Source organism: Bos javanicus, chromosome 26 (genome assembly GCF_032452875.1).
Source record: "Bos javanicus breed banteng chromosome 26, ARS-OSU_banteng_1.0, whole genome shotgun sequence".
NCBI classification, from domain to species: Eukaryota; Metazoa; Chordata; class Mammalia; order Artiodactyla; family Bovidae; genus Bos; species Bos javanicus.
The window spans coordinates 131,659-203,747 of NC_083893.1; the positions used below are offsets into that span (position 1 = coordinate 131,659).

General features: G+C 40.1%; 1 protein-coding gene and 1 pseudogene across 1 annotated transcript; both read right to left on the bottom strand.

The window, feature by feature from the left end:
* Positions 1 to 12,084: 12,084 nt before the first annotated feature.
* LOC133239098 (ankyrin repeat domain-containing protein 26-like) lies at positions 12,085 to 27,583 on the bottom strand. Its single transcript, XM_061402646.1, has 3 exons — positions 27,406 to 27,583; positions 25,936 to 26,164; positions 12,085 to 13,247 (listed from the first exon to the last, which is right to left on the bottom strand). Exons 1-3 carry the CDS (start codon positions 27,510 to 27,512, stop codon positions 13,122 to 13,124), a joined length of 462 nt encoding a protein of 153 aa, XP_061258630.1. The 5' UTR covers positions 27,513 to 27,583; the 3' UTR covers positions 12,085 to 13,121.
* Positions 27,584 to 30,467: 2,884 nt separating this feature from the next.
* On the bottom strand, positions 30,468 to 39,821 carry LOC133239097 (ankyrin repeat domain-containing protein 26-like; annotated as a pseudogene).
* Positions 39,822 to 72,089: the final 32,268 nt, after the last annotated feature.

The window sequence follows — 72,089 nt, forward strand, 5'->3', positions numbered from 1 at the left end:
CTGATCAAGTACAGATCACGTGAATGCACATGCACTGATGACGTGGCTGATCGGGCACTGATCACGTGACTCATCATGCACTGATCACGTGTTTATCAGGAAGTGATCAGTGACTAACAGGCGCTGATCATGGGACTGTGCACGCACTGATCACCTGGCTGATCAGGAACTGACCACCTGACTGCACATGCAGGAATTACGTGGCTGGTCGTTCACTAATCACGTGTTTATCATACGGTGATCACGTGACTGAGAGCCGCTGATCACGTGACAGTGCATTCAGTGATCACGTGGCTGATCATGCACTGATATCGTGACTGAGCATGCACTGATCATGTGCCGGGAGCCGGTGAGGCATTCCACTCTGGACAAAGGTCTTGAGGAAGGAGGCTCGGCATATGCAAATGAGGGATCGAGCCTCAGGACTCCCCCCATTTATTCTCGAGCATCTCCCCCCCAAAAAACCCAGAGTCTGCCTACTTTATTGCTTTGTGCTCTCACCTCTGATTTCACTGGTGGCTGTCCCCCACCACCATCTTGCTCTCTCTGTCAAAGAGATAACTTACAGCTCCAATTCATAACTTTCCTTGTCATTCTTCCCTGTACCATCCAGCCGAGTCTCCATCTGGAGCTCGGAACCCACCACGCTTCCTAATTATGCCTGGGCTGCTAAGACCCACTCGAGAAGGTGTCTAGGGTGAGGCAACTTCCGCTATTCGAGAGGGCGCCTGCCACCTACCTAAGTGGTGCAAACTTCTTGTCTTGAAGTTTTATTGGTCTCCCTCGTAAACCAAGCTACACAGTCTCTTTTCTCCACCGAATTTTCGTACTGAGCTCTCCTCATACTATTATTCTTGATATCTCTGATTAGCATATAAATAGTCGCCTAGGCCATCTCTCCTTCGAATACCCAGGATCAGCTGGGGCTGGTCCCTGGCATGTGGCGCCCGAACAGGGACCTCAGGAGGCAATACTCAAAGAGCTGAGCAGATACGAACCACGCAATCAGCAGGCAATAAGCATGGAGCTCAGCAGTGACGAATCATGCTGCTCAACTGGCAACAATCCAGCAGGTGACCAGGTAGGAATCACGCAGCTCAGCTGGCAATTGTCAAGCAGATGAGCCCGCAGGAATCACGCAGCTCAGCGGGGCCTGATCACGTGACTCTGCAGGCACTGATCACGAGGCTGATCAAGTACAGATCAGGTGACTGAGCATGCACTGATCACGTGGCTGTCATGCACTGATCACGTGACTGTGCATGCACTGATGACGTGGCTGATCGGGCACTGATCACGTGGCTCATCATGCACTGATCACGTGTTTATCAGGCAGTGATCAGTGACTGACAGGCGCTGATCATGGGACTGTGCACGCACTGATCACGTGGCTGATCAGGAACTCACCACCTGAATGCTCATGCAGTGATCACGTGGCTGATCGTTCACTGATCACGTGTTTATCATACAGTGATCACCCGACTGAGAGGCACTGATCACGTGACTGTGCAGTCAGCGATCACGTGGCTGATCATGCACTGATATCGTGACTGAGCATGCACTGATCATGTGCCGGGAGCCGGTGAGGCATTCCACTCTGGACAAAGGTCATGAGGAAGGAGTCTCGGCATACGCAAATGCGGGATCGAGCCTCAGGACTCCACCCGGATATTCTCGAGCATCTCCCCCGGAAAAAAACCAGAGTCTGCCTACTTTATTGCTTTGTGCTCTCACCTCTGATTTCACTGGGGGCTGTCCCCCACCACCATCTCACTCTCTCTGTCAAAGAGTTAACTTACAGCTCCAATTCATAAAGTTCTTTGTCATTCTTCCCTTGAAATTCCAGCTGAGTCTCCATCTGGAGCACGGAACCCACCACGCTTCCTAATTATGCCTGGGCTGCTAAGACCCACTCGAGAAGGTGTCTAGGGTTAGGCACCTTCCGCTATTCGAGAGGGCGCCTGCGGCCTACAGAAGTGGTGCAAACTTCTTGTCTTGAAGTTTGATTGGTCTCCCGCGTAAACCAAGCTACACAGTCTCTTTTCTCCACCGAATTTTCCTACTGAGCTCTCCTCATACTATTATTCTCGACATCTCTGATTAGCATATAAACAGTCGCCTAGGCCATCTCTCCTTCGAACACCCTGGATCAGCTGGGGCTGGTCCCCGGCAGGTGGCTCCCGAACAGGGACCTCAGGAGGCAATACTCAAGGAGCTGAGCAGACACGAACCACGCAATTAGCAGGCAATAAGCATGGAGCTCAGCAGTGATGAATCACGCTGCTCAACTGGCAATAATCAAGCAGGTGACCAGGCAGGAATCACGCAGCTCAGCTGGCAATTTTCAAGCAGATGAGCCGACAGGAATCACACAGCTCAGCTGGCAATTGTCATGCAGATGAGCCGGCAGGAATCACGCAGCTCAGCAGGCCTGATCACGTGACTCTGCAGGCACTGATCACGTGGCTGATCGAGCACAGATCACGTGACTGAGCATGCACTGATCTCGTGGCTATCATGCACTGATCCCTTGACTGCGCATGCACTGATGACGGGGCTGATCAGGCACTGATCACATGGCTCATCATGCACTGATCCCGTGTTTATCAGGCAATGATAAGTGACTGACAGGCGCTGATCATGGGACTGTGCACGCACTGATGACGTGGCTATCATGCAATGATATCCTGACTGCGCATGCACTGATGACGTGGCTGATCGGGCACTGATCACGTGTTTATCAGGCAGTGACCAGTGACTGACAGGCGCTGATCATGGGACTGTGCAAGCACTGATCACCTGGCTGATCAGGAGCTGACCACCTGACTGCGCATGCAGTGATCACGTGGCTGGTCGTTCACTGATCACATGTTTATCATCCGGTGATCAGGTGACTGATAGGCACTGATCACGTGACTGTGCCGTCAGTGATCACGTGGCTGATCATGCACTGATATCGTGACTGAGCATGCACTGATCATGTGCTGAGAGCCGGGGAGGCATTCCACTCTGGACAAAGGTCATGAGGAAGGAGGCTCAACATACGGAAATGCGGGATCGAGCCTCAGTAGTCCACCCGGATATTCTCGAGAATCTCCCCACCAAAAAAGCCAGAGTCTGCATACTGTATTGCTTTGTGCTCTCACCTCTGATTTCACTGGGGGCTGTCCCCCACCACCATCTCACTCTCTCTGTCCAAGAGTTAACTTACAGCTCCAATTCATAAAGTTCCTTGTCATTCTTCCCTTTAACTTCCAGCTGAGTCTCCATCTGGAGCTCGGAACCCACCACGCTTCCTAATTATGCCTGAGCTGCTAAGACCCACTCGAGAAGGTGTCTAGGGTGAGGCACCTTCCGCTATTCGAGAGGGCACCTGCAGCCTACATAAGTGGTGCAAACTTCTTGTCTTGAAGTTTGATTGGTCTCCTGTGTAATCCAAGCTATTCAGTCTCTTTTCTCCACCGAATTTTCCTACTGAGCTCTCCTCATACTATTATTCTTGACATCTCTGATTAGCATATAAATAGTCGCCTAGGCCATCTCTCCTCGAATACCCTGGATCAGCTGGGGTTGGTCCCCGGCAGGTGGCGCCCGAACAGGGACCTCAGGAGGCAATACTCAAAGAGCTGAGCAGACACGAACCACGCAATCAGCAGGCAGGAGCTCAGCAGTGACGAATCATGCTGCTCAACTGGCAATAGTCAAGCAGGTGACCAGGCAGGAATCACGCAGCTCAGCTGGCAATTGTCAAGCAGATGAGCCGACAGGATTCACGCAGCTCAGCTGGCAATTGTCATGCAGATGAGCCGGCAGGAATCACGCAGCTCAGCAGGCCCTGATCACCTGACTCTGCAGGCACTGATCACGTGGCTGAACAAGTCCAGATCACGTGACTGGGCATGCACTGATGACGTGGCTGATCAGGCACTGATCACATGGCTCATCATACACTGATCACGTGTTTATCAGGCAGTGATCAGTGACTGACATGCGCTGATCATGGGAGTGTGCACGCACTGATCACGTGGCTGATCAGGAACTGACCACCTGACTGCGCATGCAGTGATAAACATGTTATCAGTGCATGCGTAGTCATGTGATCAGTGCATGATCAACCACATGATCTGCGTCTCTCAATAACGTGATCAGTGCATGATGGCCACGTGATCAGGACATGATCAGTCACATGATCTGTGCCTCTCAGTCACGTGATCACTGCATGATAGCCAGGTGATCAGTGCATGCTCAGTCACGTGATCAGGGCCTGCTCAGTTATGAGATTAGTGCCTGCTCATCTCCTTGATAATTGCCAGCTGAGCTGCATGATTCCTGCCTGCTCATCTGCTTGATTACTGCCAGCTGTGCTGTCTGATTCCTGACAGCTCAGCTGCTTGATAATTGCCAGCTGAGCTGCGTGATTCGTCTCAGCTGAGCTCCATGATTGTTGCCTGCTGATTTCGTGAACCATGCCTGCTCAGCTGTATGATTAATGCCTGCTGAGGCACATGATCAGTGCATGATGGCCACGTGATCAGCCCATGATCAGTAACATGATCAGCGCCTCTCAGTCACGTGCTCACTGCATGATAGCCACGTGATCAGTGCATGCTCAGTAAAGTGATGAGTGCATGATCAGCCACGTGACCAGTGCATGCTCAGTCACGTGATCAGTCCAGGATCAGCCACGTGATCAGTGCGTGCTCAGTCACCTGATAAGTGCCTGATCAGTCACGTGATCAGTGCCTCTCAGTCAGGTGATCACTGCATGATAAACACGTGATGAGTGCGTGCTCAGTCACGTGATCAGTGCATGATCAGCCACGTGATCGGTGCATGCTCAGTCACGTGATCTGTGCATGATCAGCCACGTGATCAGTGCGTACTCAGCCACCTGATCAGTGCGTGCTGAGTCACGTGATCAGGGTCTGCTGAGTTACGGGATTAGCGCCAGCTCAACTGCTTGATAACTGCCAGCTGAACTGCGTGATTCCTGCCTGCTCCGCTGCTTAATAATTGCCAGCTGAGCTGCGTGATTCCAGCCTGCTCAGCTGCTTGATAATTGCCAGCTGAGCTGTGTGATTCGTCCCAGCTGAGCTCCATGATTATTGCCTGCTGATTTAGTGATTCGTGCCTGCTAAGCTCTTTGATTATTGCCTGCTGAGGCACATGATCAGTGCATGATAGCCACGTGATCAGCGAATGATCAGTCACATGATCAGCGCCTCTCAGTCACATGATCACTGCATGATAGCTACGTGATAAGTGCATGCTCAGTCACGTCATCAGTGCATGATCAGCCACGTGATCAGTGTGTGCTCAGTCATGTGATCAGGGCCTGCTGAGTTACGGGATTAGTGCCTGCTCATCTGCTTGATAATTGCCAACTGAGCTGCTTGATTCCTGCCTGCTCAGCTGCTTGATCATTGCCAGCTGAGCTGCGTGATTCCTGCCTGCTCATCTACTTGATAATAGCCAGCTGAACTTCGTGATTCCTGCCAGTTCAACTGCTTCATAATTGCTAGCTGAGCTGCGTGATTCGTCCCAGCTGAGCTCCATGATTATTGCCTGCTGATTGCGTGATTCGTGCCTGCTGAGCTCTTTAATTATTGCCTGCTGAGTCACATGATCAGTGCATGATGGCCACATGATCAGTGCATGCTCAGCCACGTGATCAGCGCCTCTCAGTCACATAATCAGTGCATGATCAGCCACATGATCAGTGCGTGCTCAGTCCCGTGATCAGGGCCTGCTGTGTTACGGGATTAGCGCCTGCTCAGCTGCTTGATCATTGCCAGCTGAGCTGCGTGATTCCTGCTGGCTCAGCTGTTTGTTACTTCACTCTTCAGTGAAGTAAGCCAGAAAGAAAAACACCAATACAGTATACTAACGCATATATATGGAATTTAGAAAGATGGTAACAATAACCCTGTATACGAGACTGCAAAAGAGACACCGATGTATAGATCAGTCTTATGGTCTCTGTGGGAGAGGGAGAGGGTGGGGAGATTTGGGAGAATAGCATGGAAACATGTATAATAACATGTATGAAAAGAGTCGCCAGTCCAGGCTCGATGCACGGTACTGGATGCTTGCGGCTGGTGCACTGGGACGACCCAGAGGGAGGGTAGGGGAGGGAGGCGGGAGGAGGGTTCAGGATGGGAAACGCGGGTATACCTGTGGTGGATTCATTTAGATATTTGGCAAAACTAATACAATATTGTAAATTTTAAAAATAAAATAAAAAAAAATATAAATCTTTAGCTAGACTCATCAAGAAAAAGAAAGGAAGAAAATAAAATTCTAAATGGAGAGAACATTACAAATGATAAGATAGAATAACAAAGGATTGTTAGAGACTTCGATGAAAAATTGTATACCAAAAAATCTGATAACCTAGCAGATACAGACAAATTCCTCTTTGTTCTTATATATCCAAAAGTTCCTCAAATACCTAAAACACTCTTTCTTACTGTAGGCTTCTTTGAGACACTATGTAAGGTTATTATTATGTGACTTAGGTCTCTTTTACATTTCTTTCACATGAGAACATTCCCCTTCCTTTCCCATGTCATTGAGTAGCTTGAAAATGGGGAGGGAGGAGGGAGGAGGGTTCAGGATGGGGAACACATGTATACCTGTGGCAGATTCATTTTGATATTTGGCAAAACTAATACAATTATGTAAAGTTTAAAAATAAAATAAAATAAAAAAAAAGAATCTTGAAGGACTTGCCACACTCTAGATAAGTTACAAAGCCATTTCTTAAGCTGTGAACCACCCCTGGCCAGCTAGGATTTCCAGAGGTGTATCATTTGATATTGTGGACAATCGGCATTGTGTCACTTAATGAAACTGGCGCATGTATCATCTCTGCCCACACCACCCTACTCCTCTCCTGAATCCACTTAGAACCCCAAGCAATAGCTTTCCTCTCTAGGGGGTCCCTAACAGTTTTCCAAGGAGAGCTGAAAAGGAGAGTAGTGTTTCCACAATCCAGAGAAACAGAAGCCTAGGGCTGTGTAGGCACTCTGCTGGGAAAAAACACAAGTTGATTGTCTCAGGAAAACAAACAGCGTACAGTATCTGTGTTCTGGAAGAGGAAGCTTCTATCACAAAGACATGTAGAGGACTTGCCGAGGTTCAGCAGCAGAGCTGCCACATCTCTTCTTGGAAGGCAGGCAGCAAGCAGCAGGCTGGGGTGCTCAGGTGGATTTCATGTGAACCCAAGTTGCTCCTTTCCTTGTACTTACATGCAGCCTGCATCAGCAGGTTAGATCCCACAGCTCCACCTCAGATCACATGGGAGCCAGTACCGTGCTCTGGATACTAAGGCTCCTGGGCAGGGAGATTGATGAGCTGGCCAGGGGGCCTCTTCTACACACTAGCCCAACAGCACTGGAAGCTCATCCTGGCCACATCTTGCATGACTGCTTCAAGGTTCTGAACTTAAAGGCAAGAATTCATGCCTTCTGAGTTCCCACTCACCTGGACTACTTTCAGGGTCAAGTTTCCTCCCAATAATCCAGGGGAGCCTGATAGGAACCCCTGGAGGAATCAGAAATGAAAAACTCTAAGATACTCCTTTCGATGAGCTAAGAGAGCAGCTCAAATGCAAACATGCACGTGCTTCAGTCTGGATGAACACACGCTGGCTGGCTGTCAGCTTTGAGTCAGGCTTGTTGCTTGGCACTGGGGCATATGGAGACTATTCCAGACTACTCCACACTGGAATATCCCATTCCTCTCAAAGCTGTCAGTCTGGGCACCGTTGTGTTCTATCCATCCCTGATCTTTTTTTTTTTTTTTCCCAAGTATTTTCAGAATGGATTCCAACTTAAATGTTTCTTCTTTAGCTTATACTCCTCTTGCTACTGCCTTACACTATAAACAGATATCAAATCATACTAATTAAATACCATTAGCATCTTTGAAGCCTTTTCATGTGGCAGAGTGGTAAAGAATCTGCCTTCCAATGCAGGAGATGCAGGAGAGCTTGGGATGATGCCCTAGAGGAGGTAATGGCAAGCCACTATTCCAGTATTGTTGCCTGGAAATTCACATGGGCAGAGGAACCTAGTGGTCTACAGTCCATGGGGTCGCAGAGAGTTGGACAAAGCTTAGCAACAAGCATCTTTTGCACAGGACATCACAACACTTCACAAACACTTGCCATGTGTAGTAAATTCATGTGTAAATTGGTTTCAAATTCACAGATGGATAGTAGTAGGTGGGTGTGTAGAGCTGAGAGATATCAGAAAAAATTCTGACTTACCATTAATAACTTGCATTATGATCTCAGGCATACCCCTCCACCTCCCTGGAGCCCTGTGTCCTCTCTGCATGCAGCACTGGCAGCTGAAAATAAAATGATCCTCGGTATTTGAAACTCTGGGAGAGGTGACTTTTATTCATCATAATAGTAGCAGAAGCATTATTGATATGTAGACACCAGGTGTCTGGATGCTGTTTCTCCTGTACAGCAAGTTTCACAGAAATAGATTTTCCTGCCCCAAATGCCAGGGGAGGTCATTTACACTGGTCTCTTTCATCCTTCCCTGCTGTACAATCTATGCATGTTGGTCATGGACAGTGAGCCTGACTACTCAGCAAGTTGAGCAATGCTCAGAAGGAATCCAGAGAAGGAAATGGTACCCCACTCCAGTACTCTTGCCTGGAAAATCCCATGGATGGAGGAGCCTGGTAGGCTGCAGTACATGTGGTCTCTAGGAGTCAGACACAACTGAACGACTACACTTTCATTTTTCACTTTCATGCATTGGAGAGGGAAATGGCAACCCACTCCAGTATTCTTGCCTGGAGAATTACAGGGATGGGGGAGCCTGGTGGGCTGCCATCTATGGGGTCGCACAGAGTCGGACATGACTGAAGTGACTTAGCAGCAGCAGCAGCAGCAGAAGGAAACAGCTGGAGCCAATCCACGACGACAGGTAGAATAAATCCAGGTTGCTGAACTGGCCATGTGCTCACTTGAAATTCCAGGTAGTCTTGGAGCACAGTCTTTGGTTGTTTATAATGCCACAGTCCTTTCTTTAGTAATTTTTGTCCTGTGTGTGCTAAGTGAACTAAAATTATTCACTGTGTATCTGACTTACAGATGGACTCTTTTAAGTCCTAAGGAATCAATCACTCTGTTGTTCAATTGTTGTTTAGTCCCTAAGTTGTGTCTGAATTTTTGTGACCCTAAATTCTAACTAACTTTACAAGGTTCTTAAGGGCTGTCTTAAATGAAATACCTCACATGGGAGAATTAAACATAAAGCTCCAAAGTAGGAGTAATTGTTTTTTTAAAAAAACTGTATGTCTGAATGCACTTAAAAAAACAACAACAAAAAAAGATATCCTCAAAAGTTTTCCAAAAAATGACACAAAAGCATGGGTGAAGTCAGCTTAGCCAGAAATAATGATAAATTTGGGCACTTTGAGGTAAGTTGAAACAGGTTTAGTATTTCTCTTGGTTTCTAAAAGTCAGTGTCTTTAATTAAAAATAAAACTAAAGTTAGATGACTGGTGTTTTGACATCCAACCAAGTTTTATTTCTGGTACAACTATCCAGACTAAAACACCACTCGCAGCAAAACTTGCACATTTTTATGTGAATGCTTGTTTATACTCAGCTCTCTAAGCTCCACACAATCATGTCCTGTTGTGAGTTAAGTAATCTTGTCCAACAGTATGTGGAAGTACACTTACATGTTCATTTCACCTCACTGTAAGTCCTTTCCAAATGTCTGACAGAGAACCTGGATGAAGTGTGAAGACCACAGACCATAGCCATCAGACAAGGACCATGTGCTAACACCCACCACACTCTCCAGGGTTATATGATCAGTAAGTTTTTGAATGGGCCACCCCAGACTCATAATATTCCAATTGGTTTTCTTTGACCTTGGACTTGCCCATGATGTCGTGCATAAGGCGAAGAGTCTGAAGACAGGTGACCTGCTTCCAAATGCTAACTCCACCATTTCTTGCTGTGTCATCACAGGCAAATCATTTAAATCCTCTGAGCCCCAGTTTCTTCTTTCTACCTACCTACCTATCCATCTATCCACCCATCCATCTATCCATCCATCTTCTACCTTCATCTATTACAGCAGGTTGTGGTAAAGAGGAAAAGAGGAAGTATAAAGAGGGAGGCACTTTGAAAACTGCAAATGCATAAATTTACAGCAATAAGTCAGATGATGATAGATGGACAAGGGCTTAGGGCCTAGGCCTAAACTTGGGCTTTCTATTGTCTGAGGGTTCCTGGGATTTGAAAGAAGAATGAGACAGGGAACGTGGGCTAGGGGGTGATGACTTCCCGGATAGTTCCATGAGGTGGTCCCGCGGCCAAGTCAACATGATTGTCATTGAGTATGAAAGAAATGAGTGCCACACGTCGGAGGAGGAGAGTAGTGGTAACGTGGAATATTAAGTTGGGAGCTGAGGACCTGTTAGACCTGGATCCTTGACTAGAAGGAGGGCAGTGGGAGGAAGTGTGGAAAGAGCCTGAACCAGACCAAATGGAGCCATTTCTGGACCCCTGTTTTGTTATTCTCACTATGTGCTGTTGGATATAGAAACCTTCAATTTCCTGCTTGGTTACCCCTTAAAGTAATTCTTTAAACTGTATGTCTTTTCAAATTATTCATTTGGGCATCTTTCAAAATGCATGGTAACACTATCATTTGACAAAAAACAACCATTATATGTCTCTTCACGTGTTTAAGTTAACATCTCAACCATTTCTTTATCAACTTAAATCGTTGCAAAGGATATAAACTCTGGTGAATCAGAAATAGGAAAATTTAAAAATAAAATCCTAATATGACTTCTTCACTGTTTCCAGTACAATCTAATACCACAGCAACTTGATGTCCACCATAATTCATTTTAATATACAACTACAAGCTCATATTTAGTAGGCAAAAATCATTTCATTTACTCCTTAAAGTTGTATTTCCACTCTACTTTCTTCACATAATTTTATGTTAATGTGATACATTTTATGCCTAAAATCCTTTCATTGATCATCCATAATTATTTGCAGCAAAATATGTATATAACTTGAATTCAATTTTGTACATTTTAATTTGAAGGTAATGTTTAATCCTGTAGCCAAGTAGCTCTAGATATTAAAGAAATACTTCTAAACTGAATAATCACTATAGGTACTATTAATATGTGATTTATCACACAGGATTTTATTAATGTTAAACATAAAAAGTAAAATTTTATTGGGAAAACCAGTTTTCATCAGACTTACTAAATAAAGTGCATCTATTTCCTAAAATAGATGGCAATGTTCACCAACATTAATCTCATTTTACAATTATTGTTGTTACAGTTGTTATACACACTATGAAACATTTTTCATGAAAACGAAAGGAACTTTATCATAGTAATGTCCATTACCGAGCTCCCTCTGATAGGGTGATCTATCATCAAAATGATTTTTAATGATCTAACTTTTAACAGAGCTCAACTCGGTCTTCCTTCAAATTTCATGAAAGCAAAGTATTAGAAATCATCTGAGTTGCAAAATTATTTAATACTAAATCAACAGACTTTCACTTTCTCAAAAAACACTATTTTGTCTGGCACTCAAAAGATTTGTGGGCCCTGGAGAAACTCATCATAGCAAGCATAGGGATAGAGGGCAGGTATCACCATTATGGAGAGGACTTTGTAGAAAGCAAGACCTTCCACCCACCTGGGACTGCTCACTGCTGCTCAGCTCTTGGCAGAGCAACCTTTGGAAAGGGTGCACAGGCAGGCTGTGGATCTTCATTTTTTTTTTTTTTTTTAATCCACGTATTGATGTAACCTTAGCCAGCATTCATATACAACCAAGTATGTGGGGGTCCATTTGTGAAGGCTATCACTTTGGACTGTCTTGGAGCTGACTCCCACTGACCTGGGAGCTCAGTCTCAGCAAAGCTGGCAGCCCTGGACAGCAGGAGATTCCCTGACTACTCCAGCTGGCATTCTCCAAACTGGGTTGGGGCAAGGGCACATGGGGGCATTTGTGCACGTTGAAAATGTGAGTGATTCCCAGTGAAGACAGAATCCCAGTTGGAAAACATTTGGGAAAGGCTCCCTTTTATTTCCCCCTCTTAGAGACTTGCAATGAAACCAGAATATTAAAGGCTAAAGAAAGCTGTATAACTTTCTTTAGTGTAGATTTTTTTGAAATCAATTTGCTCCCCCACCCCAATCTTTTCTTCCAAAGAACACACAGTTATATAGAAAGAGACTTTAAATCATCTGCTCTGATCCCCATAGGGCCAGACTGAGTCTCCTATGAGATCTATGTGGTCTGACCTGTTCGTGACAGCTATAGGCCTCTCTACTTTCCAGGGACTTGAGATTGGTTGGTTTCCAAGGGCTGTTAACCTGCCAGGGCAGTGTTACCCTCTGCCCCAGTCTTCCTACTGATGTTACCCATTTTTACATGGACGTTCTAGTACAGCAGGAAGGTTTCTGTGCTACTGATGTAGGGGCAGCACCCACTGCAGCCATGAACTTGAAGCCTTATGATCAGATTTCAAATAACCACCAGTGGAGGGTCATTTTGGTGCCTCTGTAGCTGTCTTTTTGCACCCCATAGTCCATGATGGTGTGGGCCAAGTCAGGAGAGGAGTATAATTAGATGCAGAATACAATTAAAAGCAAACATATATGAGAGGAATGTGTGTGTGAGAAATAGACTGTGTCTCATCATATGACTGTCTTTATTACATCCAGAGCCACGTGGATTATAATCATCTCGTTTGAACTGTCCATCTTTTCATTGCCAAGCATGAAGAGTTCACTACATTACCATGATGAAGATGAGAATACACAGTTCAAGTACCCGCTGGGGAGAGACGTCCCTGACGCTGTTCACTACATGGGAAAGAGGGCTGGGCCACCTGACTTGGGTCACATTTTGGAACTTCGCAGGCATTTGATCTAAGACACCACCACTGACAATACACAAGAACAAGTCCCTGCTATCCTTTCCTCCAGGAAGACCCCAGGACTTCAAGTTAGAAATCAGTCAATGTGAGGTGCACCAGTGCTGAACATTTTGGTTAGTATGGAGATCCAATCAGACTCTCCACTCTGACAGCAGCTCAGAACTCAAACAAATCCATCATACCTGATGGGAACAAGGTTGAAGAGTGGAGCATCTCTGTTCTAGGAACACAGGAACTGTGAAGCGTTCTGACTGTACTTTCACTCCGCACACTGTCTTCACTCTACACAGAACAAGACAGCTGATGAGAACCAGAGGCCAACCACATGGGTGACTAGTCCAGCCTCAAATGGAACTCGATTGGTCTGCCCTCACCTGTGAAGCTGAAAAATAACAAATGCATTTTTATAAGCCTCTGCAAACCAAGAACAGAACTCAAAACAGCTGGAAGAAAGGAGATAAGGCATCACAACTAGCTTTTGATGTTAAAACCATTAGAAACTTCCTGGGAAATCATCCTCCCAAACTCCCTTTTATGGGAAGACAAGGGGAGCAGAAATCAAACGGTTTGCCTACAGGTGAAGGGGGAGAGCTCTCAGCACTTCAGGTCATGGGTTCTAGATGTTAAGGTTCAGAGAAACCTGCAGGAAAGTGCCAGGGAATAAACACCACACAGCATGTCTGTGAGCAGGATACTCTACATGCTCAGTGAAACCTCCTGGACAAATTTGGCTTAAATATTCTCTTTTTAATGCTTTGTAGGAGGGCTGGTAAGAAGAGCTCAGTGAGGAAAACAAAGTACTGAGATTAAAATTTCTTCCATGTAATGAGATAGACAAAATATGACCGCAAATAATAATATGTCTAAGCATAAGTCTTAAAGAATACAGCTTTCTTTATTCTACAAGAAGTATGGGGTCACACAGAGTCTGACACGACTGAAATGACATAGCAGCAGCAGCAGCAACTTTTATATTCCTCCTTTGGTTTCAAATCGTCCTGATCTTCCTCTTAATATGCTCATTGTCTATGCCCTTCATGTGTCTTATGATCATAATTTTAACTCTTTAAAGCAGCTGGATGACATAAATATGGATCTGTGAAAAGCATACAATAAATATGTCATGTCAAGCTTTCCTAACATTTACCAACTTATTGATTTTTTTTTAAAATATGGTACAATTGATGAGAGAACACTGAAAACCCAAGGAGATGATGTTGCTAAATTAGGAAATTCTGGCTTCTCATCCTTTATAACTGAAGGTTGTTAACAAGATTATTCTTTTAATCCCTTTGCCACTCTGCCATCTGTACTGTAGGTTTATGGATGTTCATAGCATCCTTGCTTAACAACTATTCTAGGAAATGAATTCTGTTCATTCATCTCAAATATCCTATTCATTGCCATCAATCAGGGCCCAGGCCATGTCCCAGCTCTCCCGACCTAGTCTTCTCTCCCGACCACACTTGCTCACTTACATGCAACTTCCTCCTAAATTCCTGCCACACTCTTTTTGATATCACTGAAAATTCAAAACTTACCACCTGACATTGTCATTCATATTATATATATATATGTAAATATATGTAAAATATATTATATTATATATATAATATATATACATATATATGTAAATTATATGTAAAATATAATATGTAAGATATATGTAAAATATAACATAGAGAAATTATAAAGAGTCCTTGAAATAAAAATTTCCACTGAATTGGTTCCAGATGACTTGGTGTGTTTTTTCTTGTCCTCTACTTGTATGACAGTCATTTGAAATTCAACTATTATTAGAACTTCAAGAAAGAGAGGACTAGGATCTTGCCTCCTGGAGCTCCCTTGTCAGTACTTTTATCCACATTCCCCGGTCTCATGCCCCCTTGAGCTTTCCTTTCTCTCTCTTTCGTGACCCACTTTTTAAATTCTTTTTATAGGTTTTTCTACAATGTTTTCTCTTTACTTTTTTTTTTTTTGAATATGTTTCATCACTTCCATTCTTTACTGTTTAATCTTTCTCAGAAGCACAAGTACACACACACACACACACACACACACACACACAAGTTCCCATACAAGCTCTGTGTTTAGGTGCTGTTTGACTGGGCTGTCTCTGTGGTTGACTCACATTTTCATATTCCACAATATCACCACACTCCAGGAGAGACAACTATTTTCCTGTCTGCTTCTCCTTTTGACCCACATTACACTAAAATGAAGAAAAAGGAAGGGTTGCAGACAGACCACTGAACACTTTAAGATGCTGGCCTTTTAAAATTACATTTCATGTTTTCCAAAGCATCAGAGCCCTGGCCAGTCATTTGGTGCCTTCTTCAGGACACAAGGAGCCAAAGGCTTGGAAAATCAGATCTGATTTAATGAATTTGATTGAATCTGATTTAATTCAAGGTGGTCACCACATACCTAGAACCCCTCTGAATAAACCATTTCCTGCTGTTAAAATAACTTTACTAACCAAAGAAATCTACAGATTTGATGTAATTTGTATCAAATTACAAATGGTGTTTCTCATAGAACTAGAACAAAAAATTTTACAGTGTGTATCGAAATACAAAACACCCTGAAGAGCCAAAACAATCTTGAGAAAGAAGAGCAGGAGCTGACAGGATCAGGCTCCCTGACTTCAGACTAAACTACAAGCTACAGTAATCAAAACATTGGTACTGGCACAAAAAAATGAAATATATTGCATAGATCAATGGGACAGGGTAGGAAGTCCAGAGAGAAACCCACGCACCTGTGGTCAATTAATCTAGGACAAAGGAGGCAAGACTGTACAATGGAGAAAAGGCAGCCTCCTCAATAAGCAGTGCTGAGAAAACTGGACAGCTACATGTATAAGAATGAAATCAGAACACTCCCTAACACCATCCACAAAAATAAACTCAAAATGGATTCAAGACCTAAACATAAGGACAGACATTATAAAACTCTTAGAGGAGAACACAGGCACAACACTCTGCCACAAATCATAGCAATGTATCTTTTTTAACCCACCCCTTAGAGTAATGAAACTAAAATCAAAAGTAAGCAAATGGGACCTAATTACACTTAAAAGCCTTTGCACAGCACAAGATATCATAAACAAGACAGTAGAAAACCCACAGAATGGGGGACAATATTTGCAAATGAGGCAACTGACAGATTAATCTCCAAAACTTTCAAACAGCTCAAAGAGCTCAATATAAAAAAAAAAACAAACAACCCACTCAAAAAGTGAGTGTAAGATCCAAATAGACATTTCTCTAAAGAACACTTACAGATGACCAAAAAGCACATGAAACAATGCTAAGAAAGGATGCTCAACATCTCTAATTATTAGAGAAGTGCAGAAATACTACAATGGGGTATCATTTCACACCAGTCAGAATAGCCATCATAAAAAATCTGCAAACAATAAATGCTGGATAGGGTGTGGAGAAAAGGGGGCCCTCCTACAGTGTTCATGGGAATGTAACTAGGTACACCCACTGTGGAGAACAGAATGGAGGTTTCTTGAAAAACTAAATATAGAATTGCCATATGAATCAGCAATCCCACTCCTGGTCAATTATCCAGAGGAAACCATAATTTAAAAAGATACATGCACCCCAATGTTCATTGCAGCAATATTTACAATAGCCAATACATGGAAGCAACCTAAATATCCATCAACAGATTAATGGATAAAGAAGATGTGGTACACACATGCATACACACAATGCAGTATTCAGTTCAGTTCAGTTCAGTCGCTCAGTCATGTCCGACTCTTTGCGACCCCATGAATCGCAGCATGCCAAGCCTCCCTGTCCATCACCAACTCCCAGAGCTCACTCAAACTCAAGTCCATCGAGTCCGTGATACCACCCAGCCATCTCATCCTCTGTCGTCCCCTTTTCCTCCTGCCCCCATCCCTCCCAGCATCAGAGTCTTTTCCAATGAGTCAACTCTTCGCATGAGGTGGCCAAAGTATGGGAGTTTCAGCTTTAGCATCATTCCTTCCAAAGAACACCCAGGGCTCATCCCCTTTACAATGGACTGGTTGGATCTCCTTGCAGTCCAAAGGAGTCTCAAGAGTCTTCTCCAACACCACAGTTTAAAAGCATCAATTCTTCAGTGCTCAGCTTTCTTCACAGTCCAACCCTCACATCCATACGTGACCACTGGAAAAACCATAGCCTCGACTAGATGGACCTTTGTTGGCAAAGTAATGTCTCTGCTTTTGAATATGCTATCTAGGTTGGTCATAACTTTCCTACCAAGGAGTAACAGTCTTTTAATTTCATGGCTGAAGTCACCATTTGCATTGATTTTGGAGCCCCCCAAAATAAAGTCTGACACTGTTTCCACTGTTTCCCCATCTATTTCCCATGAAGTGATGGGACCAGATGCCATGATCTTCATTTTCTGAATGTTGAGCTTTAAGCCAACTTTTTCACTCTCCTCTTTCACTTTCATCAAGAGGCTTTTTAGTTCCTCTTCACTTTCTGCCATAAGGATAGTGTCATCTGCATATCTGAGATTATTGATATTTCTCCTGGCAATCTTGATTCCAGCTTGTCCTTCTTCCAGCCCAGCGTTTCTCATGATGTACTCTGCATAGAAGTTAAATAAGCAGGGTAACAATATACAGCCTTGATGTACTCCTTTTTCCTATTTGGAACCAGTCTCTTGTTCCATGTCCAGTTCTAAATGTTGCTTCCTGACCTGCATACAAATTTTTCAAGAGGCACGTCAGGTGGTCTGGTATTCCCATCTCTTTCAGAATTTTCCACAGTTTATTGTGATCCACACAGTCAAAGGCTTTGGCATAGTCAATAAAGCAGAAATAGATGTTTTTCTGGAACTCTCTTGCTTTCAATGATCCAGCAGATGTTGGAAATTTGATCTCTGGTTCCTCTATCTTTTCTAAAACCAGCTTGAACAAATGGAGTAATACTCAGCGATAAAAAGAATGAAATAATGCCATTTGCAGCAACATGGATGGACCTAGAAATTTTCATACTACATGAAGTAACTCAGAGAGAGAAAAACAAATACCGTATGGTATCACTTAACAGTGGAATCTAATAAAAATAAGTTTATTTACAAAATAGGAACCAACTCCCAGGTCTGAAAATCAAACTTACAGTTACCAAAAGGGAAACATGGGGGGAGGGATAAATTAGGAGATTGGAATATATATATATATATATATATATATATATATATATATACACACACACACACACACACTACTATGCATAAAATAGAAATAGATAACTAATAATGACCACCAATATATTACAGGGAATTTACTCAATAACCCATATGGGAAAATAATCTGAAAAGAAGGTGGTCATATATATACTGATTATATATATATATATATATATATATATATATATATAATGATTATATATATATATATATATATATATAAACTGATTCACTTTGCTGTACACCTGAAATTAGCACAACACTGTAAGTCATATACACTCCAATAAAAAATTTTTAACAATTATTTCCTGCTGGGACAAGGCTTTATAGCCCTTCAGAAGAGATCTCTCCAACTCTCAATAAATATCTCAGAAGCTAAGGGGTCTTTCCTAAGACTCCCTTCCATTTTCTTTGCAGTTTCATAAAGTACCTTTTTTCAGTCCAAAGACTCATGAGCGTTGAGGGGCCCAGTGGCAACCAATAACAACCAATGTGAGAGAAGAAGCCACATTTTGTTTGTTTTTTTTCCATCTCTAACATCCAGCACGGAGATTGGACTCTGGAATTGGTTGGTTTTGGGTGTGTGGCTTTTGAAGCACATGATGCGTATTTAATATATGAGGTGGAGGACTATGACACACAGATTATTTTAAGAAGAGAGATTTTTCTAGATGTTCCAGCCTAGGTGGGTTATGAATGAAAAACTCCTTTGAACCCTCTCTCCACCTCTTAAATCTATTAAAAATAAAGGAGGACACACTAAAAAGAAAAACCAATGGAAACGGAGTAGGACCTGTCCACAGAACCTGCCTCTTGTTTACAGAAAAGCTTTAGCCTCTGAGGCTTTGACCAAAGAGCAAATGTAATCAGAGAAGTGAGAAAATGCTGAAACAAAAACAGTTGAGCAAGACAAAATAACAGATAGGTAAAACTTCAAAGTCAAGGACCTTGAATTCCTCCTTAAGTGCTGTAGATAACATTATGAACCATATTCTTGAATTCTGCACATACTGAAATGCCTACCAGCTGGAAGAAGTTAACTGCATGTTGACTAAACCTATGTACACCCCAGACCAGTTGAAACCTGATGGTTGATGATACTGACTCCTAAAGTCACTCAGTTACCTCACCACCAACCAGTCCAGAAGGATGTACACCAGCTATCAGGCACCTCACACTCTCACCCCTAACTCTGACATCAAAAACCCTTCCCTGAATTTGGGAGAGAATGGATACATGTATGTGTGTGGCGAAGTCACTCACTATGCTCCTGAAACTATCACCACATTGTTCGTTGGCTATACTCCAATATAAAATAAGTATTTTTAAAAAATTGCTTTCATCTTTAGGAAACCTAAGCCACATATTTTTCTTTATTCTAGTTTGCCAAAAGGTGTATTCATTTTTTCCCAAGTATTCTAACTATTGGGAAATGTTTAAAATTGTGTTAATTCTCTCATTAACTAGCCTTTCCTCCTTGTTTAATACAAATATATGTCCTCCTGTTTAATATGTCCCCCCATAAAACTTGGGGACATATATTTCTATACTGCTATCTCTATATCTACTCCTGTGTGTGTGTGTTTATGTATGTCTATATCTAGCTATTTCTCCATACTGGAAATATGTTTGTAGTATTTTGAAGCTTCCCTTGCTTAACAATAAATGACTAATATTAAAACAAAACAAACAAACAAACAAAAAAACACCACTGACAATAAAACCCTTCCCTGGAAGCCATCAGAGACTTTGGGTCTTTTGAGAAGGAATCCTCTGTTATCTTTACCTGGCCCCACACTGGGCACCTTGCAGGAAACACCAGTTTCCTTCATCACAACCTGGTGTCAGGAGATTGGTTTGACTGTGTATTGGGCAAGTGGACCCAAGTCTGGTTGGGTAACAAAATCAATAAATAACTCCAGCAGGAGGACAGGAAGGAATAAATAGATTGTGGTATAGGTTCTCCATAAAACCTAGCCTACAACTGGAGAAATACTAGGCGATTTCAATATTGTCCTTTTAATTATCTGCCCAGTGTGATGGCTAATTAATCTGTCGACTTGGCTAGAATATGATCCCAGCTGTTTGGTCAAACACCAGTTTAGATGTTTCTGTGAAGGTATATTTTAGATGTGATTAGTATATAAATCAGTAACTTTGAATACAACTGATTACCCTCCATAATGTCCAGGGGCATCATCAGTTAACAGCTGTCAGAGCAAAGACTGAGGTTCCTCAAAGTGGAAGGATGCTTTCAAATTGTGGTGCTAGAGAAAACCCTCAAGAGCCCTTTGGAGGTGGGGGTGAGGGGTGAGATACAGGACGGGCAGACACATGAACACACATGGCTGATTCATGTCGATGTATGGCAAAAGCCACCACAATACTGTAAAGTAATTAGCCTCCAATTAAAATAAATAAATATTTTAAAAACAAAAATTAAAAAAAAAACAAGAACTACATAGACCTTTTAAGATTTTTGTTAAGGCTATGGAACATGATGAATAAATGAGAAAGAAGGAGATTTTTTTACTATGACTGCTCATGTGTTCACATTTTTCATTAGCTATGTATTAGAAAAATCATTTAACATAGCATCTGTTATCCAAACAATGGCAAAAGATGCCATTTACTGTTTTAAGTGTATTTCAGAAATCAATGTCTAAATTTAATTCATAAGTTTTGGCAACATAACTTTTGTTAGTTCTCGTTATACTCCTGGCCAATTCCTGCTGCATCTGAAATAAGTCAAATATTATTTATGTTTAATTTAAGCAAGAGATATTGTCATAGGAATGCCACAGAACTGACTAAATATGACATTTAAAAATACTTTTAGAGGCTAGACATAACTTGAAGATTACTTAAGTAGAAAAATAATCACATAAATAAAAGAAAATGAGTTCCCACTTATTCTGCTTTTAGATAACAGAGAACATATATATGGAATGCTATTTAATCTGATAAAATGTACAAAAAATACCAGCCTATCGAGAACACACAATTTCAGAGAACTAGGGAATCATGCATAGTCCTAGAAATGACCCACAAGATTACTATCTTCTCCCTTAAAATCTCCTGCCCTAAATATATACTTCCAAGGCCTTTATTTTGATTTCTAGGTGAGGATCGAGTTCAAATGGAGGAAGTAGTTTGAAATCAAACTGCTAATAAGGGGAACACATCTGTGATTTTCTTTAAAATTTTCCATTTAATGAAAACACAGAAAGGTAAGAAAATTATACACAAGAAAACAAAGTACCAGCAAGTTTTATTTCTAAAGATGTTTAGTGAGAAGGATTCTCTCATAACTGTTAGTTTCCAAACTATGTCCCATAAAAGTAGAAGGTCACACAGGGGTCACTGCTGAGTTGAAGAACAGAGAAATCACAGCGGCAGGGTCTCTGGTCATTCCTTTAGCTAAAGGGCTCTATACTTGTCTCTATTTTATATAATATGGTTCCACGGAAAATTTTTTTGTTGTTTGTTTATTTTTTTTAACTTTACAATATTGTATTGGTTTTGCCATATATCAACATGAATTCGCCACAGGTATACATGTGTTCCTCATCCTCCCTCCTCCCTCCTCCCTCCCCGTACCATCCCTTTGGGCAGTCCCAGTACAACAGCTCCAAGCATCCAGTATCGTGCATCGAACCTGGACTGCTGACTCATTTCATATATGATATTATACATGTTTCAATGCATTCTCCCAAATCATCCCACCCTCTCCCTCTCCCACAGAGTCCAAAAGACTTATATACATCAGGGTCTCTTTTGCTGTCTCATATACAGGGTTATTGTTACCATTTTTCTAAATTCCATATATATGTGTTAGTATACTGTACTGGTGGTTTTCTTTCTGGCTTACTTCACTCTGTATAATAGGCTCCTATTTCATCCACCTCATTAGAACTGATTCAAATGTATTCTTTTTAATGGCTGAGTAATACTCCATTGTGCATATGTACCACAGCTTTCTTATCCTTTCATCTGCTGATGGACATCTAGGTTGCTTCCATGTCCTGGCTATTATAAACAGTGCTGTGATGAACATTGGGGTACACGTGTCTCTTTCCCTTCTGGTTTCCTCAGTGTGTATGCCCAGCAGTGGGATTGCTGGGTCATAAGGCAATTCTATTTCCAGGTTTTTAAGGAATCTCCACACTGTTCTCCATAGTAGCTGTACTAGTTTGCATTCTCACCAACAGTGTAAGAGGGTTCCATTTTCTCCACACCTTCTCCAGCATTTATTGATTGTAGACTTTTGGATTGCAGCCATTCTGACTGGTGAGAAATGGTACCTCATAGTGGGTTTGATTTTCATTCCTCTAATAATCAGTAATGTTGAGCATCTTTTCATGTGTTTGTTAGCCATCTGTATGTCTTCTTTGGAGAAGTGTCTGTTTAGTTCTTTGGCCCATTTTTTGATTGGGTCATTTATTTTTCTGGAATTGAGCTGTAGGAGTTGCTTGTATATTTTTGAGATTAGTTGTTTATCAGTTGCTTCATTTGCTATTATTTTCTTCCATTCTGAAGGCTGTCTTTTCACCTTGCTTATAGTTTCCTTTGTTGTGCAGAAGCTTTTGAGTTTAATTAGGTCCCATTTGTTTATTTTTTCTTTTATTTCCAATATACTGGAAGATGGGTCATAGAGGACCCTGCCATGATGTATGTCGGAGAGTGTTTTCCCTATGTTCTCCTCTAGGAGTTTTATAGTTTCTGGTCTTACGTTTAGATCTTTAATCCATTTTGAGTTTATTTTTGTGTATGGTGTTAGAATCATTATAGTGAAAATGAGTATACTACCCAAAGCAATTTATAGATTCAATGCAATCCTATCAAGTTACCAACGGTACTCTTCACAGAGCTAGAACAAATAATTTCACAATTTGTATGGCAATACAAAAAACCTCAAATTGCCAAAACAATCTTGAGAAAGAAGAATGGAACTGGAAAAATCAACCTGCCTGACTTCAGGCTCTACTACAAAGCCACAGTCATCAAGACAGTATGCTGCTGCTGCTGCTGCTGCTAAGTCGCTTCAGTCATGTTTGAGTCTGTGCGACCCCATGGACAGAAGCCCACCAGGCTCCCCTGTCCCTGGGATTATCCAGGCAAGAACACTGGACTGGGTTGCCATTTCCTTCTCCAATGCATGAAAGTGAAAAGTGAAAGTGAAGTCGCTCAGTTGTGTCCGACTCTTAGCGACCCCATGGACTACAACCCACCAGGCCCTCCGTCCATGGGATTTTCCAGGCAAGAGTACTGGAGTGGGGTGCCATTTCCTTCTCCGCAAGACAGTATGGTACTGGCACAAAGACAGAAATATAGATCAATTGAACAAAATAGAAAGCCCAGAGATCAATCCACGCACCTATGGATACCTTATCTTTGACAAAGGAGGCAAGAATATAAAATGGATTAAATACAATCTCTTTAACAAGTAGTGCTGGGAAAAATGGTCAACCACTTGTAAAAGAATGAAACTAGAGCACTTTCTAATACCATACACAAAAATAAACTCAAAAAAAATTTTTTTTTGAAAGAAAAGTTGTTTTGTTTGGGGGAAAAAAAAAAAAACAACTTTTTGTAAGATATGAGACTCATTGATTTAGTAAAATTTCCGAATTCTACAAAAGAAGTATCAAAGCCAATGGTCTTCTTACTGAGTCCTATGCCAGCTACTTACTCAGATTAAGAAGAACACATAGATTTTTAACTATAACAGAGAGAAAATGAATATGTAAAACCTTGTTTATAGTTCAATACTGCTTGTGGCATGGCATGATGTAGTAACTTTCTAACTAAATCATATGCTTTAAAGGCATGAATTAGAATAAATGAATATCAAACTCCTTTTGGAGAAGTGGATATATTTAATTTATAAAGCATGACATTTTTTTAAACACAGGAAAGGGAACTTGAAAGAGAAAATCTTTATTGTAATCAAGCAGGCCAAAACTGAAGAGATTCATCCTTAAAAGGATGTTTGTTTCCTCCAGATAAAACCTGTTTTTTTAAAATGAGTCAACAAATGAATTATCCACATTTTGGGTTATTTAGGATAAAATTTAAAACACGCAACAGATCTCTCTTTACTGTCTAGCATACTTCTATCCAAAGGTCTCATCATTAGTTGGTACATACAAAAAGCATGAGTATAATCTCCATTATAGTCTAAATCTGGTCATAAATTACAGTTGAACTTCATTTCCTCAGCCTGAAGTTTCAAGGGGAGGACTTATACTCCTACCCTCTTTATGAGGAGAGAGGAGATTTATCTAACGGGTGAGTTTGGGACAAAGAACTAAGAGGTGCTTGCTTGGTTCCAAATCTCTTCTTTGAAAAGATGTAGGTGCCCACAGCGCCATGCACTTGGGTGTGCAGTAGGCAGCCTGCCCCTGGGACAAGGGTCAAGCATTTGCTTCCTCCCCTTAGTCCTGCATGGGGTAGTGTCCGACTTGGGATGAAGTGTTCAGAGGCCCGCTGTGACAGCATAGCTAAAGCACGTCCTCCAGTTTCACAGCTCTCAAGTAATAAAACCCAACATAACTGCAGTGCTGTTGAAGAAACTTTAGGTCGCTCTTCTATGATGGCAAGATGTCAAGTTAGAAAACAGGTTGAGACTGCATTTAACAAGGGCTACTTGTCTCTGCATCACCAACACCACAGAAACACTATCAAAATGATAAACCCGTGTGCACAGACTGAAATGGATATTTTAACCACAATGCTTACACAATGAAAACTGGTTGCAATTTCAAGACTCCCCATCATTGCTATCTTAGATATCATTCATCCAGATGATGTCAAGATAGAGATAAAGTGAGCTTCATTTATAATTTTTAAATGTTTTCATTGAGTACAAATTTAGAAATATTCTACAACTGCTCAGCAAGATAGTTTTTAGAAATTTAAATCAAAATTCTATAAGTAAAATAGCAATTAAAGACATACTCTTGTACAAGAAAATAACAAAAAATGTTAACCTAAAACCAGAAATTAATCTTCTGATTTAGTATTACAAGTTTGTTTAATTCATAAAAAGGATTTATCTAGGACTCTTTCAAATAAAAACACATCCATATGTGGTTAGTGTATAGATGCCAGTGATTCACTTATGCTTGCTGCTGCTAAGTTGCTTCAGTCGTGTCCAACTCTGTGTGACCCCATAGACTGGAGCCCACCAGGCTCCACTGTCCCTGGGATTCTCCAGGCAAGAACACTGGAGTGGGTTGCCATTTCCTTCTCCAATGCATGAAAGTGAAAAGTGAAAGGGAAGTCGCTGAGTCATGTCTGACTTTTTGCGACCCCATGGACTGCAGCATACCAGACTCTTCAGTCCATGGGATTTTCGTGGCAAGAGTATTGGAGTGGGTTGCCATTGTCATTTATGCTTAGGGGTAGATAAACTGCCGTGGGTGCAACAAAGCTTGGAAATGATTATGAGCCACTGCTAAAGTGAAATCAATTAGAAAGTAAGTCAAACATCTTAAAGAATACTTTCAATTACTAGGCAATAAGATTTCATTTCTAAAGTAGAATTTCAATGCAGCTTTTCAAGAAATTTAAAAAGTATCTCTTAAAAACAAGAGATCTAGGACAAAAAAAATCATTAAATATCTCCTTAATTAGCACAGTTAATGACAGATTTTACTTAATGTGCATAAGTCAAATAAACAACTCAGAAGTTCACCGAATTAAAAACAAGGATTATTCATATTAGAAATCTGAAACCCAATGAACAAAAGATAATAGAACTAACCTCAGTCAAGTAAGTCTTCATGCTGTTATTCGAAGGGCATGGAATTGAGGTAGAAAACCCTACTTTTGCTCTTGGAGTAAGATTTCCATTGAGCACTAAAGGATTATTGAAATTTCCAACACAAGGGGGCTCCAGGACTGGCCTCATGCTAAGAGAGCTGAGTAAAGATCTTTTCTTCTCTTTCTTCACCTCAAGTTTGGTGCTGATCACTGCCAGCCTCTCATGAGTCCTGAAGAAGATGGAAAACACCAACTTTACTCATGTTTCCTTAAATTATCTGCATTTTTAAAGTTGCCATATAGTTAAAGGAATTCCCAATAAACTGAACACTGAAAACACAGAGCAGACCTACTGTAAAAAGTGATAGTTGTAACCTTGTTCTAAAGAGTACACATGTGTCTAGGGTTACTCAAGTAACAAGTCACAGTTGGGAGAGGAGAGAAAGGGCATCAGAGAGAAAGGGAGGTGGCCTCCCAGTGACACCTGTTGCCCTCTGGGGCACACCTGCCTCCAGGAAACAGTTCAGGGATGAAGAAACACCCCATCCCACAAAGCCACTTTCAAGCATTTGCTTTCACCACCCTTGTATACACGTTTCACTCATGACCTCGGAGAAATTAAGCTTTTGGCTCTGAGGTATCACTTAGAGCCACAATCTCAAGGGAGGATGAGAAAGTCAAAGGGTGAGGCTGAAAAGAGCTAAAACAGCCCCAGGATCAATTACAAGTATCCCCTGCTTTTCCAAAGTTCACTGTATGTTACTACACTTCTTCGAAGGGCCTATGTCAGTACCTGTTTTTGATGATAGAGGGGAAAAAAAAATCTGAAGACAATTTCTGGTCTCATTTAAAAAGCCAAAACTCTAAACAGTGTTCAGTGTACAGTTTTACAGTGAGAGGCATCGTGCTCCCCAAGCAGGGAGACTGGCCCCACTGAGTTCCTTCCCCAGAAGCCACACCCCACATCTCAGCATCAAGTCGCCACAGCCCAAAACCCTGTCTGGGAGCACCTGTGCTTCACTTGTGCATATTCATTTTATGTATCAACTAGCAGAATGTGTCCTTAGGTACCTGCTTCTTTGTTTTATGCTGCTTTGGCTTATGAAAGGCTTCCTAGTAGTGCTCTGCTTTCAGATAGTGGGGAAACCTGGACTTGGCACTGCAGGTGGGATCTGCCCTTTCCATTCTCCAGACCCCTCAGTCAGGTCACTATATTACTTTTAGCCACTTTGGAATTTATCCTGCCTTTAACCCATGTGTTAATTTCCCCCTATTTCATAAGTATGCCTTTACATAGTGTGGAAAAACTTGATACAGTACTAATATTTTGTTTTAAGGTGCCCCCTTAGCAGTGACCATTAGTTAGCTTTCACTTCCTATGAATCTCATGTACCCCACTCTATAAAAATTAGGCTTTAGAGACAAATTAATGAACTAAATTTAGTTTCTGTGATTTTGTGTTTTGACTTACTTGTCTAGTTTATCTTCCAATGACTTTCTAACTTCACATTCTACTTGGTTGAGTTGCTTATATTTTTCCAACTCTGCTTTATTAGAATCTTCCTGCAAACTTTTCATTTTGGAGAGTTCAGATTCCAAGTCTTTAATTCTGAGTTCAATCTGTTGAAATTCAGCTTGTGTCTAAGGCAAATTGAAAAAGATAACATTTTTAAAATAATCATTAACCTGGAAAATTATACTTGTTCCCTTTAGTTTTGAGTCAGTGATTCAGAGAGCGACTTCAAAGGTGAAAAAAAAAAAAAAGCAGAAGTTTAAAACAGTTATCATTAATGTGAAGTGAATTAAATCTGAATTATAAAATTAAAGGGGAATCACTGTTGTAGTAGTACATATATAATCTGATAATTCAAAGAATAAGAGGATCAACTTAAAATTTTAAAAATTGAACAAGACGACTTAAGAATAATTCAAGAGAATGGTACCAGTTTTAAACTATAATATTTTCTTTTCTTCCTAATGATCTTGTTTTTTACCAATTGGTCTTATAAGTAAAAGGATTCTCTAGTGAGAATAATTCTGAAAGATCAATTTAGTGATAACTGTGATGGAAACTGAAATATTCAAAGGGAAAACAAGTGCCTCCCTTCCTTCCAGAAATCTACAAAACTAACTGCTCTAAGGGAGGTAGAGGAAACACCTAAGCTGTATAGATCCAAAATGTACTGTACAGTGAAAGTGAATTCAAGCATATGACAGATGAACAAATTAACCTGCAAAAATAGGTTGACTTCTTTTTATTTCTCTACAATATCCTGTCTCGCTCTTTATTCAATCTCCTGTTGATATTGCTCTACTTGACTGTGTTCTATCATATTCATTTCTATATGACTTCTGAGGTTCACTACTTCTTGCTCCAACTTCTTTTTCTTCTTCTCTAGTTTTTTACATTTTTTTTTTTTGCATTCGTTTCATAGATAATAACTCCTGTTGAAAAACTTGATTTTTTGCAACCAGGTGCAGATATTTTGAAGATGCAGTTTCCAGCTCTGCTGGAAAATCAGCAGTCTTCAAGAATAAAAGGTTACTGTTTGCTAGTGAAGAAAGTGGACTGAGCACAGCCTAAATCAAACCCAGGATCAAATAAATATGATGGTATCTGTATTGTAGAATGTAGGACCAGAGATTACTCAAGAGAATCAAGAAAGAAGTTCAAACCACCAAGTGTCACAAAATATATTCTTCACTGTCATCTTTGTCACACAACAATTGCACTTTATTTTACACTATTTTATTGTTCTACAATAACGTTTTTCTATCTTTCTTCATAAAATGACTACAAGTCACCTCTTAGTGGAATGTCTCTTATTCCTCCCCCCCATCTTAATGTCCCAGGATTTTAAAGAAGTTTGAAGGATACTGTGTTGAGTTATCTAGGGCTTAGTTAATAAGTTCCTCTTAAAATAAGACTGTGAGAATAAGACTCTAATTAATAAATCTTGAAAATATGGATTCTAATCCCATAAGCCTTTTTCTGAAGTACAAAGACTTTTTGTTAATTTGAATTGCTTTCCAAAGAGAATTACTTTCAAATTAAAGAAATCTCATTTCCTAACAGTTAACAGAGATGATCCACATGTTTTTCTGTAAAGCAACAACAAAAAATGCCTCATTCTTGTAATCCTTTCTTACTGTCCATTTATGCAAGACAAGTGCTGTGCATATCAATAAATATTCCCTGTTACACCAATGTATACTTAGCCAAGATTCCCTGTCTTGGAAGACATGTCCACAGTGTAAAATTAGGGGCTAAACTGTTCCTCAGAGACTAGGAAACAAGCGCTCATGTGAAAAGGCTCAAAGAGCTGAATAGTCACGAAAGCTCCTTGAAGGAGGAGAGACCGGGTGCCAGGTCTGAAATAATGAAGGACTACCCAAGAGGAAAAGAAACTGTAAAGACAGAAAGGACAGTCTGAGCAAGGGCCAAGAAAAGGTGAAATCAGCCAGCTAACTTTGAGGATAAGATCCAACCACAGGGAAATAAAAACATGTGCACACAGAATCATGGAAATCAATGTTCACAATAGCATTATTAATAAACCCAAAGCGGAAACAACCCAAAGCTCCATCAAGTGATGATGGATACATGGCTTAGCTTACTGTTGACAACACACAGAAATGGAAGAACTGATACGTGTTATCACATGGATGAACTGTGAAAACATGACATCAAATGAGCAAAGTTAATCCCAAAGGAGAATACAGCATGATTCCATTTATATAAAATACTGAGGACATGCATGTCTACAGAGACAGATATTAGACTGGGGGTTACCTGGGGCTGAGGGAGATGGGAGGCCATGGGTGGTGGCTAAGGGATGCAGGGTTTCTTTTAGGGGGTGATGGGAATGCTCTAAAATTGACTGTAGTCACCGGTTACACATCTCTAGACTAAGAGATACTGAAATACACATGTTGAGTAGGTGAATTCTATGATATGTCAATTATATCTCAATAGCTTTAAAAAAAAATCCAATGGCAGGATCCAGATAATCTTTTTAATTCTCTAGTTTGGATGTACGTATTCTACACCATCTGAGTACATCCATGCTTTTACAATATACTTAAAATGAAAAGGAAAGAAGGCAATGCCTAAACTTCAACTGGTTTGTATAAGACCCTTTCTGCACACGTTATTCTGAAATCCATGAAATAAATGTATACAGAACTCTACAGCAATTTACAAAAGGAAAGATGAGAAATGATAATTTTCTGAATGTTCCATTAAACTAATATTATCCTCTGATTTTAATCTGGATTGCCATATCATGGTAATACAGCTATCACTTTAAAAAGTATTGTTTCAAAGGAAAAAAAAAAGGCTCTCAACTTGTGTGAATAATGAGACACAATTCTCAAGTTTCCTAAGGGTAAATAATATAAGGAAAAAGTAATATAATGCAAATGGTAGGATGAAAGTCAGAGTTTAAGGAATGAGTGCATTATAAAGATAAGAAAATTGTAATAAGTTACTTGTAACAAAAATACAGAAGAAAACTGACAATGAAAATGAGTGTTCTAAAACACTCTATCCTACATATTAACTGTTAGCATGTTCAATTTCATACATACCTGACTTATGAGTTGACATAGTTGTAGTAGTTTACAATTGTTCTTCAAATCCTATACCTCAGCTTCTAACTTAGCACAATAACATGACATGACTTTCAGTGAAGTCTCTGACATAGACTGCTTTTTTACAGAGTCATCCAGTTCTTGTTGAAGTTGTCTCACAACTGCCTAATAAGATGCTTTGTCAGTGAGTTTATCAAATCACTTTACTATTATGCTATGTTAATAATAGAAACTCCAACATATGCACTTTGAAAACTATCACCACAGACAGCAATCACCTTTGTTTTCCTCCTCACTGACTCTGGCTATAGACACAGAAGTGGCCATCCTCCAGCCTTCCTGATATTAAGTTACTCAGACAAAGGATGTGGTCCCACTATCCACACCCTGCCCCTCCCAATAAATCTGCAGAGCTTCACCACCTCACGTCTAGAAAGAAATGAGTGTGTAGGTGGGGAAAGTGATGGAAAATTCCACACTGTGGAAACAGTATGGAAACATTTTCCTTTCCTTTTTTATTAGAAGCTTTGATTAACTCAGAGATTTTCACATATTCCAACCAGTGCTCAGATCTTTCCAATAGATCCCTACCTCAGCAGAAAAATGATGTCATTCCCTTGTGGCTTATCTGTTTTATATCCAGTAGTGTGTCTACATTAATCCCAAACTCCTAATTCATCCCTCCTCCCCACCTTTGCCCTTGGCTAACTGCTCTACTCAATATTCTGTAGTCACCTACCTGGGAAAAGGAACTGAAAAATAATGGATATAGTGTACAAATAACTGAATCAACTTGCTGTACATATGAAACTAACAACAAAATTGTAAATCAACCATATTCTAATATAAAAGAAAAATGCAATTTAAAAAATGAGGTTGCTCCCATGGCCTTCAAGGAGCCTCGATAACCTGGCCTCTACCTGACTCCAGACCACAGCTCCTACAACCTTCTCCCTGACTCACTCCATTCTTGCTGCTCACAAATCCTGCCATCCTTCATTTTTAGAGGACAAGCTTGTATTCAAATGATAGTAATTGATACTTAAAATGAGAATTATGAGCAAATTGTTTGTAAAAATGTTAAGTAAATCATAAATAGCAGTGGGAAGTTTAAATCAATAATAGTTTTGCTAAAGCTCACCACCTGAGTCCCAAATTATGACTTAATGATAAGTAACTGCATTTGAAGAGTTGAGAGGCTTTAAGAACAAATGATTCAAGGCTAAAATGTTTCCCATATTAACTCAAATTGACATGAATAAAAATAAAATTGTACCAACAAATATAACAAAAAGCTATGACAAGCTACTGAAGCCAAAGTACGATATATAAAATACAGCCTCTGGGAAACCTGGAATTGATGATCAAGATAATCCAGGTAACTGAAGCTTCATTTCGAAATATTCATTTCAGGTTTGAGCATTTCATTTATCTGCTTCGTCATGATACTGAAATGTGGTAACATAAAGATTAAAATTATTACCTTAATAAAGAGTAAATTAATAGCACCTGTCTATGTTAACAATATAGAACTAAATCTCTTAACATTTCATAAATGACACAATGTCCCTACTCAAAGTAAAGGATTTCTTCGGTCTAATTTTTATTTGCTGGATATAAGGTATACTTTTAGGCTGGTTTAGAGACCATAGATTCACAGCCTGTGTATTTTTTATATTCAACTAGATTCAAATTTGGAGAAGGCAATGGCACCCTACTCCAGTACTCTTGCCTGGAAAATCCCATGGACGGAGGAGCCTGGTGGGCTGCAGTGCACGGGGTCGCTGAGAGTCGGACATGACCAAATGACTTCCTACTTTCACTTTCCACTTTCATGCATTGGAGAAGGAAATGGCAACCCACTCCAGTGATCTTGCCTGGAGAATCCCAGGGACGGGGGAGCCTGGTGGGCTGCCATCTATGGGGTCGCACAGAGTCGGACACAACTGAAGTGACTTAGCAGCAACAGCACATTCAACATTTAGCCAGAATCAAGAATCACTTTTAACTTTCTTTCAGGAAGTCTGAGAATTATTTCTCCTTCTGGATGCTCACTTTTCCTTCTGCTTTCTCATTTTCATACCAATACATTCTCTCTTTTAAATGATTATATTCCTTGATTAACTCATTGTTTCTTTTCTCCAGCAGCAGACCTTGTTTCTCATATTCGGCCTGAAGTTTTCTCACGATCTGCTGAAACTGGTCTTGGATGCTAATGACCGTCTTCACTTTACTGTTGGCTCTGTTTTGTGCATTACCCAGTTGCTGTCGGAGCAACATGTTTTCACTCTGGATTTGAGATAATCTCTCCTCTAAGGATTCCTGCTTTCCAAGGCATGTATTCACTTTGCCTTGTTCATTCTGATAATGTGTTCAATTTCCTGCTTTTGACACTCTGATTGACTTAGATCTCTCTGGACACGTTCTAACATCAAAGTCTTTTCTCTAAGATCATCTCTCGTGTGATGCAGCTTGATTTTCAGCTTATTGAAGATACTTTCCACTGTAGATAGTTGCTGGGAAAGCATCTCGCTGTTATCTTTTAGATTAGCCACATCATACTTCATTTTTTCCTGCAAGCATAACCATTCATCTCTTGCTCTCTGGAAGGCAAGTTCCAGATCTCTTTTTGATGTCTGACCTTGATCATGATCATGTAAGGCAGCAGCCAGTCTAGAACAGTAGGATTTCACTTCTGTTCCGATCTTTATTTACTTTCTTTTTTGTTCTCCAGCTTAGAGTTTATCATTGTATTCTCAGCTGTCAGAGCATTAAGCTGGCCTGTGTAGTGGGATATAGTCTTTGTTAACGTTTCCTCATTCAGTTTTATTGCCTTTTGAAGATCATCATTCTTTACTTTGAGAATTTCAATGTCCTAAAAATAGTTCTCTTCCTTTTCCCGGTGCTGATTTTTCAGTGCATCTATCTCCAGTCTTAGCATGGCAATTTCCTCCTGCAGCATGTGCTTTTTGTGCAACAGGTCTTTTGTTTCTTCACAACTATCATAAACCTAAGTGAAAAAAAAGGAGATGTTTAGCTAGTACTCAGTAAAGTGACATTCCATGATTTCTTCTGAAATGAAAGACTAACTTGTATGTTTATACAATGAAAAGACTGCCCCAAGTGTGTCTCCAACAGGAAAAAATAAGGTTCAATTCAATCCTCAGACTTTATACAAGCAGGAATTCCCAAAGGTTCAAAAATTTAATGTAAGACAATGAATCCATGAAAATCAAAAAGAAATACCAAGAGACTTTTCAAGAAGCTCAGAACTGAAAAGGCTTCTCTCTGAACTATAACAAACCCAAAGGCTTAAAATAAAAGATTCATAGATGTGACTACACTTAAAAATTGCATCTGATGTGGAATATTTATATAATGGAAAACTAGTAATCCATAAAAAAGAATGAAATAATGCTATTTGCAGCAAGGATGTTGGGATTAACATATACACATGAGTAGATATAAAATAACCAACAGAGATCTACTATACAACATAAGGAACTACACCTAATATTCTGCAAGAAGAATCTGAAACGGAATATGTGTGTACATGTGAGCGTGTGTGTGAGTGAGTGTGTATGTGTATTAGTCACTCAGTCATGTCCAACTCTTTGGGACCCCATAGACTATAGCCTGCCAAGCTCCTCTGTCCATGGAATTTCCCAGGCAAGAAAACTGGAATGGGCAGCCATTTCCTTCTCCAGGCTGCTGCTGCTACTGCTGCTAAGTCGCTTCAGTCGTGTCCAACTCTGTGCGACCCCATAGACTGGAGCCCAACAGGCTCCACTGTCCCTGGGATTCTCCAGGCAAGAACACCGGAGTGGGTTGCCATTTCCTTTTCCAATGCATGAAAGTGAACAGTGAAAGTGAAGTCGCTCGGTGTCTGACTCTCAGCGACCCCATGGACTGCAGCCTACCAGGCTCCTCTGCCCATGGGATTTTCCAGGCAAGAGTACTGGAGTGGGGTGTCATTGCCTTCTCCACCTTCTCCAGGGGATCTTCCCAATCCAAGGACTGAACCCAAGTCTTCTGCATTGCAGGCAGATTCATAACAGTCTGAGCCAGCAGGGAAGCCCCATTTATATAAAATACACACACATATACATATATATCTGAATCACTGTGCTGTATACCTGAAACTAACAGAATATTGTTAACTATAATTCAATAAACAACACCACTTTCTAGGTTTATAACACTGCATTTGATACCTCCTATATATCTACTTCACAGTAAGACTCTTAACTCTGTATAAATAGACTAAATTTTGTACAAAAAGTTTTTGCTTGAGAATGTTACCTTCTAACATTTTAATAGGCAGTTACAAGAATTACACCAATTGACAACTGTACTAGACACTTCTACAAACATTAATTAACTCATTAGCTGTAATGATTCTGGAAAGGAAAATGTTAAAAATATGAGTAAGCTGCAGCCTTTTCGCCAGGTCTTTGGACTCTGCTAGTCTTCTTACATCAAACCACATGTCTCTAGTACAAACATATCAATACAAAATAAGCTTCCTACTTCATTCATGGTACATACACTAATGGTAAATAAGCTAAAATTTAGAAAGTTCTTAGAAAACTATGAGATTATTTGCTGCTGCAATAACTTTCATTATCTCTCCATTATGTTTAAAATAGTAAGATGGGGAAAATATGATGAAAAGCACTTAATAACTATCACTAAATATATATTATGCCATATCTATCACTATTTTGAAAAGTTCATTGTACTGAAATAGGACACTCACAGGGCAGAGTGCTCATTTTCTCACAAGTAGAAGAATCACATCCAAAATGTGGTCTCTGAACAGCCTATAGTTTCCTCCTTACCATTAGGGGAAGTGATAAACTAACCGAATGATCAATTGAGGAAGTGAAATCATTACCAAAACCCAGAATATCTTTAATTGGTAGCAAGAGTTTTGTTGTTTCCCCCCTCCCCCTGCCCCTTGGTGCGGGGGAGGCACTTTTATAAGTTTATTCTAAAGAAACAACTTTTTAAAGTGTTCAAAAGTGTTTTTACAACTGATGTCACAGTTTTTACAAAAAAACAGTAAATGATGTGAAAAGGTTGTTGACAGGGTATTGGTTAAAGAATGACAGTGGAGCCAAGAATGGACTCTGATTCAGACACTGAAGGTGACGACATGCATGGAGTGACTGACACGTTCACTCCAGAGCAGAGGGACTTGGTCAGGTAGCGCAGTCGATGGTGGTCCTCCTTGCCTAAACCACAATCAGGGTGCTGGCTCCTCGGAGATAGTCACAAAAGATTTGAGATCAATTCCTATGGAAAATATTAAAGGCCTCTCCTTGGATGAGGCCATCGTATGTGACCACCTAACTGCTCTAGACAAATGGATTTGAATTACAAATACTACTTTCCCGAGCTCTTCCTGAGAGCTTTTCATTGTGGGGGATCTGCTGCTAGGACTTCAGGGATGGGACCCAGTCCATGTTTGAGAGGGACATCAGGTGTGGGAGCAAATTCCTCTGCTGTGAGATGCCACTCAAGAACTCTGCAGAAGGAAGGACAATCAACTTCAAAATTGTCTGGTTTCTACCAACTGCTGGGAAAAAAATCCCTGCACCTCTCGAGGACGCCAGTTAACACCTGTCCTTGAGGACTCTGCTGTAAGGGAGAATGCAGCTGGGAAAGCTGGAGCCAGCTCTGAGCTGTTCATGGGGCAGGTGGACTGGAGGGCTCATGGGCACAGAGGGAAGGGGGTCCACGACCCTCAGCCACCTGCCAGACTGAAGGCCAGAGGCAACTCGGTGTAAAATTAGGCAGGATGGTCCCTCCCAGCACCCCTTCTCTTCTAGACCTATTCACTCACGAATGTTCCATCAAGGCTGAAGGATTGGTTGCCTGAGGTGGGCTGAGAGCTTAACCTCCAGTTTCTACACCATTCTCAACCCTGTGGTTTCTCAGGATCTATTGTGTGAGCTACTGATGTGACCTCTCCCTCCCTCTGCTCGAAAAAGTGCACCCAGCATGTCAGGATCATACAATTCTTATTTCCGGCCTTATTACTTTGGGAACTTTGAATTTCTTTTCTTTTGTTTTTAACAATTAACTTAAAATTTCCTAAAACACTAAACAAAATGACACTAAATAAATGGTATTTTTTAAAAAGTGGATATTATAAATAATATTGATAAAATCGTGTTAGAAATTTGAAATTTTTACCAAAGATTACTCTACCTGATTCAGATTATTTCTCTCAGTCTTCATTATCACTTCTACTGCTTGGAAAGTGAGTTCTAGGTGCTGTTTCACTTCAACTTATTTACTATATTGGTCTTCTTTTCTTGTTAAATGCTCCCTCATTTTTTCATATAACATCTAGGCATTTCTTCTATTCTCTTCTTCTTGCTTTAAGGTGAATCTGAAAAATTTAAAACTCTTCTTAGAAAATCATGAGATCATTCACTGCTGTAATAAATTTCGTTTCCTCTTCACAATGTTTAAAATAGTAAATGTGAGGGGAATACAATGAAAAACACTTAATAATGGTCACTGTTTTCAGACAGAGGGTTAAGAAAAAAACTGCATAAATTTTGTTTTCATTTTCTCTTGAGAAAAATGGCTACTTCATAAATCTGTGGGTGGGAATGTAAAGTAATATAAACTAAGAATAGTTTAGAAATATAGATTACAGACCACTTTTAAGTTCTCATACTTTGACCACATTATATGATATTATTAAAGAAAATGTATTTAAAATAATTAGAAAGGTAGAAATGAATTTATAGAAAAGGTGTTCCTTGCAGTATTAAATAGAATACAGAAAAGTGAAAAACAATTGGAAGTCAATTTCAGTTCAGTACAGTTCAGTTGCTCAGTCGTGTCCGACTCTTTGCTACCCCATGAATCACAGCACACCAGGCCTTCCTGTCCATCACCAACTCCTGGAGTTCACACAGACTCACGTCCATCAAGTCAGTGATGCCATCCAGCCATCTTATCCTCTGTCATCCCCTTCTCCTCCTGCCTCCAATCCCTCCCAGCATCAGAGTCTTTTCCAATGAGTCAACTCTTTGCATGAGGTGGCCAAAGTACTGGAGTTTCAGCTTAAGCATCATTCCTTCCAAAGAAATCCCAGGGCTGATCTCTTTCAGAATGGACTGGTTGGATCTCCTTGCAGTCCAAGGGACACGCAAGAGTCTTCTCCAACACCGCAGTTCAAAAGCATCAATTCTTCGTTGCTCAGCTTTCTTCACAGTCCAACTCTCATATCCATACGTGACCACTGGAAAAACCATAGCCTTGACTAGACAGACCTTTGTTGGCAAAGTAAAGTCTATGCTTTTGAATATGCTATGTAGGTTGGTCATAACTTTTCTTCCAAGGAGTAAATGTCTTTTAATTTCATGGCTGCAGTCACCATCTGCAGTGATTTTTTAGCCCCAAAAAGTAAAGTCTGACACTGTTTCTCCATCTATTTTCCATGATGTGATGGGAACAGATGCCATGATCTTCATTTTCTGAACGTTGAGTTTTAAGCCAACTTTTTCACTCTCTTCTTTCACCTTCATAAAGAGGCTTTTTAGTTCCTCTTCACTTTCTGCCATAAGGGTGGTGTCATCTGCATATCTGAGGTTATTGATATTTCTCCTGGCAATCTTGATTCCAGCTTGTGTTTCTTCCAGCCGAGCATTTTTCATGATGTACTCTGCATAGAAGTTAAATAAGCAGGGTGACAATATACAATCTTGACATACTCCTTTTCCTATTTGGAGCCAGTCTGTCATTCCATGTCCAGTTCTAACTGTTGCTTCAGTAAATATTTAATGGGGTTTCCATTATGGTGGACTTCTGTATGCTCATGAAAATGATGATTTGGAAAAATATACATTAAGTTATTAGAAGCATTCACTGTTAAGAACCTGCTATATTATTTCTAAGAATTTCACACTCCAAAATACTAGTAACACTTTCTCCTCTGTAAAATCCTAGAGGATAAGTTAGTCCTTATGACACGTCTATGTCTCTGCAGAATTAAAGGAAACAATAGTTCAAATATTTCCTTAAAGGTGAGGTGTATAGTGTCTCAAGCTGCTGAGCTCTCGTTCCCACTCCACTTTCTGATGCTCTAACTGTGATTTCACTTCTTTGGTTTCTGACAGCTCTTTTTGTAGCCCATGAACCTTACTTTTCATTCTGTAAAATTCTCCTCTAAGTAGTTCACAGTGGCTTCTTTGGCTTCTTTGAAAATCTACTAATCTTTCATGTGAAAGAATTGTATCCTGAATTTTCAACAAGCTAACAGAATCTGCATGATGAAGAAAACAAAGATAGAAACAAACAAAAAAACTTATGTGAGTAATTTTTGAGTATAAAGGACTTTGCCTTTCATGTTCACTCATCCACGCACTGAACAGATATTAAGGGTCTATAATGTGGAAGACATTATTCTAAGTTCTGCAAATAAAACAGATGCCCCTGGGTCTTGTTTAGCTTGAAGTCTAGTAGGAGACAAGGACAAATAAAATAATTATGAACTCAGATAGATACTCTAAGAAAAGAGAGTTCTATGATCACATAACAGAACTTGACATAGACTGGGTCCAGGAAAGATTTCCCTGGGGAAGAGATGTCACACTGAGAAATGAAGGATGAGCAGGAAGTAGTAAGTAGAGTAGGAAGAACAACTCTGTGGACAGTCTCCAGCTGTCATTATGTTTTTAACCAAGACAGAGTGAACAGCTACTGACTTACCTTCCTGAGTGGAGTGAGCAAAAACAATGCGGACAAAATACATTAAACGATGATTTTCATGACAAAGGACTTCAGGGAATGAAAGACAATGATCCTGGAAACACATGAGGTTAGCCTAAGGAATGCCCCAGCTCACTGCCTTGAGAGAATTCTCAGGCCCCAACACGGGGAGAAGGAATGGAAGCTGAGTTAGCCAGACTCCCTGACAGGAGGTGATGAAGCTGACAGTCTGGTGAACCAAAGTGGGCAGAGATCACAGATCAGAACTGTGGAGAGGAGAGAGTGGAACAGAGAGAAAAAGGACCCTGGGGATCTCAGGAGCCCCTCGGGTATTCAGCAGATGAACAAACAGAAACCATCTGGGAGAAACCACCTGAGACCAGGGAGAAACCATCTGAAAAGACTATAGGAACCTGTGACTGGTGCTCACTCAGTCCCAGGAATTCTGTCTATTCTCATGAGCCAGGCTGGAAAATTCCTAGGTATCAGCAGAATTAACAGGGTAGTCAGCAAGGTCTTGCCTCCAAGGCAGGAAATCATCAGCCCTAGCCCCAGAGCCCCTCTGGATGCACCTAATGAATCATGAGAAGCAAGAGCACAGAAGGATCTCTGGAAAACTCTCAATATTTGGAAACTAAATCACATGGGTCTAAATAACCCTTGGATCAAAGAGGTAATGAAAAGAGAAAGTACAAAGTATTCTGAACTGAAGGAAAATGAAAAAGTTAAGACCAGAAGACATTTTAGGGAATTGACAAGCTGATTCTAGAATTCATGTAGAAAGAAGGGTGAAAACTAAAACCAGATGGAACCACACAATTGTGACCTTTAACCATGCAGCAAAGAGAGGCAACAGTTGGGCTTGAAGCAAGGGGGTAGCATGATGGGACCTAAATGTTTAAAAATAGGCAATAATTACAGTTGCTGTGCAGACTGAGGTTCTGCCAGGTGGAGTGGCAGGAAAAGAAGTCCTGAGATTATTTCAGTTACTCTAGGAGGAAAATGATGCTGACCTGACCATGGGTGAAGGCACAGGAAAGAAGAGTCAACAGAAGGTACAGTGAGTGAGAGTATCATAGGCCTGTGGCTCAGAGTATACACTCACTTTCATGTCCTTTTAAGGCAAAACAAACTTCTGAGACGCACGGCACTGTAGCATATCACTGGCTCTAGAGCAGTACTGACAAGGTGTGCATATATCACTCCTCTATACACAGACAGGCTTTTCGTTAACATTTACACTGCAGTCCTACCTTTATACCCCACGTTGTGAGGTTCTACTTGCAACGTGGAATTCCTAGAGTAAAGCATGTCACCATCCTCAGAAACAGTCTCGGACGACTGAGTTAAGTCATCCAGTTCATTCACATAATTAATTAGTTCTTTGACCTACACGTAAACAATACTCTTTCACAATGTCCTTAAAATATATATAAATACACCAAGTGTACAGAGGTGATAAATCTCTGTATCAAAACAAAAACAGACATTTCTTAAAAGAAGAGATTTTTATCAAAAGGATAACTTTATCAACAGTGTTTCTAAATGATGTGTTCAAAGTAAACTTCTCTACAACAAAGGAAGATTTTCTATTTTAGCACTATTCCTTTGACAAAGTATTTTCGATAAGGATAATATTTTTGAAAGTTCATTTTTTTTTTTTTTTTACTATACCTTCTTCTTTTCATATGGTGTTTTCCTTGCAGGCCTAAAAGAACAAATGATTCTTTTCAGGCTAATATTAAATATTCAAAAATACAAACAATATCTAAACTTTTCTTTTTTATATAAACTTTTTCCATTGGCAAGTAATTGTCTATAAAGGATGCAGAAATAAATTAGAGCAGCATTAAAGGACACAGAAAATATATCAGTAATACTAATAAAGTATTACAGTTAGATCTAAAGAAAAGGAAAAACATAAAGTTACTTGCATTGTGTAATAGGAAACAGTATACCAGTATTTTTTGCACCTGTTCTTTTCCATAAGAACTAACTTTTATGGCAATACGACCTACCTGGGAGGTATTCCTTCAGTTCTTCTAAGAAAGAAATCCATTTGAAAAACCAAGATATTAGCTTTTTGAGGACATCCTATGCATCAGCTATGCATTATCAGAAGCACCTAACATGTCCTAAAGGCATTTTCATCCCCACAGTCATTCTGGGAGATAGGATAGGAAGAAATGGAGCACACAAAGGCTGAGGAACTTGCCCAAGCCCACTCAGCATGTCACCAACAGACCCAGAATTCAAACCCAGGAAGTCTGGCTTCAACACTGCTCTTCCAAAATATGCTGAGAAAGTAATATTGAAAAGTCTTTTTAAGTAATATGATAGCAAATGAATCTATAGTATTATTTCAGGTCTAGCTATAGCTATAAATAATGATTTCTGAATCTTAAAACATATTTCTCAAAAAATAAAAAGACATCAGAAGTAGGTAAGCCTGGATATCTACTGTCAATAAAGTTTTGTTTTCTGTAAAAAAAAATCATCAATAAGCATTCATTCACCCATTGTGCTGTTTCTTCATGCATCTGACATACATGTATTGAGCACACAATATATGTTAATGACACACTTAGTAAAAGAAGTACGGGTTTTGTCATTTAGATCTTTATCATGCAAAAGGAATAATTTGTGAAAGACTGCTAATAATGTTTTTCTATTGAATATAAACAAAATCTTCCCCTTTTCCCTGGAATCTTTAAACAACTATGAAGTTAATATGATGTGATGTTTCAGAGCACCTTACAAAATCACAGCTACTCATCATGTAACTGTCAGCTAGAATTATCAAGGAATGACCATATCCTATTCAGTACAGCCTATGTGTTTGTAAATTCACAATTATGTAATTTTTGAAAATCTATATATGATAGAATTAACTTAAGCAATCATCTGCATATTCCATTACATAGAAATATTACACTTCAGAACCAATGAACAAGCCCTTACCATAAAACTATACATGAACAGAAGTCATATGTACAATTAGTTCACCGTAATAGTTTAAAGATAATGTCATACAATCAATAAGGTTTCTAGTATTGGAAATGCAAACAAGACTAAACTAAATAAACACGCCATCTGCTGGCTCATTTCCAATAGCATGCTGCTGCTACTGGTAAGTCACTTCAGTCGTGTCCAACTCTGTGTGACCCCATAGACAGCAGCCTACCAGGCTCCCCCATCCCTGGGATTCTCCAGGCAAGAACACTGGAGTGGGTTGCCATTTCCTTCTCCAATGCATGAAAGTGGAAAGTGAAAGTGAAGTCACTCAGTAGTGTTTGACTCCTAGCGACCCCACGGACTGCAGCCTACCAGACTCCTAAGTCCATGGGATTTGCCAAGCAAGAGTACTGGAGTGGGTTGCCATTGCCTTCTCCCTCCAATAGCATACATACTCTAAAAGCTCCCTTCTTAACATAAAACAAGTAACACCTGTGAACTCCACATTCCTCTTTAGTTACCATCCAATTCTTCATTGCCTGTCCCAATAACATTCCCTACTGAATGTTTACCTGTATTCATTACAGTCTAGCTTCCAAGGGGACTATTTACTGAAATGACTTCTCCGCCAAAGGCACTGGACTTCACCTTAACATTTCAGCAGTGTTCGTCCACTAGAGTTGAGCAATCTCTTGTCTTGGCCTGAGTACTGTATAATGCTGCTCTATTTCCAGAAGAAGTATTCAGTGCTAATATGTCTTCCCCTACAAACAAAGAATCTGGAGAATGTACCTGTCATCACCCTGATCCACTTCCCTTAAAATGCTGTCATCATTCAAGTGCAGCAGACCACCAGTCAGTGAATCGGTCTTTTCAAATATTGGTGCAACCACACGTTCGTCCAGTGTCCATTTATCATTGTTCTTTTTCTTTACTGCCTTCCTGTGCACACCAGGATCGCTACTTTAAAAAGTCCACAAAAAAAGCCAATGTTTTCCAATAATTCTACTGATAAAGAAAAAAAAACAACCAATTCTTATAAAATTCCAACTCTTACCCATCTTAAGTTGTTGATTAATTCACAAGAGAGTTATAGAGTACCAACCGTATGCAAGAAAACAAATTCTTCCTTCAAACACAGACATGATTATGATACAGTATATAAAACTTGATATATGAAAGTGAAAAGTGAAATAAGGAAGGATTTGCAGAAGTGAAGAGAGGAGGTCATGAGAAGCAGAAAAGGGAGAAAATCATTCTACCTGGAGATTCGAATGTGAGCACAAACATTAGGCACAGGACATCTAGGTTGTTTCTGAGGAACCTGGAAGGAAGAGCACAAAATACATGGAAGAAAATAGAGAGATGCATCTGGAAAGACACTGAGAAGAACCTCAAGGGCTACACTGCAAACCTAGAGTACACTGGCTAAGCGCCTTGACTCTTAGACATGGGAGTCATAAGTAGATTTACACTATATTTTTTGTTTTGCTTCTAAATATAATAATGGTGAATTTAGGGACTTCCCTGGTGGCCCAGTGCTTAGGACTCCACCTACCAATAAAGGGGGAAGGCGTTCCATTCCTGGTCAGGGAAGATGCCACATGCCATGGTAAAACTAAACCCTGCTACACAGCTACTGAAGCCAGCACCCTAGAGCCCACACTCAGCATCAAGAGAAGCCACCACACTGAGAAGCCCAAGCACTGTGGTGGCAAAGACTCAGCGCAGCCAAAAATAAATGAAAAAGAGAATTCACAGAAAAAAGCCACACATAATTTAGGTGGTATTTTAAATGACATGAGGCACATATACCATGAAAGAAGAAACCAAGGAAATATTTGGCCAGGGGAGGAGAGCTCACTTTTAAACCACCCACATGATGTGGCGACCACATCACTGCTGAAAGACTGATGCCTCATCGGTTTTCCCGCCACCATCAGCAATTTGGCCTCCCTCCATGGACATACTCAAAGAGCTAGGAGAGAAAAACCTGCCAGCCAAAACCCTGGAAGAGCCTCTTTCCAGAAATATTGTCTTTCAGAAATGAAAGAGAAATAAAAACTGTCCCAGACAAAGCAAACCTGATGGAGTTCATCACCACTAGTCCCGCCTCATGAGAAATGCTGAAAGAAGTCCTCAAACTGAAATGAAAGAATGTTCATTAGTGACAAAACAAATTTAAATATACAACACACTGATTAATATGCAGTCAAATCCAGAATACTCTAATATGTAACATGGTGGTATATTAACAAAGGCATTCTAATAATAAGGCTAAAGGACAAGAGTATTACAAATAACTATATCTCTAGTAAAATATACAATCTGTACATCACAAATATTAGCTCAAGTTAGAAATTATTTTATAGGAACATAACAAGGGACGTGCTGTTAAATATTGATATAGGATTACCTATCAGAACCCTCATTCTGCATAGCAGGAAACTCCTGGTTGCTGTTTCCTCCAATCTTTCTCTGCTGAAACAATCCACTCTCATCAGCAGCATCACATATGTTCTCTGATACTTCCACTTCACTACTTTTGTGTTTCTTTTCTTCTTCAACCTTTAATGGAAGTTTGACACTAAGAATAATTGCTATGTATTGATTATAAAGATCTTTGTTTTCAATTTTATTATTTGACTCAGTGCTCACCCTGAATTTAAGTGATAATAATATTTTTGTGTTTATTTTAATTTTATCACTTACAAGTCACTGAAATTTTTGTGAAATCTGCTCCTTTCTGTTTGAGAAAAAGAAACAAAATTCCCCAAAATTTCAAAAATGGTTTTCTTAATAAGATGCAATTATTCATATTCAGTCTTCCCCATCTGACTGGCAGAGACAGAGAAATAAAAAGACAAAGACACAGAATCTGTCCTCTTTTGTCTTTACTACCTGGATTTTCCATTAAACAGCCAGATGTAGAGGATGTGACACCTTAGCACCTCAGAAAGGAAACATTCTTCTCTCTGCACTAAAGCTATTCTTTCCCCTCTGCCTTATCCAATTCTTTTTTCACTTGGATCTGGAAGAGAGCAAAAAAGTGACAGTGTTCACTAAATTAAATGAACCAGAGTTTACCAAAACACAAGGAGCAGAACGAAACTGAGGAGTTGTTAGTTAGTGTGGAATTCTGGAATATAAATAATGCTTCCCAATTCCACATTCAATAACCTTCAAACCTTACAGCTAGAAGATATAGAAATAATTACCTAGTATTGCCCCACTATTTACCAAAAACAGCAATAAACTAAAAAAAAAAAAAGTTCAAGGTTTTGTTTAAGGCCCCTAAACTGGCACTCCCTAGCATTTTATGGCATCAAAAGAGATGATACAATTCTGGAATGTTGAATGTTATATATCACCAAATGAATTCATCAGATTAATCAGATAAGTTAAAAGCATGACTTTGGCACAGTAACTCAGTGCCTTAGTTGGGGGTAGGGCTCATCTCCTTTTTGTTGTTGTTGTTGTTTTTTAACAGGAGAATACATAGAATTTTTGTTTCTTTTTTTTTTTTTTTGTCTTTTTGTCTGTTGTTCAAACTCAGTCAAAGCACCTCTTACACAAAAGAGCAGACAAACAATTTAAAAAAACCTATTACTGAAGAAAAAAAAAATCTCACAGCATCTCAGAACTCAGTCTTCTCCTTTGGAGATAAACACTTAATGTTTTTTTTTTTTTTTTCATTTTTTCTCAGGGTTTATACTACCTATGGGCTTCCCTGGTGGCTCAAATATTAAAGAATCCACCTTCAATGCAGGAGACCTGGGTTTGATCCCTGGGTTGGGGAGATCCTCTGGAGAAGGGAACAGCTAGCCACTCTGGTATTCTTTCTGGCCTGGGGCATTCCATGAACAGAGGAGCCTGGCAGGCTACAGTCCAAGGGTTTGCAAAGAGTTGGACATGACTGAGCAACTTTCACACACACATACACACACACACACACACACACACACACACACACACTATCTATGTAACAAAATCACACAGGTCAAAACTTTCTACATTTTAGTAAACAACATAATGGAAAGGTCTGCCTCAAAAGAAACATCTGAGAGTGCTGATTAAAGTATATATGGGAGCGCATGTATTTGTTATTAAAAAGATCCTGAAGCAGCCATGCTGGAAATCTAAGTGCCCAGTGATTGCAGAAAGCAGAGAAGATCACACATATTCAACCACAATGAAGAGATTAGAGGGAACACATTTTCAAATCCCATCTCTCAGTCAAGTGCTTTCTTCCCATTCTATGGAAATATAACATATTTAACCCAACGGAGTTAAAGGGGGAAAAAAAAAAGACACAAAACCCTAGCTGATTATTCTTCTTAAGCAATTTCCTTGGTGTTTGTTCTGGCTCAGAAGTCCACATGGCAAACAGGTAAATGAGTTTCCCAGTCCATATGAAGACTGACAGAGAAGAATTAGATATGAGAATTGATTGAAGGACAGAAGCCATGAAAATCGTTTCCTGAATTCCTGTTATTGAGATAATAATTGATTTCTACACAATTACCTCTTTGGATGACCCCCTTTTATTCATAAATGGAAAATCAAAATGGACCACATCATCAAGAAAGAGAAAAACCAAAGCAAGGGAAAATGGGAAACTCCTTTGGAAGTTAAATTTTCTTTTTCCAGAGACAGAAACTCTACTTGAAACACGTCTATTTCATTCTTAAACCTCTGCATATCCTTCTCTAATTCTTCATTTACATACACTTCAGATGCACTGTGACTATTAGGTGGAGAAGAATTCCCATTTTCCAATCCAGATTCCATGCTTTTATTGTCACTAGCGCTGCAATTATCTGCATGCAGTGGCTTCTGGAACAAGTCCTGCATTGCTTTGTTTTTCAGATCGGTATTTTAACAACAGCAAGGGGAATTTTTATTTGAATTCTATGTTTCATCTTACCAGAGTAGACAAGCTACAGACTAAAATAACATGTCTGCCCCGTGTCTAATTTCCGATTAGTTTGACCTTGCCTCATATTTTGTGACATTTGCATATCAATCTCTTGGTCTTTCACTTCGAATATAACTACCAGCTCCCCTACTTTTTTAATTTTCTGTATCGTTATAAAAACCATCCTCAATTTTCATAAACACATGTTCAATGTCTAGTTGATAATTCTCAAAGTCTACTTTATTTTCAGGGAAAAAAAGCTTTGAAGATGACCGACAAGCCTATCCAAGGGACCCAGAGTTTACAGACCATGGAAAAACATTTTTGAGACTGGAAATGCTTGGAATACTAGAGAGACAGGTACTCCAAATGCATCTTTTCCCTCCCAATCAGGTATATTATTTGTGAGATTAGGAGATATTTCCTTTTGGTTTGCTCCTTCTTTAGGGTTATCATGTAGTTGATCTTCCTCAGGAGAAATGGTAATTTGGTATTCCTTACAAAATTTCAGTGAACCACTTTAACTCATTTATGATGGGTGTTAACTTATCTTTCCATTCTAATTTGCCTTGTTTGATACACATTTTCTCATACAGTACTACACCAGATATTGAAATTTAGTTTTACATACCTGTGCATGGTTATTCTCATCTTCATCAAGTTTTTCTTGTTCTTCCTCTGTTATCATTTCTAAGTCTAATTCTCTTGACAGATCTGCATGTTTAGTTAAAATTACTTAGAACGTTTAGATAAAAGACATAATCCTCATTTAAAACAGAGATCTAAAACATTGTATGAAATGACAGGTTAAATCAATCTTAATCTTCAGCTGAATGTTTACTTCTTTAAGAACTACTTCCAATGACTTGCAAACTTCAACAAACCATTTAGGAAATACTAGATGTCACCAGGTTACAGGCACACAAACAGCTCAAAGATTCAGCCACAGATTAATCCAAACATCAGTGAACAAGACAATCAGAAACCAAACAAAATACAGGACAGACATATAAAGTCACCATACAGTCTCTTCTCTACTTCATAACAGGACCTTTTTAACAACGTGCCAAGCATCAACTGCAAAATTATTCATGGTTTACAAAATTCCTCTTACTTTTTAGCTTTTATCAGTTCCTTCATCTGAAAGGTTTCCCTCTACTCTTCCAACAAATTACTTTTCATCTTTTAAGGTTCAACCTGTTTTGTGAAGTTGTCTTTGATTACTGCCATCTTTCCCCTGATAAAGAAGTATGCCTTTCCTTTTAGCTCCCTTAGTACTTTAAAATTTTTTCTAGTGTATCTTTCTAGATTTTTTAAGTTATAGATTTAGATCTGAACTGTAAATTATTTCTTTATGTGTCTATCCTCTTGGCTCCTAGACAGCAGAGGACAAGCTCTTAAAAGTCACCTCGATATATATAGTGTGTTTTTTTTTTAATCTATTTTTTTTAATTGAAGGATAACTGCTTTACAGAATTTTGTTGTTTTATGCCAAACCACAAAACATGAATCAGCCATAGGTACATATATCACCCCTTTGATGTCCATCAGCAGATGAATGGATAAGAAAGCTGTGGTACATATACACAATGGAGTATTACTCAGCCATTAAAAAGAATACATTTGAATCAGTTCTAATGAGGTGGATAAAACTGGAGCCTATTATACAGAGTGAAGTAAGCCAGAAGGAAAAACAGAAATACAGTATACTAACGCATATATATGGAATTTAGAAAGATGGTAACAATAACCTGGTGTACGAGACAGCAAAAGAGACACTGATGTATAGAACAGTCTTATGGACTCTGTGGGAGAGGGAGAGGGTGGGAAGATTTGGGAGAGTGACATTGAAACATGTAGAATATCATGTAAGAAACGAGTTGCCAGTCCAGGTTCGATGCGCGATACTGGATGCTTGGGGCTGGTGCACTGGGATGACCCAGAGGGATGGTGTGGGGAGGGAGGAGGGAGGAGGGTTCAGGATGGGGAACACATGTATGCCTGTGGCGGATTCATTTTGATATTTGGCAAAACTAATACAATTATGTAAAGTTTAAAAATAAAATAAAATTAAAAATAAAAAAATAAACCCATGAGGTCATAATGAAACCCTATGCCCCCAGATAATGGATCACCTTGGAGAATGCTAGGAACCCAACTTGTCAGTGTGAAGTTTGATAAATAAAAGGAAAAATTAAAAAAAAAAAATAAACCTCCTTCTCATCTCCTTCCCCATCCCATCCCTCTAGGTTGATACAGAGCCCCAGTGTCTCTTATTCAATAATTATTTCTCGGGTTTCCACTCAGTACTAGACACTGGAGTTTCGCAAAAAAAGGTAGAAAAAGGTGTCAGGGATGGCTTTTCTAGAGATAATGCCTGAGTGCAGACTTACACAGTTCAAGGGAACAGAGGGCAGGAGAGGGAGAGCATTTCAGGCTGTAGCAAGATGGGGAGAGAAGCACACACACTACAGGGTAGATATTTGTCCAAAGTGAAGGGATGGGACTGATGAAGGTCATGGCATCCAGTCCCATCACTTCATGGCAAAGAGATGGGGAAACAATGATAACAGAAACAGACTTTATTTTCTTGGGTTCCAAAATCAATGCAGATGGTGACTGCAGTCATGAAATTAAAGGACACCTGCTCCTTGGAAGAAAAGATATGACAAACTTAGTGTATTAAAAAGCAGAGACATTACTTTGCCAACAAAGGTCCGTCTAGTCAAAGCAAAGGCTTTTCCAGCAGTCATGTATGGATTTGAGAGTTGGACCAAAAAGATGATTGAGCACCGAAGAACTGACGCTTTTCAACTGTGGTGTTCGGAAAGACTCATGACAGTCCCGTGGACTTCAAGGAGATCTAACCAGTCAATCCTAAACAAAATCAGTTCTGAACATTCACTGGAAAGACTGATGCTGGCACTGAAGCTCCAGTACTTTGGCCACCGGATTCAAAGAGCTGACTCATTAGAAAAGACCCTGTTGCTGGGAAAGGTTGAAGTCAGGAGGAGAAGGGAATGACAGAGGATGAGATAGTTGGATGGCATCACAGACTCCATGTACGTGAGTTGAGCAAGCACTGGGAGATGATGAAGAACAGGGAAGCCTGGTGTGCTGTGGTCCATGGGGCCACGTAGAATCAGACATGACTGAACAACTGAAGAACAACAACAGGTACAAGTGACAAGGGCACCAGCAGCAGTTCAGAATTCTAGAGCAAAGGACTGAAAGGGCTAGAGATAGAGGGTCAGGCAGAAGTCAGATTATGAAAACATCAATGGTGCTTTAAGAGGTTTAGACATTAATGTGACTCAGAGTGTCTCATAGTCACGTGTGCTTTTGAGATTGGTGACTCTAAACACCACAGGAGGGAGGAATCTGAAGGGCATATGAATAACCAGAGGAGGGGAATCTGAAGGTATTAATACTGGGAATAACAAGGTGATGCAGGCCTGAACTGAGGGAGTGTTTACAGAAATATTTAGGATATAAAACTTTCAGGGTACAGTATAGAATAAATCTTTAAGGAACCAATAAATGTACAAATCCAGGCACCCTAAAGGATAAAATAACTGCTCATTATTTTATAAAATGTATTGACTGAGAAGAAAATGATCAACATGAACTGACTGAAGTGGCTTCTATTTTGTAATTTTCCTATCTCACATCGTTCAGTGTTGAAGGGACTCGTGTAGGTATTTTCTTGAATTTGTTTTTCCTGGACCTACCAAGCTCATGGAGAAACAAGAGCAAACAACTCAGTTGTATAGATTAAAAGAAAAAAAAAAGACAAACACATTGAGTTTAGAGCCTGTAGTCATTATTCTAGGAGATAACTGAGAACATTCTGTAAGTTCAAGGTAAGGATAGAAAAGAAAAAAGTACAGGAGTGAAAAAAGAAGGAGTGGATGATTTATTACCATAGTCCTGACTGTATGACTGATTTAGGGTGCTAAATTAATTAGTATTTATGGACAACACATTCTTAGACGTGGTTACTCAATAGACTGGGCATCCTAGTAGAATTAGAATTGACTTTCTATATACTGCTTTTAAGTGATATACCACTCCTTTATACCAACCTCCCTTGTGAACTCTTAATTCATTACAAATACTAAAACAAGATATACTATGTGGACACAGCTGAGAAGGAGGTACTATGTAGCAAATTTCCCATGACTCCCATTCCCACTGGGAAAGCCAATTCTAAAAAATATGAAGTCACGGAAAACACAAGAAATATTTTAGTATTTGGTATCAGAGTTGCTTTTGCAGTTATACTGAATATAATCATGAATAATACTTATGAAATGACAACCATATTAAAACATTGCTACAAAATCCCGTTTTGAGAAGGCAATCTCTAGATGGCTACCTAGTCTCCCAACTAGTCCCAGAGTTCTAAACATAATCCTGCTATGCGCTCTCAGGTGTATGCTAAACACCAGCCTGAACGAACTTACGTTTTCCTAATTCTCTTTGTTATTTATTGTATTACTACGGTCAGAGGGCAAATGCAAACACCTTGCTAAGAGGTATTGATTGGCTGTAGTTTGCATAAAACGAGTCAGCACAAGGTAGACTTTGCCACAGAATCTAATTTGGAACCATCATAAGGATGGTAAGGTCGTGCCCAGGTGGCCCACAGCTGAGTGTTTTGGGCTTCTGCATTACCTTTGCTTCCTCTGTTTCCTGGCAGCTCCGACTTGCATAGCTGATGGAGCGAGTAATTCCCTACCGGGAACACTGCTACAGTCTTCATCTTCATTTTATCTATTACAGTCTTCTGTCCAAATTCTGTGGATGCTGATTGATTTTTGATCATTGAATGGGACACCAACGCACACTGACCATCAACTTTCAAATGCCTGGCTCTTTGACAAGTCTCATTATTGAGGCTCAAAGCAGCAGAAGCCCAATTTGAAAAATGTGAGAACAAAGTCTCCACTTATTAGAACGTGAGAATACAACTCTGACCAACTTGTACAAAGTCTTTCTTCGGAGAATCAGTTCCATGACCTCCTCTCCCCTGAAACTCACTAGTCCTTCACAGCTTACAATATCTCACACGTCACCATCATTCATGAAGAGATGTAAACTAGTGTGTCTCATTTCTTCTACTTTTTAATTGCCTAGTATTACTGATTTTGATTCACTTAACTTCTATTGCATATTCTGTACTCCATAAGAACTTTACCAATAATTATTTTTTCAACATCAGTTCAATTCAGTTCAGTCGCTCAGTCATGTCCGACTCTTTGTGACTTCATGAACTGCAGCATGTCAGGCCTCCCCGTACATCACCAACTCCTGGAGTCTATCCAAACTCGTGTCCATTGTGTCAGTGAGGCCATCCAACCATCTCATCCTCTGTCATCCCTTTCTCCTCCTGCCCTTAATCTTTCCCAATATCAGGGTCTTTTCAAATGAGTCAGCTCTTTGCATCAGGTGGCCAAAATATTGGAATTTCAGCTTCAGCATTAGTCCTTCCAATGAACACCCAGGACTGATTTCCTTTAGGATGGACTGGATGGATCTCGTTGCAGTCCAAGGGACTCTCAAGAGTCTTCTCAAACACTACAGTTCAAAAGCATCAATTCTTCTGTGTTCAGCTTTCTTTATAGTCCAACTCTCACATCCATACATGACTATTTTTCAACATACAAATATATTAAGAAAATGTATATCTACCTTATTTTACACTTAAGTATGCCTTATAATACTGTGTGCTCTAGACACCATGGTTTTAAAAACACTTTTAATGAATGCTACTACTTTAATTAATGTTACAAACCTAGACAACATTAAAAAGGAAAGACATCACTTTGCTGACAAAGGTCCATACAGCCAAAGCCATGGTTTCTTCAGTAGTCATGTACAGATGTGAGAGTTGGACCATAAAGAAGCCTGAGCATTGAAGAATTGATGCTTTCAAAGAGTGGTGCTAGAGAAGACATCTGAGAGTCCCTTGGACAGCAAAGAGATCAAACCAGTCAATCCTAAGAGAAATCAACGCTGAATATTCACTGGAAGGACTGATGCTGACACTAAAGCTCCAAAACTTTGGGTACCTGATGTGAAGAGCTGAATCCCTGGAAAAGACCCTGATACTGGGAAAGATTGAGGGCAGGAGGAGAAGGGGAGGGCAGAGGATGAGATGGTGGGATAGGATCGCTGATGCAATGGATATGAACTTGGGCAAACTCCGGGAGATGATGAGGCACAGGGAGGCCTAGCGTGCTGCAGCCCATGGGCTCACAAAGAGTTGGACCCGACTTAGCGACTGAACACCACCACCAATGACAACTTCTTTAAACACAATGAGATGGTCTTTCCTCAAATTATCAATATCTTCAAAACTAATTTTTTAAGCCCTGGATAGACATCATAAACTTATATGAGACATGATAGTCTTGTGGGTGACCAATTGTTTCCACATGAAAATACGATAAGTCTAGGACCACACTGGATCCAAAGAGCACAGAGAACCATGAGGAAAGAATGAACACAACACAGAAATATTTGCTTAAGAAAAAAAAAAAAAAAAGGAACTCTCAGGTCTAAATTTCTTAAGAGAAATCAAAGAAACAAGCAAGAAATGTAAAAGTGAAACTTTAAACCCTGTGTCAACACAAGGGTCCCTTTATCATTTCACATCCAGCCATGCCAATGGTTTAAAATAGTGGTTCTCTAGTGTGCCCTGAAAATTCCTGAAGTCCAGAGACCCTCTGGGCCTGGGGATCCAAGAGGTCAAAACTGTTTTCACAACAACTCTAAACGTTACTTCCATGCTCAGTTATGTTCTGAGTGGACACAGGAGTTCTCCAGAGACAGGATATGTGATATCAGAACTTTAATGACTAACGGAATTTGCCATTATGATTGTGTGTGCCTGTATTTTTTACTTTTTTTAGTTTTATTATCCAGGAATCTCTGGCTGAGGGGAGGGTTGGAGGTGGCCTGCTGCACAGTCAGGGTCACTGAGTGTAGCAGGGCATGCATGGGACCTGTTGAAGGAGGTGCTATTATCTTCATTACCTCCACCATAGTTTGGCCTCAGGTCAAACAACAGGGAGGGAACACAGCCCCACCCATCAACAGAAAATTGGATTAAAGATTTACTGAGCATGGCCCTACCCATTAGAACAGGATCCAGTTTCCCCCAGAGTCAGTCTTTCCATCAGGAAGTTTCCATAAGCCTGTTATCCTTATCCATCAGAGGGCAAGCAGACTGAAAACTTCAACCACAGAAAACAAACCAAACTGATCACATGGACCACAGACTTGTCTAACTCAATGAAATTATGAGCGAGCCATGCCATGAAGGGCCATCCAAGACAGATGGGTTATGCTGGAATATTCTGAAAAAACATGGTCCACTGGAAAAGGGAATGGCAATCCATTTCAGTATTCTTGCCTTGAGAACCCCATGAACAGTATGAAAAGGCAAAAAGATAGGACACTGAAAGATTGCCAAGGTCCAGCCCCAGCTGATCCAGGGTATTCGAAGGGGAGACGGCGTCAGCGAATATTTACATATTCATCAAAGATATAAAGAGTAATAGAATGAGGATAGCTCAGTAGGAAAATTCAGTGGAAAAAAGAGGCTGAGTAGCTTGGTTTATGTGGAAAATCAATATAACCTGTGACACCAGGTTAGCTCTGACCACGGAGGCTGCAGGCACCCTCTCAAATAGCAGAAGGTGCCCCACCTTAGACACCTTCTCGAGTGGGTCTTAGAAGCCCAGGCAAATAAATGGTTGCAGAGGACCTCCGCGCTCCAGATGGAGACTCAGCTGGAAAATGAGGAGAAAAATGACATGGGGAGACCAAGCTTTGGTGAGCAAGGGCCGTAGCTTTATTTTCAACAGGGGTTTTTATACCCTAAGTTACACATAGAGGATAATAGGGGATGTAAAGCCAGCACTCTTTGATCCTTATCAAAAAACCAGGGTTTCTTTCCTGCAAATTTATCGTATACTAATGGTTTAGGTGATTTACATCATCTTCTGGCCAGAAGGCCTATTAACATTTTATGACTCTTGACAAAGGTTTGTCAACCATAAGACTTATTTTCTCTAAGAGTAATTATTTTAAGGTTTGGCGCCATCTTCCAAAGGTGTTAGATAAAATTGCATTCCTATAGGGCAGAGGTGTAATGGGTTTACAACAAAGGAAAGGATTTATTACCTTAAGGGGCTAAAGTTGCTAACACCAAGGCCACTACTTATTTTTTCTGCATACCAACTATATTAATTAATACACATTCAAGGATACAATACAGGGGATGTGGAAACTTAGCAGCAAGCATTGGCTCATCAATGAAATCTTTTACTAGTTTTATTCTGACAGTTTCTAACTCTCTGAGAGGCTCTAAGCTATTTGAATATCTTAAGCTTCCCGTGCCTCTCGAGGCTGGGAGACTGTAAACAATCGTATGCATAGCTGTAGGAGTCCAGGTAAACTTGTCAGGCGAGTTAGAGAGCTATCTGAGGGGTTTGGATTTAAACACTCCTAATTGCCCAGGAACTTTATTAATTGGAGCTGTAAGTTAACTCTTTGACAGAGAGAGCGAGATGGTGGTGGGGGACAGCCCCCAGTAAAGTCAGAGGTGAGAGCACAAAGCAATAAAGTAGGCAGACTCTGTTTTTGGGGGGGTAGATGCTCGAGAATATCCAGGGGGACTCCTGAGGCTTGATTCTGCCTTTGAGTATGCCGAGCCTCCTTCCTCATGACCTTTGTCATGAGTGGAATGCCTCTCACTGGCTCCTGCCAAAAGATGAACTCCCCATCAGCAGGTCAGTAGGTGTCCAATATGCTACTAGAGATCGGTGGAGAAATAAATCCAGAAAGAATGAAGAGATGGAGCCAAGCAAAAACAACACCTAGCTGTGGATGTGACTGGTGATGGGAGTCAAGTCCAAGGCTGTAAAGAGCAATACTGCATAGGAACCTGGAATGTTAGGTCCATGAATCAAGGCAAATTGGAAGTGGTCAAGCAGGAGATGGCAAGAGTGAACATTGACATTTTAGGAATCAGTGAACTAAAATGGACTGGTTTGTGGTTTAGGCTGTAAGTCGTGTTCCATGCTTCTGACCCCATGGGCTATTTGTAGCTCGCCAGACTCCTCTGGCGATAGGATTTTCCAAGCAAGAATGTTGGAGTGGGTTGCCATTTCCTTCCTCAGGAGATCTTCCTGACCCAGGCATTGAACTCAGGTCTCCTGCATGGCAGGTAGATTCTTTACTGACTGAGCTACCAGGGAAGCCCCCAAATGGACTAGAATGGGTGAATTTAACTCAGTTGATTACTATGTCTACTACTGTGGGCAAAAATCCCTTAGAGCAAATGGTGTAGCCATCACAGTCAACAAGAGTCCCAAATGCAGTACTTGAATGCAATCTCAAAAATGACACAATGATCTCTGTTCGTTTCCAAGGCAAACCATTCAATATCATAATAATGCAAGTCTATGCTCTGACCAGTAACACTGAACAAGCTCAAGTTGAACAGTTCTATGATGACATAGAAGACCTTCTAGAACTAACACCGAAAAATGATGTTATTTTCAATATAGGGGACTGGAATGTACAAGAAGGAATTCATGAGATACCTGGAGTAACAGGTAAACTTGGCCTTGGAGTACAAACTGAAGCAGGACAAAGGTGAACAGAGCTTTGCCCAGAGAACGTACTGGTCATAGCAAACACCCCCTCTTCCAACAACACAAGAGAAGACTCTACACATGGACATCACCAGATGGTCAATGATGAAATCAGACTGATTCTATTATTTTCAGCCAAAGATGGAGTGCTCTATACAGTCAGCAAAAACAAGACTGGGAGCTGACTATGGCTCAGATCATGAACTCCTTATTGCCAAATTCAGACTTAAATTGAAGAAAGTAGGGAAAAACACTAGACCATCCAGGTATGACCTAAATCAAATCCCTTAGGGTTATACAATGGATGTGACAAATAGATTCAAGGGATTAGTTTTGATAGACAGAGTACCTGAAGAACTATGGACAGAGATCTGTGACATTGTACCAGAGGCACTGGCCAAGAACATCCCAGAGAAAAAGAAATGCAAAGAGGCAAAATGGTTGTCTGATGAGGCCTTACAAATAGCTGAGAAAAGAAGAGAAGCTAAAGGCAAGGGAGAACAGGAAAGATATACCCATTTGAATGCAGAGTTCCAAAGAAGAGCAAGGAGAGATAAGAAAGCCTTTCTCAGTGGTCAATGCAAAGAAATAGAGGAAAATAATAGAATGGGAAAGACTAGAGATCTCTTCAAGAGAGTAAGAGATACCAAGGGACCATTTCATGCAAAAATGGACACAATAAAGGAGAGAAATAGTATGGACCTAACTGATGCAGAAAATATTAAGAAGATGTGGTAAGAACACACACATAAAAACTATATAGAAAAGATCTTCACGATCCAGAGAAGCATGATGGTGTGATCCTTTACTTACAGCCAGACATCCTGGAATGTGAAGTCAAGTGGGTCTTAGGAAGCATCACTATGAACAGAGCTAGTGAACAGAGCTAGTGGAGGTGATGGAATTGCAGTTGACGTATTTCAAATCCTAACAGATGATGCTACGAAAGTGCTGCACTGAATATGCCAGCAAATCTGGAAATGTCAGCAGTGGCTACAAGACTGGAAATGGTCAGTTTTCATTCCAATCCCAATGAAAGGCAATGCCAAAGAATGCTTAAACTACTGCACAATTGCACTCATTTCACACACTAGCAAGGTAATACTCAAAATTCTCCAGGCCAGGCCTCAACAGAACATGAAACGTGAACTTCCAGACATTCAAGCTGGATTTAGAAAAGGCAGAGGAACTAGAGATCAAATTGCCAACATCCACTGGATCATTGAAAAAGCAAGAGAGTTCCAGGAAAACATCTACTTCTGCTTTATTGACCACCCCAAAGCTTTTAACTGTGTGGATCACAGCAAACTGAAAAATACTTAAAGAGATGGGAATACCAGACCACCTGACCTACCTCCTGAAAAATCTGTATGCAGGTCAAGAAGCAACACTTAGAAATGGACATGGAACAACAGACTGATTCCAAATAGGGAAAGGAGTATGTCAAGGCTGTATATTGTCACCCTGCTTATTTAACTTATATGCAGAGTACATCATGCAAAATTCTGGGCTGGATGAAGCACAAGTTGAAATCAAGATAGCCAGAAGAAATATCAATAACCACAGATATGCAGATGACACCATCCTTATAGCAGAAACGGAAGAAGAACTAAAGAGCCCTTGGATGAAAGTGAAAGAGGAGAGTGGAAAGGTTGGTTTAAAACTCAATATCTGGTCCACTGTAAAATGGCCAGGGGTCATGAAAAAGGGTGATGACTTAATCCAAGGAGCAAGAGAAGCCATAAAGATGTTAAGTTAAACATTTTGACCTTTAAACGGATTAGTTAGAAATGACATAGTTTAAGGACAGGAGCCAGCCAAAAATGTACAGAATACTGGTAAGGATATAAACTACTGTAAGTCCTGTCTTTGGGGAACTCTTTACTTTCTCTCAGTGCCTATGCTGAGAGCTTTATACTTTCCTTCTCTTCAATAAATCCTATTCACTTACTACCATGAAAAAAAAAAAAAACTCAATATTAAAAAAAACTCAGATCATGGCATCTGGTCCCATCCCTTCATGCAAATAGGTGGGGAAAGAATGGAAACAGTGACAGACTTTATGTGTTGGGGGGGGGGGGGCTCCAAAATCACTGCAGATGGTGACTGCACCCATGAAATTAAAACACATTTGCTGCTTGGAAGAAAAGCTATGATCGACCTTGACAGCATATTAAAAAGCAGAGACATTACTTTGCCAACATCAATCTGTCTCATCCAAGCTATGGTTTTTCCAGTACTCATGTATGGATGTGAGAGTTGGACTGTACAGAAAGCTGCACACTGAAGAATTGATGGTTTTGAATTGTAGTGTTGGAGAAGACTCTTGAGAGTCCCTTGGACTGCAAGGATATCCAAACGCTCCATCCGAAGGGAATTCAGACCTGAATATTCATTGAAAGGACTGATGCTGAAGCTGAAACTCCAATACTTTGGGCATCTGATGTAAAGAACTGACTCACTGGAAAAGACCCTGATGCTGGTAAAGACTGAAGGCGGGAGGAGTAGGGGAAGACAGAGGATGAGATGGTTGGATGGCATCACCAACTCAATGGACTATGAGTAAACTCTGGGAGTTCTGATGGACAGTGAAGCATGGTGTGCTGCAGTCCATGGGGTCGCAAAGAGTCGGACACAACTGAGTGACTGAACTCAACTGAACTCCCATATAGTAAATATCAATAGACAGAAACAAAAGTTCCTTGGAATTCTCAGTAATTTTTAGAAGTATAATAGGATCCTAAAGCCAACAACTTTCACAATCACTGTTTCAAAAGATTATGTCTATCCAACTGTCATTAAAGTATGATTACTTCCCCTACTTCTAATAATCAAGGATACCACAAACTCACACACACACACACACACACAAACACATGCACATAAAAACACACACACATACAGCCTGCTCATCAAAACATCATATTGGCCTCCATTCATCTGTGTAACTAGATACTATAATGAAACAATTATAAGCTGAAATACAACTAACATATTAGCAAGTGAAGTTTTACTCTAGGGAAAGTTTAGAGTTCAAACAAGCATTTTTGGACATTGGAAAAAACTTAAGAGTCTAAAATTTAATCTCGGAGAGTTCCTGAGAAGTATAGAGATTCTAAACTGAGAACTTCAGAGTGTAGAAGCATATACAGAAACACGTTGAGTTGAAGCTTACAATTTAATTTTTTTTTGTTCTTATCCTTGTAAATATCTTTTGTTTCAAAACACAGGTTTCAACAATAACATTTGCTTTCAGATCAGATTAGGTCAGATCAGTCCTCAGTCATGTCCGACTCTTTGCGACCCCATGAACTGCAGCACGCCAGGCCTTCCTGTCCATCACCAACTCGTATGTCCAATTCTTCAATTAAATTTGCAAAGAAAATATTAGAAGTATGAAGACTGAACATTTCAAATAGTTCAATGTCCCTCTTTCCAGAGTTAACTGTGTACTGCAAAATTTACCTGAACTGGATGTTTGTAAATCCTTCATTCTAACTGTTTCATTAGCAACAGACTCTTTCATTCTGACTGCTGGCTGAATGGCGTTTGGAAACAAGTTGATTACTAAATAATGTACATAGGAGACGACCCACAGTTCAGAATTCAAGATAAAATCATAAACGTTTTTACCTTCACGTTAGGATATTTCCCAGGAGAATCTAAAAGGAAAAAGGGGCACAAAGTTAATTACATGTAAATATGAAAGCCAGCTGTACATTCATGCAGAGTTAGTACTGAGCAGAATCCTCTTGCTCAGGCTTGGCACTGAATATATTCAGTTTTAGTGTCTTGTTTTTAGGGGGGTCTTAGGACACTGGTAAGACAGACATAGGAATCCACTAAAGATAGTGAAAAGGAAATAATACATTTAATTGCCACAGAATTATTAGAAACTAAAAATCTTGCATGTTTCAAAATCAGTGTAATATTTATTAAAAGTATTTCTAGCATTTAGGGAATGGACCCTATTAATCTGTTTGGCTTCAAAATTTAGTTTGGTTTGGTACATCATGCTAATGTTTCAAAGGATTTCTATGAAACAACTTTCAAAGAATCAGCTATCTTTAAAAAAAGTCAATGCCTCCTTTTTCAAATTAATCTAATTTGAATAACAAATACCAGAACAACATATATCTTTGATGCCTAAGATATACTCGGAGGGGCTGTGGTTTCCCCCACTTCTAGCACCCCCTCCCACCTCCAGGATTCTCTGGAGCAATAATGATCTTATCTCTTTTCAGGGCAAATACACTGAAGTCATCTAGGAGTTCTCTCAAGTGTCCCCATCAACTCCAAACTCACCTCCCTAAGGCCTTCCTTTCCTCTCTTTGTCCTTTCACTAGATTCTGTCCTATCCAAAGGGTAGTAATATCTGGATCTGTGGACTTAAATATTCCCCCTTGACATCCTTTCTATGGATCATTCCTACCTGCGGTCTTCTTTACAGACTGGGGCCTGCTGGACCAGAGTCAATGAAAAGAAAGCAAAAGAGAGAGACTAATATTCCCTGGGTTATGTGGAAAACCAAAAAGCCCTAGAATAGGGCTTGTACCACTCACTAAGGAACAGGACGTCCTCTCAAGGAAGTCTTGGAAGAAAGTGAGCTTGGCAGGCCTCTATGCTCCAAAGAACTAGGCAGAGAGACAAAGAAGGACATGGGAGACCCAAGTCTCTAGTGGAACAAGGGTGCATTATTCATGTTTGTGTGAGTTTATGTATTGTTATACAAGGAAGCTTTAGGCAAAAAAATAAAGTTAAGAAAAGAACAAAAGCCAGATGTATAACAACGGTTACCAAGGGAATAACAAGGAATAACAATCGCCACAAGGCCAGAAGACAACCTATATCTTGAGTAAGAGGGTCGTGACTAAACACTTTTACTGTAGAGTAAAAGTTACTAAAGGAAATCCATGTATGCGTTCTGTCCCATGACCTCAGTCATGGGAAGAGCGTGCCACTCCACTTGTTTTGTATACCAGGAACTGATAAGGAACAGAGGGTTCATGAGAAACAGAAAACAATATACAGGAGTCCTAAAGTTAAACATTCCCTGACACATACCATTTCTTTCTCCCTCTTTGCTTAGCAATGGTATCTTATGCCTATAACTGCTACTTCAACTCTTTGCTTCCCTCTGGCTATAAACACACTCAGAAAGAAACACAAAATAATGCTTTTCCTTGATCCTGTTATGTCCTGCACTATCCAATGTTCTTCTTTCAGATTTCTGTATATGCAAGGCTACACACTTGCTACTCAGAGAGCTTGTTAGAAACACAGAATCTCAGCATATGCACTTGAGCAGACCTCCTGCTCAGCATATGCACTTCACACATGGTCCCCAAGTGACTAATTAAAATTTGAGAAACTCTGATCTACACAGAGTCTGCTTCTACATAATTTCAATTTAATTCATTCTCTGGAAATCTCAGCCTCCGTTTCCTCACGTGAACACATTCCTCTAAACTGAAATGGCATTAGAAGTTGGAAACCTTCCAGTGGACTCTCTATGAGGCTGTAGGTTCCTTGGTCTCCCCATCATGCTCCCTGCTCTCTCCTTCTTTCCAGCTCTCTTCTTTTGTCCCATGTGACACCATGCTGGAAAGCAGCAACATTTCATATGACACCAATTTTCACATATTACAGCTGAGCACATATGTCCACGCTCCCCCAGAGGATGACACACCACTCTGCATGCCCAGGGACCGCAGTTCTGAACGTCTTCCTAATAACGAGTAAACAGGAAGAGGCAAGAACTTTGCTGTTCTTCTCTGACAAGTTTTGGTGCAAGAAGCTCACTTCAAATACACTGTCCATGTCAAATACTCTCCTTTTATCTAAAGACCTTCATTACTTATTGCCCCCTTCCCCCACAGACCTGTGCTTCCTTTTCTTCTTTTCCTCCCTGTACCCTCTGCCTCTCTCATCTTTCATTCCCTTTTGCCTCTTACTTTTTGACTTTCCTTAGGTCGTAGAGTATCTTGAAATAGAACTAATAATTTGTTTTTGGTCATGTGTCACATGGAATCTTAATTCCCTGAGCAGGGATCGAAACTGCACCACCTGCATTGGAGAGTCTTAACCGGACAAAGTCTTAAACATTGGACTGTGAAGTAAGTCTAAGAACCAATAATTTAGCTCCTTAAACTGGATTCTCAATGTAATCTGTGATAGACATCTGATAAGACACATAATTGCCCTCCTTTTCTCATCTTTTTTCTCACTACCCATCTGAAAGGTGATTTTCTTTGCCTATTAGAATGTATCAGTATTCCCATTTTTAATCAATGTTCTCTCAAATGATTTTTCTGTAAAATACAGTTTTTACCTTCTACTTGTCTATTTAATGTCTTTTTTCCTCTTTGACCAGCAGTTCCAGGTAAATGATCCACATACTTCTGTGGAAGGCTCTCAGAGACACTCTACTAGAATGGATGATAACAATGAGTTGCATGAAGTTTTCCTAATCACTTTTGAGGAAATACCCTACTCTGAACCTGGTTGAGACAGGTTTTGCCAAGATCCCACAGTTGCTATATGACAGAACCAGGATGCTGAATTCAAACATGGTGCTGCATCACCAAGCAGTGGCTGCCACATCTAAGAGATTAGGCCCTTCTTATCTCCTTCCATAGCTGCCACCTTCAAACAGGGCACTGTTACTTTATGTTACTTCAAGTACGGCTGCCATAAAGGTACTCTGCACATGCTACTTACACTATGCGAAATGGTTTGCACTTACTAAAACATCATTAAAGCTAAATGCTGTTATTATAGCCCCACATATTTATTACTATTTCCTATGCTTTTGCTTCTCTTGAAATGTTCCTTGGACATCAACTTGAGAATCCAAAAGTAGCAATACTTTCAAGCCTCCAGCACTATCTTGTCAATGTCGATTTGGTAAAAAACCACAGTAGAAATAAAAATCAAAACTACAATGAGATACCACCTCACACCAGGCAGAATGACCATCATCCAAAAGTCTGTTACCACTGCTGCTGCTTAGTCGCTTCAGTCATGTCCGACTCTGTGCCACCCTAGGACTGAAGCCTTCCAGGCTACCCTGTCCATTGGATTCTCCAGGCAAGAATACTGGAGTGGGTTGTCATGCCCTCCTTCCAGACTCAGGGATCAAACCCAGGTCTCCCACTGAAGGCAGATTCTTTACCACTCAGCCTCAATGAGATACCCCTCACACCAGTCAGAATGGCCATCATCAAAAAGTCTAAAAACAATGAATGCCGGAGAGGGTGTTGGGGGAAAGGGAACACTCTTGCACTGCTCGTGGCAAGGTACATTGATACAACCACTATGGAAGATGATATGCAGGTTCCTTAAGAAACTAGGAATAAAACCACCATACAAACCAGCAATCCAACTCCTAGGAGTATACCCTGAGGAAACCAAAATGGAAAGAGACACATGCACCCCGATGTTCATTGCAGTGCTGTTTATGATAGTTAGAACACGGAAGTAACTTAGATGGCCATCAACAGATAAATGGATGAAGATGTGGTGGTACATATCTACAAATGAACATTACTCAGCTGTAAAAAGGAATGCATTTGAGTCAGTTCTATTGAGGTGGATAAACCTAGAGCCTATTATACATAGTGAAGTAAGTCAGAAAGAGAAATATAAATATCTGATACTAACACATATGTATGGAGTCTAGAAAGATGGTACTGATGAATTTATTTGCAGGGCAGCAATGGAGAAACAGACAGAGAGAACAGACTTAGAGACACAGGTGAAGGGGAAGAGGGGAGAGGGTGAGATGGTTGGAAAGAGTAACATGGAAACTTACAATTCCATATGTAAAATAGATAGCCAATGGGAATTTGCCCTCTCACTCAGGGAACTCAAAGAGGGGCTCTTCAACAATTTAGAAGGGTGGGATGGAGAGGGAGATTGGAGGGGGTTTGGGAGGGAGGGGACATGGGTGTACCTAAGACTGATTCTTGTTGATGTCTGACAGGAAACAACAAAATTGTGGAAAGCAATTATCCTTCATTTAAGAATAAATGAATTTTTTACAACTCTATTTGAACATTCAGATGGTTTACTGCCTCTTTCCCTGTAAGCAGCACACTAACGACTGTAACTTCTTATCTATGTCTTCTGGAATGGCAGGTAAAGAGTAAAGGAATGACCTAGATATTTAAAAAAAAAAAAAAGGAGTAAAACTATGGTTATCCAAGTTGAAGGTTTAAAAGTTTTCAGATACATTTATGATGATCAACAAGGACTCAATATTCACATCAGGAAAGAAAAAAACAACTAAAAAAAAATCAAGTTACCACAATGACTAACTTTTCTATATGGAAGAATTTACACGTTAGTTTCACATAACAAAGAATTGACATGGTAATTTAACATCTATAAACATTGAAATTAATAAAGTTTCTTAAATATAATATGGGGGGCCGCGGTCATAAGATGGCAGAGGAATAGGACGGGCAGACCACTTTCTCCTTCACAAGTCACTGAAAGAACATTTGAACGCTGAGCAAATTCCACAAAACAACTTCTGAATGCTGGAGCACCCAGAAAGGCAGCCCATTGTCTTTGAAAGGAGGTAGTACAAAATATAAAAGATAAAAAGAGAGACAAAGAGGTAGGGATGGAGATCCATCCATGGAGGTAGGGAGGGAGTCTTAAAAATGGAGAAGTTTCCAAACACCAGGAAACACTCTCACCGGTGGGTCTGTGGAGAGTTTTGGAATCTCAGAGGGCAACATAACTGGGAGGAAAAATAAATACATAAATAAATAAAACCCACAGACCACGTGCCTAAATGGAACTCCCTGTGCTTGCATCCACCAGCAGCAAGTGGGGGCTGAACAGGAAGGCACGGGCTGCACTGCTTAAGGTAAGGACTGGGCCTGAATGCCCTGAGGGAGCAATCTGAGGAAACTAACATGAGATATCAACCCACACTGTGGGATAGCCAGAGAGAGAGAGAGAGAGGAAAAAGGGAGAGAGAGAGAGAGAGAGAACTATCCTGCAAAAAGCCCTAACCTAAGGCACTGCCAGGCCTACTCAGAAAACAAAGGACTGAGCGAATACCAGAGGAGATCTAGATGGCTGCAGGTCGGCCCATCCCCCACTGGAGACAGGGAGGCAGGAACAGGGAAGCCAGAGGAAAGAGGCAAACTCGGCCCCGAGAGGCATCCTCTACTAAGCTGCAAGCAGGCACCCAGTTGCTAACCAAAACCCCTTGCGATTCTGGACGGTTGACTTCTGTCAGGAGGGTCACAGCCAGAGATCAGCTCCCCAGAAGAGATATACAGCACACTGAAGACGGGTGCACCCGCTGTCACCCAGGAAACTGAGCAGCTGGGACCGGGGAGGTGATAAGATGCACTCCCCACCTGGGGAGAGAGCGCTCACCAAGCACCTGGTCGCCTGAGCTGCTCAGACCTGGAAAGGTCAAAAAACGCAGGCCCAACTGAGTCTGCCCCTCTGTGGACTACCTGCAAACCTGAACCTGAGCGGTTTAGACCTTGGAAGTGCATGCAACCCAGGGCCCGCCTCAGATAGTTCCCTGGCAGAACAACCTAGAGCCTGAGAATTGTAGAGGGGGAAAGTGCACGTGCCATGAGCAAGGGCAAACCCAGTGTCGCCGAGACACTGCAAGCACTCCCCACACATGCCAGTGATATTTGTTTGCAGTGTCCCTCTGTCCTCACTGCAGTACTGAACAAGTGAGCCTAAATAAGTGACCACCTTCGCCCCCTTGTGTCAGGACAGGAATTAGACACTGAAGAGAACAGCAAATGGAAGAAGCTAAAATAAACAGAGGGAACTGCTTTGGAAGTGACAGGTGCAATAGATTAAAACCCTGTAGTTAGCAGTGACTACATTGGAAGGGGCCTATAGATCTTGAGAAGTATAAGCTGGATCAAGGAACTATCTGAAACTGAACTGACCCCACACTGCCCACAACAGCTCCAGAGAAATTCCTAGATATATTTTTACTATTATCATTATTTAAATATTTAATTTTTTTAAAGTTCTCTATTACTCTGTCATGGTCTTTTTAGACCGGGACCTGGGGACTGGAGTTGACAAGAAGAGGGATGCCGGGGACCCAAGTCTGGAGTGAAACAAGGGTTCTTTGTTTGCAGAAAAGCATGTTTATATATCTTCATACACAGCAGCTTTAAGCAGTTAAAAACAAAACAAAACAACTGAGCAAAAACAAAGCCAAGCAAATAACAATCTTCAAAGGGCCAGAAAGCATTGCATGTCCGCATAACTGAGCAGATCACGTTTCAGTGAGGTCACTGGAGGGAGTCATTGAAGGGACCAAGCAGGTGCCCTTTCTCAGGATCTCAGTCCCGGGAACTGTGTGCAGCTCTGCTTGTTCCTGCAGCAACTGATGAGGAATAGAGAATCCTTGAGAAATGTCACACAAAAGAAAAGAATAACATTGGATTCCTTAAAGCTGAATGTTCCCTGATATTACTCCTTTAATTTTCATTTTTATAAGCTACTATTACCTTGAAAAAACAAAAGACCCTATTTTTAAAGCAAACTTCATGTATATATTTCATAATTTTTGTGACTTTGTTTTGTTTTTCTAATATTGTGTTTTTCAGAGTCTAACCTCTACTCTAGATTTTTAATCTCTGCTTTTTGGTATTTGTTATCAGTGTTGTACCTTTAAGAACCCAATCTTCAGTACCCATTTTTACCTGGGAGTGTGATTACTGGCTTGATTTCTATCTTCCCTTTTTGACTCTGCTTTGTCTCCACCAGGTCGCCTCTATCTCCTCCCTCCCCCTTCTTTTCTCTACCCAACTCTGTGAATCTCTTTGTGTGTTCTTGACTGTGGAGAATACTTAGGGACCTGATTAGTGCCTGGATCTGTCTCTCTCCTTTTCATTCACCCTTTTGTCCTCCTGTTCACCTCTGTCTCCTTGCTCCCTCTTCTCTTCTCTTTGTAACTCCATGAACCTCTCCAAGGTGTCCAGACTGTGGAGAGCACATAGGGAATTGATTACTGGCTAGCTTGCTCTCTCCCCTTTTGATTCCCCCTCTCCTACTCCTGGTCACCTCAATCTCCCTTCTCCCTCTTCTCTTCTCCATGTAACTCTGTGAACCTCTCCAGGTGTTCCTCACTGTGGAGGAGCTTTTCATCATAAACCTAGATGTTTTGTCATTGGTGCTGTATAGATGGAGAAGTCTTGAGGCTTCTGTAAGAATAAGTCTGAAAAACAGAGGCAGGAGGCTTAAGTCCCAAACCTGAGAAAACCAGAGAACTCCTGACTCCTAGGAACATTAATCGATAAGAGCTCATTCAAAAGCCTCCATACCTACACGGAAACCAAGCACCACCCAAGAGCCAACAAGTTCCAGAGCAAGACAAGCCATGCAAATTCTCCAGCAATGCAGGAACATAGCCCTAAACTTCAATATACATACTGCCCAAAGTCACTTCAAACCCATAGACATCCCAGAACACTACTGGACACTTCATTGCACCCCAGACAGAAGAAATCCAGCTCCACCCACCAGAACACCGACACAAGCTTCCCTAACCAGGAAATCTTGACAAGCCTATCGTCCAACCCCACCCACAGCGAGGTACCTCCACAATAAAGAGGAACCACAAACTGCCAGAATACTGAAAGGCCACCCTAAACACAGCAATCTAAACAAGATGAAAAACCAAAGACATACTCAGCAGGTAAAGGAACATGATAAATGCCCATCAAACCAAACAAAAGAGGAGGAGATAGGAAGTCTACCTGAAAAGGAATTCAGAATAATGATAGTAAAAATGATCCAAAATCTTGAAAACATAATGGAATTACAGATAAATAGCCTGGAGACAAGGATTGAGACAATGCAGGACATGTTTAACAAGGACCTAGAATAAATTTTAAAAAAGTCAATCAGTAATGAATAATGCAATAAATGAGATCAAAAACTCTCTGGAGGGAACCAAAGTCGAATAGCAGAGGCAGAAGATAGGATAAGTGAGGTAGAAGATAGAATGGTAGAAATAAATGAAGCAGAGAGGAAAAAAGAAAACAGAATTAAAAGAAATGAGGACAGCCTCAGAGACCTCTGGGACAATGCTAAACGCCCCAACATTTGAGTCAGAGGAGTCCCAGAAGAAGACAAAAAGAAAGGCCATGAGGAAATACTTGAGGAGATAATAGTTGAAAACTTCCCTAAAATGGGGAAGGAAATAGTCATCCAAGTCCAAGAAACCCAGACAGTCCCAAACAGGATAAACCCAAGGCGAAATACCCCAAGACACACATTAATCAAATTAACAAAGATCAAACACAAAGAACAAATATTAAAAGCAGCAAGGGAAAAACAACAAATAACATACAAGAGGATTCAGATAAGGATAACAGCTGATCTTTCAATAGAATTCTTCAGGCCAGAAGGGAATGGCAGGACATACTTAAAGTGATGAAAGAGAAAAACCTACAACCCAGATTACTGTACCCAGCAAGGAGCTCATTCAAATATGAAGGAGAAATCAAAAGCTTTATAGATAAGCAAAAGCTGAGAGAATTCAGCACCACCAAACCAGCTCTTCAACAAATGCTAAAGGATCTTCTCTAGACAGGAAACACAGAAAGGGTGTATAAACTCAAACCCAAAACAACAAAGTAAATGGCAACAGGATCATACTTCTCAATAATTAACTTAAATGTAAGTGGGTTGAGTGCCCCAACCAAAAGACAAAGACTGGCTGAATGGATACAAAAACTAGACCCCTATATATGTTGTCTATAAAAGACCACTTCAAAACAGGGGACACATACAGACTGAAAGTGAAGGGCTGGAAAAAGTTATTTGACACCAATGGAGACCAAAAAGAAAGCAGGAGTAGCAATACTCATATCAGATAAAATAGACTTTAAAATAAAGGCTGTGAAAAGAGACAAAGAAGGAAACTACATAATGACCAATGGATCAATCCAAGAAGAAGATATAACAATTATAAATATATGTGCACCAACATAGGAGCACCACAATAGGTAAGGCAAATTATTAGCAATAAGTATGAAAGCGGAAATTAACAATAACACAATAATAGTGGGAGACTTTAATACCCCACTCACACCTATTGATAGATCAACTAAACAGAAAATTAACAAGGAAACACAAACTTTAAATGATACAATGGACCAGTTAGACCTAAATGATATCTATAGGACATTTCACTCCAAAACAAAGAATTTCACCTTTTTCTCAAGGGCGCATGGAACCTTCAACAGGATAGATCACATCCTGGTTCATAAATCTAGCCTTGGTAAATTCAAAAAAATTGAAATCATTCCAAACCTCTTTTCTGATCACAATGCCGTAAGATTAAATGTCAATTACAGGAGAAAAACTATTAAAAATTCCAACAGATGGAGGCTGAACAACATGCTTCTGAATAACGAACAAATCACAAAAGAAATCAAAAAGGAAATCAAAATATGCATAGAAACAAAGGAAAATGAAACAAAACAACCCAAAACCTATGGGACACTGTAAAAGCAGTGTTAAGGGGAAGGCTCATAGCAATACAGGCTTACCTCAAGAAACAAGAAAAAAGTCAAATAAATAACCTAACTCTACACCTAAAGCAACTAGAAAAGGAAGAAATGAAGAACCCCAGGGCTAGTTGAAGGAAAGAAATCTTAAAAATTATGGCAGAAAGAAATGCAAAAGAAACAAAACAACATAATAAACAAAGTTGAAAGCTGTTTTTTTGAGAAGATAAATAAAATTGACAAGCCATTAGCCAGACTCATCAAGAAACAAAGGGAGAAAAATCAAGTCAACAAACTTAGAAATGAAAATGGAGAAATCACAACAGACAGCACAGAAATACATAGGATCATAAGAGACTACTATCAGCAACTATATGCCAATACAATGGACAACTTGGGAGAAATGAACACATTATGAGAAAAGTATGTTTCCAAAACTGAACCAGGAAGAAATAGAAAATCTTTAACAGACCCATCACAAGCATGGAAATCGAAACTCTAATCAGAAATCTTCCAGCAAACAAAAGCCCAGGTCCAGACGGCTTCATAGCTGAATTCTATCAAAAATTTAGAGAAGAGCTAACACCTATCCTACTGAAACTCTTCCAGAAAAATTGCAGAGGAAAGTAAACTTCCAAACTCACTCTAGGAGGCCACCATCACCCTAATACCAAAACCAGACAAAGATGCCACAAAAAAAGAAAACTACAGGCCAATATCACTGGTGAACATAGATGCAAGGATCCTTAACAAAATTCTAGCAAACAGAATCCAACAACATATTAAAAAGATCATACATCATGACCAAGTGGGCTTTATCCCAGGGATGCAAGGATTTTTCAATATCTGCAAATCAATCAATGTAATATACCACATTAACAAGTTGAAAGATAAAAACCATACTATTATATCAACAGATGCAGAGAAAGCCTTTGACAAAATTCAACATCCATTTATGATAAAAACTTTCCAGAAAGCAGGAACAGAAGGAACATACCTCAACATAATAAAAGCTATATATGACAAACTCACAGCAAACATTATCCTCAATGGTGAAAAGCTGAATGCATTTCCCCCAAAATCAGGAACAAGACAAGGGTACCCACTCTCACCACTCTGACCACAAGGGTGCCCACTCTATTCAACATAGTTTTGGAAGTTTTGGCCACTGCAATCAGAGCAGAAAAAGAAATAAAAGGAATCCAAATTGGAAAAGAAGAAGTAAAACTTTCACTGTTTGCAGACGACATGATCTTCTACATACAAAACCCTAAAGACTCCACCAGAAAATTACTAGAGCTAATCAATGAATATAGTAAAGTTGCAGGATATAAAATTAATACACAGAAATACCTTGCATTCCTATACATGAACAATGAGAAAACAGAAAGAGAAATTAAGAAACAATTCCATTCACCACTGCAAATAAAAGAATAAAATACTTAAAATATACCTACCTAAAGAAACAAAAGACCTAAATATAGAAAACTATAAAACACTGTTGAAAGAAATCAAAGAGGACACAAATAGATGGAGAAATATACCATGTTCATGGATTGGAAGAATCAATATAGTGAAAATGAGTATACTACCCAAAGCAATCTATAGATTCAATGCAATCGCTATCAAGCTACCGACGGTATTTTTCACAGAACTAGAACAAATAATATCACAATTTGTATGGAAATACAAAAAAAAAAAAAACTTTGAATAGCCAAAGCAACCTTGTGAAAGAAGAACGGAACTGGAGGAATCAACCTGCCTGACT

Coding starts and splice junctions, on each gene's coding strand:
- LOC133239098 (XM_061402646.1), bottom strand. CDS start 27,512: ATGAAAAGTTTGCAGGAAGATTCTAATAAAGCAGAGTTGGAAAAATAT. Junction 26,165..27,405: donor TTGGAAGATAAACTAGACAA/GTAAGTCAAAAC, acceptor CATCTTCTTCAG/GACTCATGAGAGGCTGGCAG. Junction 13,248..25,935: donor TGAAGACTTACTTGACTGAG/GTTAGTTCTATT, acceptor TGTTCTGTGTAG/AGTGAAGACAGTGTGCGGAG.